The 72,089-nt window shown below is 31.7% G+C and overlaps 8 protein-coding genes across 8 annotated transcripts in view; 3 read left to right on the top strand and 5 right to left on the bottom strand.

Moving 5' to 3' along the window:
• LOC125813000 (40S ribosomal protein S8-2) overlaps positions 1 to 374 on the top strand; it is a 2,719-nt gene extending 2,345 nt beyond the window's left edge. The window contains exons 4-5 of the mRNA XM_049492490.1: positions 1 to 27; positions 120 to 374. The exon at positions 1 to 27 is cut by the window's left edge and continues 149 nt beyond it. Of these exons, the coding sequence (XP_049348447.1) occupies positions 1 to 27; positions 120 to 204 (112 nt within the window). The 3' untranslated portion in view covers positions 205 to 374. The remainder of the gene's footprint in view (positions 28 to 119) is intronic.
• Positions 375 to 6,130: 5,756 nt separating this feature from the next.
• LOC125812903 (uncharacterized) lies at positions 6,131 to 7,289 on the top strand. The gene has a single exon (XM_049492369.1). It carries the CDS (start codon positions 6,191 to 6,193, stop codon positions 7,088 to 7,090), a length of 900 nt encoding a protein of 299 aa, XP_049348326.1. The 5' UTR covers positions 6,131 to 6,190; the 3' UTR covers positions 7,091 to 7,289.
• A 5,879-nt stretch (positions 7,290 to 13,168) lies between these two features.
• Positions 13,169 to 24,098, bottom strand: LOC125813016 (adenylylsulfatase HINT3). The gene is made up of 7 exons (XM_049492504.1): positions 23,797 to 24,098; positions 22,027 to 22,082; positions 19,178 to 19,235; positions 16,598 to 16,664; positions 13,573 to 13,628; positions 13,376 to 13,429; positions 13,169 to 13,303 (listed from the first exon to the last, which is right to left on the bottom strand). The coding sequence occupies exons 1-7, from the start codon at positions 23,974 to 23,976 to the stop codon at positions 13,175 to 13,177; spliced, it is 600 nt and encodes a 199-aa protein (XP_049348461.1). The 5' UTR covers positions 23,977 to 24,098; the 3' UTR covers positions 13,169 to 13,174.
• A 1,276-nt stretch (positions 24,099 to 25,374) lies between these two features.
• LOC125812912 (uncharacterized) lies at positions 25,375 to 28,164 on the bottom strand. Its single transcript, XM_049492382.1, has 4 exons — positions 28,003 to 28,164; positions 26,006 to 26,208; positions 25,800 to 25,907; positions 25,375 to 25,699 (listed from the first exon to the last, which is right to left on the bottom strand). Exons 1-4 carry the CDS (start codon positions 28,077 to 28,079, stop codon positions 25,461 to 25,463), a joined length of 627 nt encoding a protein of 208 aa, XP_049348339.1. The 5' UTR covers positions 28,080 to 28,164; the 3' UTR covers positions 25,375 to 25,460.
• Positions 28,165 to 32,109: 3,945 nt separating this feature from the next.
• LOC125812904 (uncharacterized protein At5g48480) lies at positions 32,110 to 33,707 on the bottom strand. The gene is made up of 2 exons (XM_049492370.1): positions 33,327 to 33,707; positions 32,110 to 32,546 (listed from the first exon to the last, which is right to left on the bottom strand). Exons 1-2 carry the CDS (start codon positions 33,605 to 33,607, stop codon positions 32,342 to 32,344), a joined length of 486 nt encoding a protein of 161 aa, XP_049348327.1. The 5' UTR covers positions 33,608 to 33,707; the 3' UTR covers positions 32,110 to 32,341.
• Positions 33,708 to 40,979: 7,272 nt separating this feature from the next.
• LOC125812972 (uncharacterized) lies at positions 40,980 to 42,479 on the bottom strand. The gene is made up of 2 exons (XM_049492451.1): positions 41,815 to 42,479; positions 40,980 to 41,110 (listed from the first exon to the last, which is right to left on the bottom strand). The coding sequence occupies exons 1-2, from the start codon at positions 42,289 to 42,291 to the stop codon at positions 41,048 to 41,050; spliced, it is 540 nt and encodes a 179-aa protein (XP_049348408.1). The 5' UTR covers positions 42,292 to 42,479; the 3' UTR covers positions 40,980 to 41,047.
• Positions 42,480 to 53,690: 11,211 nt separating this feature from the next.
• Positions 53,691 to 54,267, top strand: LOC125812872 (uncharacterized). Its single transcript, XM_049492329.1, has one exon. The coding sequence runs from the start codon at positions 53,718 to 53,720 to the stop codon at positions 54,201 to 54,203; it is 486 nt and encodes a 161-aa protein (XP_049348286.1). The 5' UTR covers positions 53,691 to 53,717; the 3' UTR covers positions 54,204 to 54,267.
• Positions 54,268 to 58,675: 4,408 nt separating this feature from the next.
• Positions 58,676 to 63,877, bottom strand: LOC125812838 (FRIGIDA-like protein 3). Its single transcript, XM_049492293.1, has 4 exons — positions 63,709 to 63,877; positions 60,155 to 61,212; positions 59,689 to 59,864; positions 58,676 to 59,238 (listed from the first exon to the last, which is right to left on the bottom strand). Exons 2-4 carry the CDS (start codon positions 61,200 to 61,202, stop codon positions 58,822 to 58,824), a joined length of 1,641 nt encoding a protein of 546 aa, XP_049348250.1. The 5' UTR covers positions 61,203 to 61,212; positions 63,709 to 63,877; the 3' UTR covers positions 58,676 to 58,821.
• Positions 63,878 to 72,089: the final 8,212 nt, after the last annotated feature.

Raw genomic sequence — 72,089 nt, 5'->3', positions numbered from 1 at the left:
CCCTGGTCAATGTGGCCGAGCTGATGGGTAAGTTTAGTCCCAGTAATCCCTCTCCCCGCCCCAAATCTTATTTTTGCATTTCGCTACTCTTGCTGATTTGGCTCAACTGAAACTGACAGGTACATTTTGGAAGGGAAAGAGTTGGAATTCTATATGAAGAAACTTCAAAAGAAGAAAGGCAAGGCATCTGGTGCTTCTGCTTAAGTGGTTCTTTCGGAATGTCCAGACTAGTTTGTGGTTTTTTTTTTCTTTTTTCCCTTTGTTAATCAAGATTTCAATTTTGACAGTATGTGTTTGTATACACTGCCTTTACCATAAGTTCAGAATGATGACTGGCCTTCATTATTAGCATTTTTTTGTAGTTTGAAATTTTACTGCAGTTTTGCTAAAGATGTGTCCTATAATTGCTCAATTCGACACCTTGGATCTTGTCCGTCTAAAAAAGAATGACGCATTTCTATATTAAGTAATAATTTAATTATAAAATGTCTATTTTACCCTTAATGAAATTATTTATAGCCACACAAATTTTTATCATTTATTTTGGACCACGAGTTTTAAAAGTCTTCCTCTCTTTCTTAAATTCTGTGTCAAGTCAAATTACCTCACATAAAATGGGACGGAAGGAGTATATAATATGAATTTGAAATTTGTCATTTTGAAGAAGATTGGCTATTAGACAAATGGATTTGAATGGCCAAAATCTTTGCCTGAAAGGAAAGGGCTTGCAATGATAGAAAAGTTATTGTCATTTGGTTTGTGAATAAAGTTATTTCGGAATTGTAATCTCGGGACCATGCTAAAATAATTCTTATCTTTACAAATGCAAAATATAAAATTCCGCATGTAAGGTCCTTGTCTAATAATAAAAAAAGAAGTAATTTGTCTATTCGGATTATCTTAGTAGCTTAATTGATCACAAGTGCGACTCAAATTCAGTTGTAGTGGCTTGAGATCAAAATTGAATAATAACATTAAACTATTAAAAAAGTAATAATGAATGATTTAATAAAGTGTATTTTTCTAGCTTTTGATGTAAAGAATAACTTTGTTATAATCAATATCTTCTTAATTTGAATTCAATCAATTAATAATATAATCATTTCGTATAATCTTTCTCGACCACATATTACTGGGCGTACATAGGTCGGTTTAGTTTGATTTTTAATTAAAAAAAACCTAAATCAATCGGTTTATTAAATTTAAAAACCAAATCAAACCACATAAAGTCAGTTTTTTCGGTTTCGGCTTTAATCAGTTTTTTCGGTTTTTTACAACTATACGGTGTTTAAAAAGGAGATCAAATATATTTTCACTTACATGTGTGATAAATTAAACTTAAAAAATGTTAAATGAATAGAAATTTTAGAAAATACGGTAAAGTTCACATGAGTACAATCTTTTTTTTTGAAATATCAACGCTCATTATGTTAAATTAATAAGATTAAAGGCTACATGCAAACTGAATACAAAATAAAATATTTACAAAGTAAATTGTTAACTTTGAATTTGAAAATTTATAACAATATAATTGTAACTTCGGATATAAATACAAAATAAAATATTTACAAATTTTCCAAGCCCAAATTTGAAATAAAATATATAAACAATGAAAACTATAAACTAACTAAAAATATATTAACAAAGTAAATTATAAATAATGTTTTTTATCTATAAATAAAATAAAATTATATATATATATATACAAAAAAATTTCAAGCCTAAATTTGAAATAAAATATATAAATATTGAAAACTATAAGCTAACTAAAAATCTATTAACAAAGTAAATTATAAATAATATTTTTTATCTATAAATAAAATAAATTATGTTGATTTGATTTGGGTTTAGTTTGACTTTTTTTTCTTTAAATACCAAACCAAATCAAGAGTGATCAGTTTTTTTTTCCAACCGCCAAACCATAAATTGGTTTTTTTTTTTTCGGTTTGATTTGATTCGTCGGTTCAATTTGACTTGTACACTCCTAATACTTATGATGTTTTCAACATTTTCTAATAATTATTTCTTTTATATTAAAAGTTCATCTTTTGTAGAAATAGTATTCATTATACTTTTCCAACCAAAAAATATTATTGCTTTAGAAAATGGAACCCTTCAAATTTGGAAGTCTAAGGCACTCTACACTGATTAATTACTTATCTAAACTTTCATTTCATTAATCAAGCATTTGATTTTTCACCCCGTAATCTTCTCCGGATCCTCTTTTTTAAAGAAGAAATGTCGTATCCACCTGATAATACGTGGTGTTAGCTTGGGATTTCTAAATTGGAGAAACGTGTCAAAATGTTTGTGAACCCACAAATGCCAGCAAACTTTCTTCTAACACAAGGAAGGCATAACACAATAACCATCCATTTAAATACATCCAAAAATTTCTACATCATTTCATCTGTCAGTTTTTTATAGGTCACTCCAAAACTCTACATCATCTCATCTACCAAGTGTTCTGAAGATAGCATGGCATATATTATTACTCCTTCCGTTTTACAAAGAATGACTTAATTTGATTTCACACGAAATTTAAGAAAATAAAAAAGACTTTTTAATCTTGTGATTCTAAATTAGAGTTCTGTTAAATGTACCCTTTAATCTTGTAGCCTTAAACACACCATGTGGAAAGCTGAAATTAAAATGTTACCAAAAGAAAAGAGGTCATTCTTTTTTAAACAGATTAAAAAGATAAAAAGGTCATTCTTTTTAAAACAAATTCTTCTCTTATGACAAATTAAATTAAAATACACAAAATGAAATTAAAGCAGATACTGAGAGGCGAGGTTAGAATTTGAAACCTACATTTTGTCTTTTTTTTTCTGTCAGATGTTATAGTATTCCAGCCTTTCTCCGTCTAGAGAGAATACTCATTGAAGAAAGATTAATATTTTAAATGATTAGAGAGAGTCAAAACACATTATTTTTCTAAAAATATGTAAATAAAAAAATGTGACAAGTAAAATAATTCAGCAAAAAATATAAAATTTTAATCAAAGTCACTAAATTCAACTGAGCACATAATCAATACTATAACTTTACCCTTATTCTTTGTAGCTGTTTGGTCATGCGATACCATATCATGATATGATATCGTGAGATGGAATCAGCGTTTAGACATGCGATTTTACGCTGATTCCATTTCATGATTTCATATCATGAGATGTGATTTCATATTCTCCAAAAATCATGATATGGAATTATATGGGAATTCCATATCATGATTTGAAATATTTTAATACAAAAATTGATCCACGAGATTATATTTTGTTAAAACAACCCCACATTTATATCTACTAACCATTTATTTCATATGTAAATAAAATTTATAATCACATCATTACTTTTTAAAATTTATTATTCTCACCGACAAAAATTTATGTTCAATTTTTTTTTTTAAATTTATTATTGTCCGTACTATGTGGGAGAATTATATTAAAGACTAGTACACTACAATTTATGTTCAATTTTATTTATTAAATTAAAGTTAGATGAAAAAATTACTTAAGTGGAGAACAAATAGCTTTGTAATAATTTATTACGCGATTTTATAATTTTTTGTTTCTTTGATAAGATTGAATAAATAATTGGGGTTATTTTAATAGTTTTACAACTTATGGAATTTTTATATTTATGAGAATATATACAACACAAAAATTTCATATCGCATGTCCAAACAAAACTTCAATTTCATCTCATGATTCCATATCGCATGGCCAAACGGGCCCTTAATAAAGGTTACTTTATATAACTATGATTCAAACACCAACTTTTTGATTAATTTGTAAAGATATATTCATCACTCTATCATCATAAGTATCAAATATGTTATAACGTAAATAACTACTTATCACTCTATCATAATAAGTATCAAATGCGATATAACGTGAACAACTAATATGAATCCGAGAGAGTAGTGTCTATTTTACTCTTCCCCTAACCTTCCTAATTTCCAAAGAGTCAACCTATTAATAGTCTTGTACATGAACTGTACCAAAACCAAAAATGAGTACGATTTAAATCCCTTTTCAACTTCTTTTGTCTTCACGTGACATTCACGTGCGTAACAAATGCTTCACATGGCTCAATTATACGTGGACCAATAAGAGAACACCACGTCTCAGGTATGTACGACAAGAATAATCTTATCGCATTTTTGGATATGCCCCCCTACAAACTCGATATTACCAATTTTACCCCTGCCCTTTACTGGTATACAACTCAGTATATCCTTTTTCAGGTGTCAGTTCACTCCCCTTTTTAATTTATACTTATCTTATAAAGTATATAATATAATATTTAGATATATGTTAATATAGTAATAATAATTATCTTAATGAATTTCGATCCATCAAAATACATCTAGATACATGTATCTCAAATATATAGGATCAAAATTAAGAGTAATTTATTCTAGATACACTGAATCCAAGTGAATTCACATGTATTATGATAAATAGACTAATTTTGCTTTCCTCTCTCTAATCTTGTTCGTCGTTCTCATATCTCACTCTTATATCTGGTATATCATATACACATATAATATGATTTTTATATATTTGGGATACATAAACAAATCTCGTTTGTTTATAGGGTATTTCAAATGTGAATCATACTAGATACATGTATATAACGTGTATCTAATGTGATTCACTTGTATGTCTAACTTGAAATCTGATATAAAATTATTAAATTATAAAATAATATATGATTATTTCAAACTATAGATAAAATTAATAAATATAATAAAAATATTTACGTAATTAATTAGTTTTTATTTTTAAAAAATAAATTGGAACCAAGAAAATATCCCCTAATAAGGAATATTATTTTATGAACAAACGGATCCTTAATACTCCACGAAAGTTATAATCAGGATAATGATAACAATATGTGAATTATTGCTAAACTAATGGAGTACTTTTTAATATTCTAGGTGGTGAGGCTTTGGTTTCTTTAGAATTATTAATGCAATAATGTAAAGATTATAGTGTAAAAATATATTATAAAATAATTTTTTTTATGTAAATTGTTATTATTATAAAACCACACGTTTTATTTTTCTAATCTAGGTGCTGATGATGGTTTGGCTTATGAACTATTTATATTTATGTAACAAATATGGTACACAATAATTAGACAGTAGATAATGATATATAAATTATTATAAGACCACATTTATTTTCTTTATATTCTACGTGCTTAGGTTGGTTTTCGTTCTTAAACTTATTTATGCAAAAATAAATGCTAATTAATTGTATTCTTTTATAGTCAACACTAATATGCTTTACTTTATTCGAGTATCTATAAAAAATAATCTCTTTATTTCTGAGATAAAGATAAAATTTGCGTACGTAAACTTTGTTCTTTTCAGACTCTAACTATGCAAATATTTTTTTGTCAACACACCTATTCTTTATATTTCTACTATTATACCGTCGATTATACAATATCTTACCAACCAAAATGTCGTATTATGTAGTATTAATAATGCAATGGTTTGAAGATCAAATATTATATTAACTATATAAATATTTGTTTGTTCAAATTAACCGAACTCTTATTGTCTCAACTCTCAAACATAAAATCATGGAGTATATCTAATTTTAATACAATTTCCACATTAATTTCTTGTTTTTTTAAGTTATTACATCTTTTTAGTCATAATTATTATAAATATATAACTCTACCTACAAGAAAGCATATTCCTTATTTCACTCGGTATAATTCCATAAATAAGATTAAACAAGATAAAATATAAATAAATCTTATTTTTTTTCTTTACAAGGTAAAAGCTCAAATAGATATTGGGTTCAATATATGATTGTAATTATTGTATTAGTTTCTTTTCAAAAAAATTTGTGATAATATTAACCAACATAAAATTAGCCAAATGACGTCATTATAAGACCTTGTTTTGATATCTTATAGATAAAAAAAATAAAAAAATAAAATTAAAATTCATATTAAAAGCAAAAATCTATTTGGCTCCATAGATAAAAATAGTAAAATCATTTTTTTTTTGAGGGCGTAGCTTCTTTCGAATATTCGCTAATTAGGTATAACCCCACAAACTTCTCCCCTCTATATATAACCAAACCTTCTATCTTAATTTATCCTAAATTAAAAAGTTTTAAACAATTTTAATATATTTTCTTCACAAAAATTGAAGAAGACAAAAATGTCCGGAAATGGCAGAATGAAGAGAGTTACGGACCCGTTAAACGATAAAGTGAAAGCTCGAATCGTCGGCGCCGATCTCCGGGAACTCGGTTACATCAGCAGCGGCAGTGAACACAGCGCCGATGCTAATAGCGACGTCGTTTCACCTAGCTTTTCCGGTCTCGTTTTTGGTTTCCCTGATGATTTGGATCAAAATCAGTCGTCGGAAAATGATAACTCCAATACTGAGTTAGATGAGTTGTCAGTTGATAACGTACCGGAGATGATTTTTCAAAGCGATACAGATTTGTTTAGGAATGTGCTGTGTTCTCATGTATTTAAAGCGTTAGAAGTTTATTCGTGTTTGAAATCGAGTAAATCGGTACTCAGAAGGAATGTAATGATGTGTTTAAGAGATTTTGGTTATAATGCTGCTGTATGTAAAGCAAAATGGGAGAGCTCCGGTGGACTTACCGCCGGGAACTATGAGTTCATCGATGTTGTCCGATCGGACGCCGTTAACAGTCAAACTCGTTACTTCGTCGATTTGGATTTCGCCGCGGAATTCGAGATCGCGAGACCGACGAACTTCTACGGACGGTTATCGCAGTTGCTACCGAAGGTTTTCGTCGGAAAAAGCGAAGAATTAAAGCAGATACTGAGAACAATGAGCGATGCCGCTAGACGATCGTTGAAAAGCGGAGAACTGCACCTTCCTCCATGGAGGAAACACCGTTTCATGCAGAACAAATGGCTCGGTCCGTACAAACGGATGTCGAATATCACTTCGTCGACGAACACTCCGGCGTTGTTTTTACCTCCATCGAATCAGGCATACACCGTAAAGTGCCGATCCGTTGGGTTCGAAACCGCCATGAACGGCGGTCTCTGGTTGCCGGCGGTAACCCGGACTAGATGACTTCTGAGTTCTGATAATGGAGTTTTTTTTTTTTTTAAAGAGTCGTCGTTTTGTGTTTAACAAAGCGTCGTCGTTTTGTGTACCATGTGAAAAAAGAGATAAAATGATCAATCCAAACATGGTGTAAAAAGTGTAACGCGGCAAATACCCATTGTGTGCTTTTGTTTATTCTCTCTTTATTAAGCAAAAGATTCACGTGCTAACAGCTCATGATCTTAGGACCGTTGATGATCAAATTTGATTTAATCTAACGGTTATTATAATTTTTGTTATAATCATTATGATGGTGATGTATTTAATGGATTAATGGGCCCAAAATGTACTATAAATTATCTTATCCATGGGATTAGATAAAGAAGATATCGATATGAGGTTGACGTGGCATATTATTTGAGTATTTTATTTTTAATGCCCGACTTTAAATGCGATCCTTCTAAAAAATTAATAAAAAAACAAACAAAATAAATGAAGGTTTTCTAAAAAATTAATAAAAAAACAAACAAAATAAATGAAGGTTTTGAAATAGACAAATTGTTTCATAATTTTATACGGTAGAATACGACAATAAAAACAGATATACTGTATTTAATGTGAATTAGTTGTAATGAATATCTTGTCTCGTTTAAAAAATAAAAATATAATGCTTGAAATTTGAACTTGAAACTTTAAAGTAAATTTTGAATCCGCCAAATCATTGAATCAACTTTTAGTACTCTATATACACATAACATAAAAGTCTGTTATATATTCCATATAACTTCTTATCGAAGAAGTTCGAAAGAACTCTCTTAACCCTACCTAGATCCGTCCTTACCTGTATAATCGCTAAAAATGAAATTCAAGGAGGATGGGTAAATGCAAATCTTTCTCTACCTTGCATAGATAAAAAAATAAATTGTTTTCAATATATTACCTATTCAAGTAAAATATTTTTAAAAAGATGTATAGGATTCAAAGTTCGAAACTCCATGAACAATATAGTTATAAAGATGACGACAAAGTGATGAAGGCAGTGGTGGATCTAGGATTTTAAAGTTGTGGATGAATCAACACTAAAAGAGCCTTAAACACCCACCAAAGAACCAATGGACCAGTCAGATCATTTGTTCATTGAATGCTCTATGTTAATTTTATACAAATACCTCTTAATTTTTACATAGATATATATTTCTAGACGATGTTAATGGGTGCTCGAGCACCCGACACACTCTATGTGGGTGCGCCCCTGGATGAAGGCGCGGTGTGTTCAATCCTAAGTGGGCCGGGCTGTAGAGCAACCTCGGGCTGGCCATCAGACAATACAAGGGTTGCATGGGTTTAATCTGGGCCGGACCGAGCCCGGCCAAGGAGACACAATAATACATAAATATACATAAAATGAATTGGATTTTAATATAACATATTTTTCAGTCATATGAATCCTTTTCTTTTATTGCGAACGTATCAAAAATGTATTCTTTAATATATAACGCTCCTCATATCAATATTCTTTTATCCTAATAGAGCCAAAACCCAAATGAATAGAAAAGGTTCATATAATCTAGGGATATAATTGTAGGTTAGCCACTATTTTAATTAGGTTACTAATTAATGTGCGTCATAGGAACATCTTAGATAATTGATGTTGGTTATTGTTTAATTAATTTATAATTATACACACTTTAAACTGTATTAAAGTGTAGAATTACAACCTTGTGTATTTCAATAACTGAGTTATAGATTAGATAGCCTTTATTGATATGTAGAATGAAATAAGTAAGAATATTTTATGAAATATTTCGTAAAATTATTTTATCACATATTTTATATAAGATAATAATTCTATTATTACGATAATTGATTGGATAAAATAATTTCGAAATTAATTATATACCAATAAATTAATGCAAAATATTTTGGAAAATCCAAAACTAAATAAATACCAAAATAATTTAAGAGAGAAACCACAAAATTTTCCAATTTAAGACAAAATCATACCCCCTCCATCTCAATAATATTTGTCATATTTACTAAAACTATCTTATTCAAAATACTTATCATAGAAACTAAACTAAAATAAAGTAGTTTTTTCTCTCTTAATTTTAACTTACAAACATTTAATAAGATGTACATGATACAATATTTTAAGAGGATAAAATAATGGGCAAACCACATAAATCCCACTAGTTTAGGTCTTAATTATTAAGATTCTCAATAGTTTCAAATATTACTTCATGTACCATATTTTATGCTTAAGATACATGAGTCTGAATCCATGAGATACATGCAGTATCTGTCGAATTTTAAAATTGAGATACAAAATTTATTTAGTTAAATTAATTGGTTGGAACTGATTTCCTTAATTAGAGGAGTAATTGAGGATTTTCAAAATACATAGATAATTAATTTCATTTTATTATTCTTTGAAATAGTAAATTCATTAATATATATTATTAATATAAGATAAAAACATGTATATCTTGGTAATGCAATTTGATTAATTTCAAATTATTACTCTTAAAATAATAAATTCATTAATTTGATATATCTATATCAATATATGATGTATCCAACAAACTAAACACTTAGATACATGAGTGTCCTGCAAGTACATTCATATGTATCATAGAAGTATCTAGCATTAATTTCATGTATTTGTTATAGGTATCTAGTATTAATTTTATGTATCTATTTATATATAGTACTAATTTGATGTATCAAGTATCAATTGCATATGTTATATCCAAAAACATGTATCTCGAATACATAGTAAGCATATACATCTAATTATGTGTATCTAAATATGGAATATACAAAAAGAAAAAGCATATACATCTAATTATGTGTATTTAAATTTCATACGTTATATCCAAAAACATGTATCTCGAATACATAATAAGCATATACATTTAATTATGTGTATCTAAATATGAAATGTAGTTGAATCACATGAATTTAGGAACAAATCATGACTAAAGAATATCTGTCGTATCATTAATATCATCGTGTTGTTAAAAATCATGTATCCAAAATTTAATGGTGGATACATATACATGGTCAGACACCCCATTACTAAAAATACAACTCAAATCTTAATTAAGATTACTACTTATTGGATACACATGTTTCAAGGGCTATATCAAAGTAATATTGGTACTACCAAATCCATGTCACGGTAACCAAAGAAAGCCTTAGAAGAACACCAACAAACAAAAGCTCTCTACAATACTCCCTCTGATCCTTTTGCGTTGTGGCATAACATAATCAAAACTAAGATCCATTTCTTCCGGAGACAAACAATCAAGACCCACTCTGAATTAAAGTTTTCTCTGTAGCAGTTATTGATTTGATCTAGTTATAAATGAACAATACATAATAATATTTGGGTTCAGGAGAATTTGTCGGCCATGGTGATGATATCTTGAGAAGAAGAGAGTAGATTAGCTATTGTTGGAATGAAATTCCTGAATCATAAAGGAGGAGACATAATTGAGTGATAAATATGGGAGGGGAGAATTAAGAGATAATGGTTGATTTGGAGTGAAAGAGTTAATTAAGCAGATAATTAATCAATCCTAATTTTAAGGTATGTGGGTATCTAATAATCTAATTGTATCTTCAAATAATATATTAATATATGGTATAAAATATTAAAAGTGGTAATATATGTAATTGTTTGAAAGTAAAGATAATATTAGTATATATAGTAGTGATGTATGTCTAATAAGATAGTTTATCCTAAAATAATTAAAATATTTTCTTTGTTATTGCTTTTTTAAGAGGCATATAAATAAATAAAAACACGATAATTATTTTGAGACAAAGGAAGTATTTATTCTTTGTGTGAAGCATTTTTTAATAACTTTTTTTGATTTTTCATCATCTGGTGTCCAAAGTCCACATTGCAACACCAACTTAACCCGAATCAAGCACTACAAGATCCATTTGGACTTTCAGAGTGAGTCCTAATAGAATTTTTTCATATTCATAACTCAAATCTAATAACTCTAGATAAGAATGGACGGTCCAGCGACTTTTGAACTATTACTAGTTAGGCTAATGTCACTTCAAAATGACAGCCAGATGGACATACTCCTAATTATAATTTTATAAAAGAGTGGTACTGGTGAAGAATAATTGGATAATGTTTTTTAATCTTTTCTATAGATTAGATATCTTGATAAGGCTAAGCCTACTTGTCCTTTGAGAGGAGTTGTTGGCTAAATTCATTAGGCTGACCTTTTCTTGTAGGGTTAAGGCTATTACATAGCAAGCCCAAGTCACCTTTTCATGGTCATATTTTAATGTTTTAATTTTTTTTTATATATATAATTATATCTCTTGGATATGATTAATTCAGATTCTGAGAAATAAGTATTATTAGAGAAAAAAGTATTGTCATTTTTAAATCAATATTCAATATTAGTATTGAGATGTATATCTAGTGAGATGATCACCATACTTTCTTAATTTTCAAAATTTGAAACAAGACGAATCAAGACGTCTATTTAAGAATGAGGGAATTTCAAGACTTTCGAAAAGTTTTGTGATCACATTCATCCTACTCTCTCCCATAGGTGATTAGGAGCGGGGCTAGCCTTCTACCTACAATTTAATAGATTCCAATAGTTTTAGGATAAATTCTGTATTTATCTTAATTTGATAACTTTCTTTTTTCTAAATTTTAAATATCTAAACACAAAATCATAGTTCCACTTATATATCAATGATGATGAATTTTGTTTTATGATAAAGTGATTTCTTTTTTGTTTGGTTTAATTATCTGATATTTAAAGTTTATTAACCCAATTAATTCAAATTAATCCAGAATACTTCAACTAAAAATAATTTAATAAAAGCTCCTCCGTAAAAAAAATTCTCTATTACCAAAAGTCAATTTTCAGATCTCTAATTAAAAAAAATTAGTCATACCATAACACTCATTGATTAAATAAAATGATATTTTCACTTTTAATATTTTAGTACAAGATTTTATGGAGATAAGATGGATAGGTTTCTCGTGTGAGAAAAGTTTGTGGATATGATCATACAAAAAGCTTTCATGTGCCAAAAGTAGTATTTTTCACGTTTCAATTTGTGCGACCATATTTAGTTAGACCCACAATTTTAAAATAAAAATAAAAATTGAAACGTAATATGTAATATATAATCTAAAACAAGTTATTAATAAATTTGCTGTTAAAACTTATTTGATTAAAAATAAAAAATAAAAAAATAAAGTTAAATTATAATTATATATAAAAATATTATTCTTTTTGGGACGGACTATCAAATCATTGCTACTTCAATTTAGATTTTTTCTGTGGATACGAATCTATATAATTAAATTATCTAATTTTAATTATTTTAATATAGTTTGAACAGAAAACATTAAATATATTTGTATTGGTTGCTGATTCTAATCAAAACATACATTGACCTTGTCACAAAATAGTAAAGAAAATAAATTTTGTGCCAAAGAAATATCCTTATGGTCAAACCTTGTTATAATAATATTTTACTTTAACAGTCATGTTTTGTGTGAAATCAATCACTTATGTTATATGGTATTAGTATATTTTCTATTGCAAGATATTGCTATGATAGTCAAAAATATCTAAACAAATGATATTATATCATATGTAATCAGAGGTGTCAAGTCGATGATTCAAGCAAAATTTGGACATGATAAATATGATTGAGATAATAAATAAGCAGGGACGATAAAATTACTTACTTAGATGAGTCAAATAGACTAAAGAAAATATTTTTCAAAAATTTCAATGAAAAATTGGAATTTCCACCATACCGAACACACCGAGTCTTATAGATATGAAGAAGAAGAAGAACAAAGATTACTCATATACACTCACTAGAAGTTCACAAGCTAATTTACAACAAAGATTCCCGTATGTTCATGCTTTCACAGTAGTTTACAACAGAGGCAAATTCAAAATCTAGAGTCAGTGAATTGAGAATCAGTGATATTGCATGATATGTACACATGTCTTTTCTTTTTAGCATGTGTATGCATACTTCGACCTGAAGAACGACAGAACATGTCTTAGATCCGCCTCTAGTTTGACAAACATGTGTGCAACGTCCCTAGTTTACAATGAGACTTGATCCATTCCCCTTACTATCTTCAATGTTGTTCGAAATTGACAAGTTTTCTCTAATACCATCTGCAAGTTTCTGAGCCTCATCTGACTTCAGCGGACATCTACTCAAGCTCTGTAAAACAATCAACTTTATCAACTGCTATCAGAACAACCGTAAATGAGGAACGTAAAGGGAAATTAGTACCTCAGAAGTCCAGAGGCAATCGCTTGCTTTACGAGGAATTATATGAATATGGGTCTGAATTTGCCATGAAAAAACAAATCATCACAAGTATAAGCATTCTTAAGTAGAATACTAGCTATTAGAGCAAAAGCACACAAAAGAAGCTGTTTGGATCAATAATAGTATCAAACTATTGCTTGCAAGTTTTGGGATCATACGTGATATATAACCTGGCCAGCTGCTGCCCCGTTGTTAACTAACAAGTTGAATGAATCTGCACATTTTAAACCTTCGTGAGTAAAATCAGACCGTAATTTTACATCAAAATTGGGGGAGAGGTGAGGGGAGAGAACAAAACATAGTTGGCATCATTTGGATGCCTACTAAAAGCGCAAAACAGCTCTAAGGCCTAGCCTATTGGGGCTTTAAACGCAAAGTGTAAACAAATAGTGGGCTATGAAGAAAGGTGTAAATGGAGAAAAAAAATACAAATATGTATGTGTGGTCCAAGACTAATAACTATACGCATGGATAACAAATATATGGACAAAGAAATTGAAAAAAATTGCAATATAGTAAATATCAATGATTTAGTATCGCCTCTTCATTACGCTCATTGGCAAGACAAAGTATGTCTTAGAGTCTTGACGACAACATTCAAGCACATGCTAAGCAAGGCGAAGCACTCAACATGTTTTGCACCTTACTTCAGGGTTCAAACGGACCTTTGACAACACTGATTACTGTTGCCGTCCTTATTCATTTAATGATAAGTGAAGTTCCTGCCTCCTGGTGACTACAATGTAACCTTGGAATTACCTGCAGCAAAGTTCTGCAGAATGTACCCCCACACCAACTGATTATAAAACTACACTTCAAAGTACCTACATTAGGAAATTCAACATCTCCGTATTCTAATTTTTCCACTATTCCTTTTGACCCTCTTTCGGGTTTTCCACCCCTAAAGGTTAGTTTGGTAACTATAGCTTTTGTTGACCTTTGTTTGTCTCAAAAATTAGAATGCGGAAGTAGAAACAGAAAGCAGACATAAAGGATATTGGAGATATGGGTTACAGTTTAATTAGGCTAAACACTGACTAATAGAAGGTTTCTTGCTTTAAAAAAAGTTAACATCAAAATCTCTTAAACGTATTTGATATCCTGAGTTACTGACCAAGTGACCATTCTCAATAAGGTTCTAAGAGACACATTATAGTAAAGTACAACTGTGACAGATTGAATCTTAGTAAGTGGGAATTCAAACAAATCAAATTCAAGAAGAAACCAAGGAACTAGATAATTCGTAGAATTTTTGGGACCAAAGAAAAGCATGTTTTTTTTAATCTTTTCCTCTGAGTTCTTTGAATCCTCTCCTATTTTCCTTTCATTTCTTCCTCTCAAGATACTGAAGGGATCTTCTCCGATAAAGTCACAACATGTGTTTGATAAAAGCTTAGTGAAATACATATACAGCGCACTAAAGTTGGCAACAATTTTCACTTGAATACCTCAAATGAGGCTTGTACCTATTAGATACTTCAGCTTCAGTTAATGTGTACCTATTAAACCATCCATGACCAGTCAGTAGAAAAAAACACAATGTTTGAACTTCACGCACAAGGGCAAGGCAAAAGTAGCGAATCAGACAACGCCACCCAACTTTTGGTCTGAAAAAGGCTTTTGACAACACAAAAGAACTATACTATACTATTATGTTTATTCAGAACGCCCACAGTCATAGACCCCTATGAGGTCTTCCTGGAGAATCTTTTTGCCATCAATTTGGCCATCAAAGTGCAGTGATGGATTTAAACACAAAAATCCAATTTTTCAAATTTGTTTTTTATTTGGTGCAGCATCAAAAAGTTCTCTTGAAGGTTATCAACTGAAAGTTTTATTGAAAACCATCATATCTTTGGAGTCCTCTGTTTCCAATTACCCGCCCTCCCAATTCAGTGACTGTCTGACTGACATAGTGCTTAGCCATTAAATTATATTTGGTATGGTTTGACAGTTCGAATTAAAAAGTATAAGCTTTTGCAATTTGAAAATTGGTGCATATGGCAGCGGTGGGAGAGAAGATGAAGAGGAATTGTGGATATAATGGTGTGGTGGGAAGAGAAGCTGAAGGAAAGTGGTAGATACATGGTGGAGGTGATGACGGTGAGAGGGAATAGAGTGGTGGAGGTGGTGGCAGGGAGAGGGAATATGTTGGATATGGTGGTGTAGGTAGCTAGTAGAGAGAATGAGGAATGACAAATGCTGGAACAATTCACGTGCTGTACTACGATTAAGATTCACCTTATGTGCAATATCAGCAAGTTGTGTCTAATAGGCACAATTTGTGGAAGCAATGGTTATGGAAGCAGAGGAGAGAAGGCATTCACAAAGTGCTAGGGACAAGCTTTAGTTGAGGTATCCAAGTGAAACTTGTCACCAAGTTTGTGGAGACACATATTTGTTTCACCTAAAAGCTTTAGGTTAGCCATCTGTCCTCCACCAAGGTGACAGTTAGACTATGGAGGGGAAGTTAACTTAACACTACCTCTGACATTGCTTAGTGCCGAAGCACAAATCCAGTGTTGTTTGTGCCACAACCAGTACAATTCCTACCCCTAACCATTTCAATCATCTAAGTACTATTTTCTGCAAGACAGCCAAAAATAGGTGAATTGATACATGTCTTCCACACTTTAAGGCTTACGAATTTTCTGTAAAGTTACTTGATGCTTAATTATTGATGTCGACAATCCGTAGCTGGGGGATTACCCAACAGGAAGAAAATCAATTTTCATGGTGAGCATTTTGTGAATGCCTTCTCTCCTCCGCTTCCACAACCATTACCTTGAGGTTCTCTACTTCTTACACTTATTCAAACTCCAGATATTTTCCCACATAACGCAAAAGGGGAAAAGAGCTTGTATGTTTTGTAATATTGCAGTATTACTCATCAAAAGCATAGAGCTTATACACAAGGGTTCACTATCCTGCTAAATTGCACCATTTTGAAAAAAGAACAGCCCCTGTTTTTAGTAATTGCCTGATTACCATTTAAAACAGCAAAACACAAAGGACTTGATAGGAGATGTCACGAGAACAGAATTACTAGCAACACAAACAATACAGTTAGAGAAACAAACATATGTTCCCCTGAAGGGAATTAAAGAGGAGAAAGAAAAACAATATACATATGGTATCAACCAAAACAATCATGATTTGTCATCAAGAAAAAAATTAACATACCACAACCAGTGGCTTTCATGACTGCACTGCTAATCAAGGGCAATTTTGAACTCATGGCAGCAACAACCTGCAATTAAATGCATAAAAAAAAAATCAGAAAACTTGTAGACTAGAGTCCGTATAATTCTAAGGGATAAAGTAGAATTTTAACTATGTCGTGAAAGCAGGCGAGCAGCTGGGCCGTTTAATTAAAGCAACCCAAAAAGTAATAATATCTTTCATCAGATTATGACAATGTAAAAATCTTATAACAAAAGAACATAACTATGAATGGTTACTTTAGCTAATGACTAAAAGATTTTCAAAGAAAGCAGAAAAATCAGATGCATGCCAATTTTTAGGTATGAAATGGTAAGCACATCCAACTCATCAGGTATACTAATACAATGTGCTGTCTGAAAAAACTCAAATCAACAGTTTGGATGCTACAGATATGTTATTTGAACTATTTTTTTTTTTCATAACAGATGTGAGAAGGAAGAAAAAGGTAACGGTCACGACAGCTAAAACAACAGCTTTTGAGCACTTGTATGAAGAGCTCGAGAACAAAAGCAGGGATATGAAGTTGTAAAGGCTTGCCAGGCAAGAATAGGAGGGTTCACGACCTGGGCCAAGTGAAATGCATCAAGGACGAGAATGGCAAAGTGTTGGTAGAAGAGACGCACATTAGACAGAGGTGACATACATATTTCCATAAATTATTGAACGAAGGGGGGATAAGGATATCGTATTGGGGGAGTTCAAACATTCCAAGAGTCATAGAGATTTTGAGTGTTGTAGGTGAATAAAGGTTGCAGACGTTGTTTGTAAGATCAGAAGAGGATAAGCAACTGGGCCAGACAAAATCCCAGTGGATTTTTTGAAGTACACAGGCAATGCAGGTATAAAGTGGCTGACCGGTTGTTTAATGTTATTTTTAGGACATTCTAAAATGCCAGAAGAATGGAGGTGACGTACAATGGTCCCATTGTACAAGAACAAAGGTGATAGTCACAATTGCAACAATTAGAGAGGTATCAAGCTACTAAGTCATACTATGGAAGTTTGGGAGAGAGTGGTGGAGACAAGGATACGGAGGGGAGTGTACATCTCCGAGAACTAAATCGGATTCATGTCGAGGCAGTCGACTACAGAAATCATTCATCTTGTAAGAAAAATGTTAATGCAGTACAGGAATAGAAGAAAGACCTACACATGGTGTTACCAATAAAAGGCGTACAATGAAGTCCCTAGGGAGGTCCTTTAGAGATGTATGGAGTCTAGAGGCATACCTATGACTTACATTAGGGTTATTAAGGATATGTACGATGAAGCCAAGACTTGAGTTAGAATATTTGGAGGGGACACAAACCACTTTTAGGATGTGATGAGGTGGCACCAGGGATCAGCCCATAGGATGAACGAATTGACGCGACATATTCAAGGGGAGGTGATGTGGTGTATGCTATTCACAGATAACATAGTATTGATTGACAAGACACGTGATGGAATTAATGATAAGCTAGAAGTTTGGAGACAAAACCTAGAGTCTAAAACATTCGTTAAGTAGGACTAAAACAAAGTACCTAGAGTGTAAGTTCAATGATGTAACATGTGAGGCAGAGGTGGATGTAAAGATCGATGCACAAGTCATATCCAAAAGAAGAAGTTTCAAGCAGACAGGGAGATTGATGAGGATGTCACAGATCATATTGAAGCGATGTGGCTGAAAGGATGCTCGCTTCCAGGGTATTGTGTGCTAAGAATGTGTCACCAAAGCTTACCAGTAAGTTCTACAGAGTGATAGCTAGGCCAACTTTGGTGTATGAGGCACAACGTTGGCCAGTCAATTACGCTCACATCCAAAGCTAGCCTCCTCTACACTTCTCCGTACTAGTAGGATCATTTAGTATTCGCATAGCTTCTTATTCTTTGTTGCTCATTTGCTTTGTATCTTTCTATTTGTTGTTATATAATTTTCTCCTTGCTTTGAATTCTTTTTTCTCTCTTCCTTCCTTTTCTCTTCTCTTCTTCTCTTTTGAGCCGGGGGTCTTTCAGAAACAACCTCTCTGCCCCCACAAAGGCAGGGGTAAGGTTTGTGTACATCCTACCCTCCTCAGACCCTACTTGTGGGATCACACTAGGTATGATTGTTGTTGTACTAGGACTTATTAATATACTCGTGAAAGCGCGAAGAAGTCCAGTCAACATGACAAGATGGTTGTATTTCAAACGACTTGTCACATATTAAACATTATTAAGAATGTACTGCTCAATGATGCAGCAGATTGTAGTGGAGCAATGGAAGCATCTCAACATGGACACTGAAGGGGAAAGGATTCGTATCACTTTGGCTCATTCATTGGGCAGGGTACATGATGAAAAATGCCCTTTGAAATCAGTCCATCCAATTATTGTTTTGGCTTCAGATCTTGATCCTGGTTGATTGGTTCTTTGTTAACTCAATGAATCACATCGGTACATGGGCTAAAGGAAAAGAAAGATCAGGGTATGCAGGAGAAAGGGAAGAAGTAACAACAGTCTGCACAATCCAATTAAGCAAAACATTAAGGTATATGACCTTTGAAGAGGGCAACTTACTGATGGCGGAGTTTCTTGCAAAGAAGTAAAATGAGACTTTGGGATGACAAGCGAGTGCCTGCAAAAGTTATGGACATTATTGGACAAGATGTATTAATACAAAAGATAATAAGGCTAATCACATTTTTTCAGCTATACTAATTCGGTAAACTAAGATGAATAACAAACTATGGATTTCAATATATTAGCTCCAGGAACACGAATCTTGCTTCTCAATAGAAGTTCCTTAAATAAGTTGAGTTAGCTATTATTGAAAAATAATATTATTGAATTGTTGTTGTTGTTTACATTATTACATTGAGACCCTATTTATAGACACTACAATACAATCCTTTACCAAGTAGGATATTATTTACTATTCTTATTTCTATTCTTATTCTATTCTAAATAGGATTGTATAAACCTATTCCTATTCTACTAGGATTGTATAAACTTATTCCTATTCTAGTAGGATTGTATAAACCTATTCATATTCTAACACTCCCCCTCAAGCTAGTGCATACAATTCATGTACCTAGCTTGTTACAAATGTAATTAACACGAGGACCGATGAGGAGCTTGGTGAGATATTTGCAAGTTGATCAGTCGACTTCACAAAATTGACAGTCAATCTCAATGTGCTTGTCTTCTCATTAAATACGGGATTTGATGTATAATGTCAGTCAATATCAATGTGCTTGTCTTCTCATTAAATACTGGATTTGATGCATAATGTCAGTCAATCTCAATGTGCTTAATCTTCTCATGAAATACTGAATTTGATGCATAATGCCGATAAAACACTGAGTGATAAAATTTTAGTGTTGAACTTCCCAAACCAAACTTGCAAAGACTGACTCACATAATCGACATACAAGGCTACTAAACCCCCCGAGCAACAAAGTGCTCGAAATCTAGTATAAAGTATGGCTCATGCTGGAATCAATAGATTAGTCGATATTAAACAAGTCACCAAAAAACTGGCCGAAACATGCTCATATGTCGGAGTATTAGATTTGATGGCTAAAAGTGGTCACAATCTAAGAAATAAAATTATATGGGTAGGGTCGGAATGATGTCATGACCCAACTAGAAAATAGAAATTATATAGGATAGTTCGAATTGATGGAACGACCCCATTGAAAAAGAGAAATAATATGGGTAGGGTCAGAATGATGGCACGACTCAGCTGAAAAAGTAAAATAATATGGGTAGGGTCGGAATGATGGCACGACCTTATTGAAAAAGAAAAATTATACGGATAGGGTTGGAATGATGGCACAACCCTATGCAAATCAGATTTAAGGAGTCACCGGAAAGATGAATGAAACTATGCAAATCAAATCTGAGGAGTCACTGAAAAGACACATGATGCTATGCTACTCAGATATGAGAAATAGTTCGGAAAAATCCACGGTACTACACAAATTAAATATGAAAAATAGTCCGGAGAGATATACGGTGCTACGCAAATCAGATATGCAAAAAAAGGTAGTCACCGGAAGGATGACACGGTGCTACACAAATTATATATGAAAAAGGAGTCACTGGAATGATGACACAGTGCTACACAAACTAGATATGAAAAAGTAGTCACCAGAATGATGACACAGTGCTACACAAATTAAATATGAAAAAGCAGTCACCGGAATGATAGCACGGTGCTACACAAATTAGATATAAGAAAGTAGTCACTAGAATGATGCATGGTGACCCAACTTTTGCTAACATAATCATTGGCCAGACGGGCAGCATATATGGGTGCCACCCGCGGGCAGCGGAAGCTCTTTGATTTTCTATCAAGATCGTAGAGGCTCTGATACCATGTGAAACTAGGTCTTGGACCTAACTCACACCCCAAAAGCTAGCTCAAAGGGAGGAGGATTGCCCAAGCCATATAAGGAGTTCACCCATCTCATTAATCACCGATGTGGGACATTTGTCATTCTTTAACACCCCACCTCACGCCCAGTGCTTAACATCTGGTGCGTGGGCAATTTTGATTTTGGGGGCCCCAACATCGGGTGAGACGGGCCCTGCTCTGATACCATGTGAGAAATATTGAAAAATAATATTATTGAATTGCTGTTGTTGTTTACATTATTACATTGAGACCCTATTTATAGACACTACAATACAATCCTTTACCAAGTAGGATACTATTTACTATTCCTATTTCTATTCTTATTCTATTCTAAATAGGATTGTATAAACCTATTCCTATTCTACTAGGATTGTATAAACTTATTCTTATTCTAGTAGGATTGTATAAACCTATTCATATTCTAACAAAGGCTAATCACATTTTTTCAGCTATACTAATTCGGTAAACTAAGATGAATAACAAACTATGGATTTCAATATATTAGCTCCAGGAACACGAATCTTGCTTCTCAATAGAAGTTCCTTAAATAAGTTGAGTTAGCTGTTGTTTGACCCATGTGAATAAATCATCTTTAATTAGGATACATGCAAAACTAGAAATCAGCACACCTATGGTCGAATTTATGTAGTTCAAACTTGGTTGTTGTAAATTCTTCTCTCTTTTTTTCTTTCATATTTGAGCAAAATAGACTGAACTCTTCCATTTATCAGAAAAAAAGAGTAAAATGGTTCACGAATGTGCAACATATTCGCTTTTTGTTCATAGACTGAATGCATAAGGATTTTTCCTTGAATTACTATTCTTTTACTAATTTCATATCACGGTCCCAACGTGGCAGGTCAGATTTTCAGCAAACACACCAAAAAAGACCAACTCAGATGAGATGATGCATATGCTGGGATAAACAGATCTTCCAATGCCAAGATTGTAAGAAATACATTCAAAAGATGCTGAAAAAGATAATGGTCGGAAGAAGATACCTTACCCAAAACACAATGGGTTTGCATCCAAAATGCAGAGGCATACATCATCCTCATAGACCTGCAGTTAAATCAAGCTGCACCAAGAATTACAAAAGTAGCACAAAGCAGAGATATTGTTCCACATCATTTATCCCTTCTATCTCCACCCTTTGAATATTACAGAGTATAGCAAATTTTCACTTCTGGCAAAGAATAATAAACAGAGGAAAATGCAATGTAAAAGGACATGACAGCAATATCTTTGTAGTAAATAGCTTTTTGTTATTACGTCTACCTTCCGAAAACTTGTTTGCAAGTACACAACGTATAACAAGCAAGACTAAGAAGAGCCTGAAACCATTTCAACTCCTTGTTAAGGATATCATGGTATCTGGGCCAGCTTGCACACTCCTGAGCTAACGGGCAGGTTACACGCTCCTCAACTAACCTAAGGGTACCTGATACATAACTGTGTTAGGTGGGAAAAATTCACCTAGTATAACCTCTACTGGAATTCGAATCTTGGTTCCAAGGTCGTTACTCCAACTCTTTGACTGTTAGGTCTCCCACTGGGGTATCCAATTCAATTATTTTTCATGAGTCAATCAGTATCTATCATTGTAATTACTTCTCTCACAAAAAGTCTGCAACTTTTTATCACTGTAAATTCTGTCTCTAAATCAAGCTTTCATTATTACAATCAACAAGTTGGGAGCTAATGAACATATTGTGCTTTGAAATTTTGATATTTATAGTAATACAAGATTTCAAAATCAGAGTTGGTAACTCTCAGAAAGTCTAGCTTGTGAAACTTGGCTTTCTGCCTATCAAGTTATTTCCTTCAAGTGATACCTGCTGCAGTAAAAATTGACCCTTGAGACCAACAAATCCTAAAACTAAAGTAAAAAAATGAGGATTATCCAAGATCATATAAGGAGACAACTTATAACATTATAAAGAAAACAAATATTGGGCTTAGCTTAACCCTTAAAGCTAGCTTATGAAGTGAAAGATTGTCCAAAACCATACAAAGCCACAACAACTCATTCCATCAACCAATGTAGGTTACTCTATCACTTACCCGCACCTAAAGGGTGGATAACTCCAACAACTCTGAAACTTGAAGAAGAGCTTATTCACTAACTAATAAGTTCCACTTTTTCTTATATAAACCTGTTCTTCTTTTTCTCTCAAATAATCGTGGCGTCCGGGCCAACTTGCACATAACTCAACAAATTCCACGAGGTACCTGCTACTTCCCACCAATACAGGTACCGGGTAAACTCTGCTCACCAAGGCTTGTACAGCTTATGTAAACCTGTTCTTTTGGTATCTCATTCTAATTTAGTTAAGACATCCGTCAGTAGAATGCCAAATTTAGAAACAATCATGTTAGTCCTAAATCTAATGTACCTAAAATGAGTGTACTGTACCCAAAAGGGGATCATCATGTACCAGTGTTTGCAGGCCATTCAAATATACTCTTCCTACTCATTAATTTAACATTGTTTGACTAAAGATTCCAAACCCATAAGTTAAATACGAATCACATACCAAAATCACCTCTACCAAACATTCTACTTTCGTAATTGGTGTAGTAGTCATTAACAATTCACAAAACTGAAGGTAGAGTTTGTTTCAAAAACTGTTCTTTTACTCAAAAGGGTTCCATTAAAACAGCTGAAAAACTATAAAATCGACCCATTTCGATTATAGAAACTAATTGAAGACAAATACAAATTGACCCAAGTAAGAAAACCGCTGTTTAACAAATGTGATAATAAGGACTGTACCTTTAAAGCAGGTGCTTCACCTAGAACAATCATACAGAAAACACACCCATTTTCATGATTTTCACCATCGGTGGAGCTGCAATTGAATGCCGACACTTGAGGAGACGAGCAATGAGTACGAAAATGGGAAGAGAGAAGCGAAAGACGACGAAGCGCAGTTGCAGTTGAAGTTGCCTCCATTAAATTAATTTGAAGAGAAAAAACAAGAATATTTGGTAGAAATGGAACTGTATGGTCATTGATTTTTCTCTCAAGTTGGGGGAAAATCGAGGAAGAAGACAAACAAAGGAAGGCCACAAGGGGGGCCTATTAGTGGTTGGTTCCGCCTTATCCACGATTTCTAAGGTTGGTTCCGCTCGTGTTTTGTCATAGATTTTGAAGTTCAAATTGAAAAATATTAAATTTTCAAAATTATATGTTTTGTTATAGATTTTGAAGCAAAAATTGAAAATATTGAGCTTGCGCAAATTGCATGTTTGAAGCTAAAATTGAAAATATTGAGTTTTTGAAATTTTATGTTATGTTTTGCGGTAGATTTTGAAGTTAAAATTAAAAGATATTGAGTTTTTGAAATTGTAATTTTTGTATGGTGATATTATGTTTGGCTATAGTCAAATTTCTCTTATGAAAAGGTTTTGAGGGTGAATGTGAAATTTCTCTCTGAAAATTGATGAAAATATTTGAAGATTGATTTTTAAAATTTGATCAATTTTCATGATCAAATAGATATTTGAAGATAACTTTTTAAAATCTTATACAAATGTTGTAGTCAAATGCTAGCTTAGATTGATTTATTTGTATATAACCAAATTGAACATTTCTAGTGGTTTAAATAATTTTTTTTTTTATTCGAGTACATTCTAGTATTCTTTATCTATTTTTTCAAGCATCAAAAGTCTTTGGATAAAGTTAATACTTTTGCAATAAATGATTAAATCTTTTTTAATAAAATTGCACAAAAATAAAAATAAAATCCTATTTACTCACAACATTGAACATACCAAACAGATGAATTTCATTTATCTTAATTGTCATAATGTCACAAAATGTGCCACCATATTAATACACAACCATAAGAGATTATACAATTTTATTATTTTATTTTCGAGGGACGTCCATTATAGAGCAAAACGATACAAGTTTGGGAAAATTATACCACCACAAACACATATGTACAACAAAAATATCAACACAATACATAGCTTTTAGAAGATCAAACACACACCCTTGCGGGGATTTCGAAAACAAACACAGGTCAATGTTATCTGTCCATAGACCATAAATTACATGGGATATTCCATAAACATCTAAATACAGTAGAATAATAAAATAGCAAAAATTGGATAGAAATAGTAACATATGGATATTTGCAGTCAAGTTAACACAGCATTGATAACAAACAAGACACTCATCAGTACTAAAAACTTGAGTGTAGCTGCTGCAGGTACTTCTTGATTATATGTCACTATTTACAAAGCCATTCCCAAGTAAAGAAAAAAAATATTTACAGTTGTATAGTTGTCATATTTTTTTGGTATTTACCAAATTGAAACTATACAGAGCAAGTAAGCAAGATCTAGTAGTCATTAATCAAGTAACTTCTTTAAAAAGTAGAATCTTGATCTTGAGTTTTTCTTTTTCTTGTTTGCCCATCTTTTGGCTCTCTAACTAAGACTCATTTGTCCAAATGCTGCAGAAATTGGTTGGATTTGTACACTAGAAGTTGCAGCAGCAGTAGCATGAGCAAGAGCAGCCCTACCGAATCTCGATAGTTTAGGCTTTCCATGAACATTCCCTTTGCTAGAATTTCTGACTCTGCCACTTTGTGAAGACGTGACCAGCTTTAAGGGATTCAAGTTTTTTGTACCTTTGACGCCATTTATGTGATGAGCGGACGATGAAACTGCAAAAAAGGAAGGAAAAGAAAACACATGGTTTGTGAGAACACGAAAAATTGAACCTTTTTTTGTCACAAACCATTTTTTCGTAGCAGAAGTATTTACCGGTTCTTGTGTGAGATGAAGTGGTGGTTCGGTGAAGGCGACACTTGAATGAGCCAGGGTGGGTGGCAGGTGCACATAAGCAAATCTTCTTTGATGTTGACAACGAAACTGATAAGAAGAACAAAACACACGCTTCGTGAGAACAAGGAAAATTGAATGTTTCTTATCATAACCCTTTTTTCTACATATGTAGCAGAAGTATTTACCGGTTCTCGGGTGAGCTGAAGTGGTGGCTCGGTGAAGACGACATTTGAATGAGTCAGGGTGGGTTGGGGGTGCACATACACAAAACTTCATTGATGCTGCAGCACTACTAGTAGCTTTAAACTTGCTGATTCTTTCTTTTTTCTTGTTCATCTCTTTAACTAGTAAATGACTTGATTTCAATCCCTTCTCCATCATATTATGACTGTGGATATTTCAAAAGACAGATAACAAATCAACTAAACAACAAAAATGTGATAGATAAAGGCAATTTTCAATAATTCAGTGATTGGAAAAAGACAAATTTATACAAGAAAATGCACCAACAATGTGAAACAGATCAAATTCTTGATGTTTATCATCAAACGTTAAAAATAAAAATAAAAACAAATGGCAGAGCACATTCTCAAGAAGAGGCGAATTCAAGATCTTAAATCACTTGCACTTGAGAATGACACTTCTAGTCTGTTTCAATAAGAATGACACTTCTCAGATGAACTTCTCATTTTGCGCTTAATGACATGCTCTTAAGACATATAGACAAGTCTAATGTACTTCCGGGCATGCGCCTACAGTTCTTTTTCTGTCTTTTAAAGCTTTGTATCAAGTCAAATACCGTCATACATAAAGTGTAACAGAATGAATAGTATTTGGTGACAGTGAATGCAATAACAAGATAAATATACATTCTTAAAAAATATTCAACTTAAATAGTTCAAACATAGATGCTATTCAAATACCATAGCCCCACTTATCACAAAACCAGGTTCTGGAAAAAACAAACAAGGACTAATCATCAAACCTTCGAAATTAAAAAACAAATGGCAATTTTTCAATGACAAAATACAAATTTTCAAGTAGTGGTGAATTCAAAATCTTAAATCAATTGCTCTTATTACCTTCCTTTGTTTCATTTTACACGACACTAGTCCCTTTTTAATTTGTTCCTAAAAGATTGACTACTTCGTGAAAAACTTTTCAGTTTAAACTTCTCATTTTGCGCGTAATGACATTGCTCTTATAGGCATATAAATATCAAATTAAAGAGGACAAGTTTACACTACACTAGTCCCTTTTTTAGTCCCTTAAATGTTTTCTTTCTTTCTTTTAGACTACATGTCAAATCAAATACCGCCATATAAAATGAAATAGAATGAGTAGTACTTTAACACAATTACAATATAAACATACTTCTTTTAAAGGAAAAATTTTCAACTTAAATGTTTCAAACACAAATGCTACTCAAATATTACATCCACCCTTGTCTACAAGGATTACAACTTAAAATAAAAAAGGAGAATAAAAACAAGAAGAAGCAGTGCTATACACCGAAATTTCCAACAATTAAAACAGAGCACAAAGAAGAAGCCAAAAATGAACCAACCAAAACACAAATGCTACTCAAATAGTAGATCCACTCTTATCTTCAAGGAAGAAATGCAATCAATACACAAAAAGACAGATTTTTTTGGGAAAAAAAGAAAACGACTGAACCAACAACATATCTAATATAATTCAACAAGTGAATTTTGTGGAAGGTGGTGTGTACGTAGCCTTACTCCTACCCTAGACCGTGAAGGTAGATACTATTTCCAATAATTATTTGGATTGAAGCGATAACAACAACAACAACAAACCCCGCATATTCCCACAAGTTGATCAAGCGAGGGTGCTCCTACCCTGTGAAGGTAGAGAGGTTGTTTCTCATAATGCTTAGATTGAGCTATAAAAACAAAAGCAACATGACGTGTACATAGTCTAACTCCTACCCTGAACTGTGAAGTTAGAGAGACTATTTTCGAGAATGCTTGAATTGAAGCAACAACAAAGACAACAAACCCCGTGTAATCCCACAAATTGATCAAGTGAGGGTGGTATTTAAGCAGCCTTACCCCTACCCTATGAAGGTAGAGAGGTTGTTTTCGATAACCTATCACACCAAATTTGCCCCCATCAAGAGAACTATTAATAAAACACATAAAGGATAAGAAAATGTTACCAAGATTTTGAAGAGGGTGATGAAGGAGAACGTGGGTCATCGAGAATCGGAATCACAGTGAAATCGAACACTCCCATTTTGCAAATCAGCTTAAACTCATCAAAAACCTCAACACTAATTTTTTTCAAATTAAAAGGAACCCAAATCAGCTTCTTCTTCTCTGCGATTCTGAATACAGAGGGAGATAGGGAGAAGATATATACAACTTAGGAAAACAAATTTTGGTAAGCAAACTAAAAAAGGAAAAATCGTAATTAGCCACAGAAAATGGTAACTCAAGCATATATATATATATATATAAGAAGCCAAAATGAACCGACTAAAACAACACAATTCTAGAACAGAAGGACTGAACCGTCACTGATAACAAGCAATCGCAAAGAAATTTTGAGGAGAATCGGAATCACAGTGAAATTGAACACTCCCATTTTAGCAAATCAACTAATTAAACTCATCAGAAACTTCACCACTTGAAAGCCCTTGAATTAAAAGGAACCCGAAACAGCAGTTTCGTCTCTGCGATTCCGAATACAGAGAGAGAGAGGAGATAAATACATATACACCCAACTTTCCTATCAATTAAAATGGAGCAGAGAAGAAGACAAAATTCTAGAACAGAGTGACTGAACCGTTACTGATCAAGGAGATAAAAGTAGGATGGAACACGTGGGTCGTCATCTACAATCGGAATCACAGTAAAATTGAGCAATCCCATTTCAGCAAATCAACCAATTAAACTCATCAGAAACTTCAACACTTGATTATTATTTGTTAAAATTTTCGAAACCCAAATCAGCTTCGTCTCTACGTTTCTGAATACAGAGACAGAGGTACTGAACCGTCACTGATCAATTTTCCCCATGAAGAAAACTTTAACCAAACAAAATTTAAAGAGAAAATTACCAAGATTTTGAAGAGGATGATGATGGAAAATGTGGGTCGTCATCTACAATAGGAATCACTGTAAAATTAAACACTCCCATTTCAGCAAATCAACCAATAAAACTCATCAAAAACTTCAGCACTTGACTTTTTTCTTCAAATTTTCGAAACCCAAATCAGCAACTTCGTCTCTGCGATTGTAAATTCAGATAAAGAGAGAGATAAATGGGAAGAAAAGGAAGTGTAAAGTATATATTGATCTCAGATAACGCATATTGCATTTTAGGGCGGGCCCATCGGATCTTATGTAACTAACTCTTAGTCACAATCGCATTTCATTTTTGGCTTTTGACAAGGATGGCGGGTATATAATTTTATTACGAAGAATTACGAAGAGTTGTAAATTATAGGACTTCAAGTTCGAATAGGAATGTTTCGATTTTTTTCGTTTCTTTTTTTGGCACCATCGCATTTCATTTTTGGCTTTCGATAAGGATGGTGTGAATAACTTTTATTATGAAGATTGTTCTAGATAGATCATAGATTCTCGATTCAAGTGTATAAAAATTAAATTATCAACATTACAATTATAATGCATATTCAGTACTCAAAAAACAAAAAAATTGAAAATAACCAAAAACATCATATATCTATATATTAAAAAGTGACATATATGAAATTATACCCTCATAATCTTGACATTTTAATAAATGAATCAATAAACAAATTATATTAGTCGAATGAACCTTCTTAATCTTACCTATATTTTACCCTAGTCTCAAATCCCCTGATTAAGGAAATCAGCCTTCACATATCTATAAGCATGAAAATTTTCAAATGTTTAGAGCATTTTCAACATAAATTATAGGGAGGAAAGTTTTAATTATAGTTCTCAAAGACATGAAAAATTTCGAAGATATATCAACCTACCTATTGGATCTGAGCTGATACGTGTTATGTTCATCTAGTATACAAATAAGGATTTTTTTGTTTGATTAGTTGAATAAAATTAGTTTAACAACTTGTCATGTCATCATGATATGTAAGCGCTATTTGAAATTATTTTTTTCATGTAGTAAGTTTATGTGTACAATAAAAACTTGTTGGGTTTAGGGTCTTCTTTTTTCTTTCTATGCGAATAAATAAGAGTCTTATTTATCTCAGCCCATTTTTGCTCATAAGTCCAATATTATGTAGAATATATACAACTTCTTTAGGTCTTATTTTCAGACACACAAGAGGGAAAAATTAAGAGAGACGTTTTAGAGATTGAGAGAAAGAGAGAAATTTCTATTCAGGCAGTCCTCTTTAAACAAAGTTTTCTGCTTCATTAACCGTTGGATCGTATTCAAACTTTAACTGGTAATTTTCAGCATCTAGTTCTTGCATTTCAACGATGGAAATCGGAATGATTATTTGTAGCTTCTGATTTTGAGGTGTGAACAGTAGCTTATTTTTGGGTGAATTGTCTCCTTTAGTCCTCTAGTTTTGGTGCAATTTAGTTTCGTTGTTTGGCATTGTTTTGTGGCCAATTTTGGAGAACAATATTGTAATTCTTGGTGATTATACTTTTGGTCCCATTGTTTTTTAGTCTTCACATCGAAAAATTTTCCACGTAAATCTTTGTGTCTTGCGTGTTGATTGGTTTATTCTTGCCTTCTTATTTTTATTTAGTTGATACACTTATTGTCCATTCTTTGTTGTGCTTGATTTAGTTTGTCCTCTCTTGATTCAAATTAAAAGGGAAAGTTTAGACTTGAATATTATTTCACTGTTATCTTATCGGACATTTTTTATTAGTGTCTTGCCTTACTCAACAAAACTGACTTACATGAAAAGAGACTCGAGAAGTATAGATATTTCATATGAAAATTTTGAATATTTTTAGTCTATTTTAATGTTTTAAAGAGTGGACTCAGTAGTAAATATAAGAATCTTTTACAATATTAATTATTATTCATCTATTATTCCTTAACTAATTATATGTATAAGTGGTTGTTCATTTGTAACTCATCAAGTTAATTAACTAATTTCTTCACGATCAAATTAAATTGCCTATTTTTTTTTCTTTTTCTCTTTTCTTCGAACAAGAGCAGAGTTTCGAAAACCTCTAGTCTAATAACTAATCCTCTAGTTGTTCCACTCAAAGGGATCGGTTGATAGGGTTGATTATAATGTTTCCATTAATTATATATAGATTATTACTTATATATTGTTTAATTTGATGAATTAAAAATATAATTTATTATATTAAAATACTTATTGATAAGGATATTCGCCACAATTATTACGAAAATATAAAAAGGTTCTGAAAAGTAATGATGTTTTTACATATACTAATGCATGCATTAAATCTCCTTACATTATTAATACTTAAAATTTCATGATACTAGTAATATACATCCTGATACACTATAAAATATCTAATTAATAAAAGATATATATCAAACAAAACATTACAACTACACTATACATTATTTTTATTAATGCACCATACCAAACAACACCTAAAATCCTAAATATTTAATTTTCTAACCCACAAGTATGCTCGTAAAGTATCCCCTAAAAAGGCATTTATTCGTATACTTTGTTGGACGCGTGTCCACATAGATGTCATTAAAAAAAATACGTAAAGCATCAATTTGTCACTCTTTTCCTTCACCATTAAACGTTGTTGATGAACAGCCTTCCACCATAAACCCTTTTAAAATCTCACCAATAATATTTCCCATTTATATTGTATTATATTTACTGTTCATATATAATTAGACACGCGTATTAAATAGGGAAAACAATAAATTTAAATTTCACTACATCAGTCTTATTAATTAGGAATAGTTCAAATAAGAGTACAAGACAAGTGGTAGAATAACAGTTTTTGCTAAAATAGTCGAATGTATAAATGTATATTTGAAAGCTAAATATAATACGAAGATTTTAAAAATATGAAATACATCACATGCAGGTTGAATTTGAATGATGTATAAAACCGGGACTCGAAATCATTAGAACATAATGTAAATTATATACCATATGATACATCAAGGATATATTTAGTTATTTACAAAGTTTATCTTATTATTTTAGTAGTATTTGCCTCCAGAAAAGAAGCAAAAATAGCACGCTTCGCATTACTTTATAAATATTGTGGCTAACGAAGCACAGTGACATTTCGATTAGACAAAACAAACAAAGCAAATGATCCAATACGAAGAGCAATAATAATAAGCAGAATTCACCATCTACTAGAAAGGAAGGTGTCAGATTAACTACAGACAAAAGTTCTCACTGTTCAAAATCAACAATGGACATCGATACCCCAAAAAAGTTAACCCCATAACACCAAGCTAGAGTGTTAATATGAAAGTTTCATCATCGGAATACAAAACCGGAATTTAATTGAAAGCAGTAAAAACACAAAAGCAACTGAACAAGAGGTGTTAATGGACTTCAGCAATTACTCGGATTCCTTCACTGGTGTGCAGATCAACCAGACATTGCCATAAGGATCAATCAGCTTTGACCCTATACGAGCACCATCAGCATCACCATCTTCTGCTCTAATCTCAGCGATTGCGCCAGCAGTGATAGCCTTGGCCTCAGCAGAAATAACTTTCTCAGTCTCTAAGCAGAAAACAGATCCAGTTGTAGCAGTTTTCACACTAAACAATAAGAAACAATAGTATCAGCTTGATGTTCAAATGAACGAAACAAAATAAAAATCATCACGCAATAGCAACGTCTCACCCACATACACATGTAAAAAAACAACAATACATAGCAATGCCAAGGCCTTTGTTTCTAAGAAACTTGGAGTAAATTACTTACTATAAAAACATGCGTTTCTTCATATTTTAACAAAGGTAAAACGTTGCAAATACAAGAACATATCAACTCAGATCTGCATTCTGAAACCACAACGGTCGTAACAAACTTAAAACGCAAAGCAAATAGACGTCTATATAGAACAAATAACACTGTCAACATTCAAATAACACATTGAACATCCAGAAGCATGCAAAATTAACTCAGAGACATCTTCTCAAACCGAAAACGCATACAAAATACGGAAAACAGAGCAAAATACACATAAACATCAACCATTAAAAAACAACTCAACAACAGTAAAACAGGACGTTTCTAGTGAGAATATTTTAGGAAGTTAACGAAAGAAAACACTCATTACTTCATATTAAGTTTTTGTAACATACTTTGTGAGAAGCACTCAAAATATTTTCAGTGAGCTCTCTTCAAAATATCTACACCACTTTTTACTTCACAACAGAAGCATTCACAAAAAGGTTTTCCAAGTGTTGTTTAAGAAAATCAATGTATAGATCGTCTACATCACAGATCGGACTATTTTAGAAACAAAAACGAAGAAATCGAGCCAATAACACGCAAAAACAAGTGTAAAAACGCAAAAAATAAGAAATACGTACGGAGCAGTAGAGTCCTCTTCAGTAAGGTCAGAGACAATGAAGAAAAATGAACCAATCTTAAGTTCAACAGAGAGAATGAGCGGTGTCTCCTGCTCGGCCTTCCTCTTAGGGTTGTTCACACGTCCAACCTCCTCAGCACCAAAAGCATTTTTGTAGAACTGAACAGCGTCTTTAGCCTTCGGCGCTTTCACGAACAGCTGCGGCTTCACCGCCGTGAAGACGACGGCAACCTGAGTTGCTTCCTTCTCAGCTACTCCTCCATTATGTGCCTCTTCAGCCATTGTTTCACTGCAAAACCCTAAGAGAGAGAAAACAAAAACGTACAGGAGAAGAAAGCGGAGAAGAAGAACAGAGAGAAAAAGCGAAAATGCCAAATGAATTTTGGATAAAAGTTGGAGAAATGCAGTTGGGTATTTATAGGAAGTGAAGAACCGGAAACGTTTTGTGCGTTTATTGGATAATTTCACATTTAGTCCTTTAACTATTAGTAAAGGTTCGTTTTAGTCATTATAACATTCAATTGAGCACATTCAGCATTTAGTATGAAAAGTGAAATTGTGTTTGTTCTAAACTGGTTTTTTGTGTTTGGAATTTATGTCAAGTTAAATGTAAAAAATTTATCTTTAAATACTGATTTTTAATAAACTAAAATATATTTTCAATTCATTTATAGTATACATATTCGGGGTGGAGGTTCTGAGGGAGAAATTAAGGCGTTCATTTCATTTGATGAGGATTTGAGTCATAATAAAGATTTTAATCCTTGTATAAAATAATGTTTGACAAGTCAAATTCTAAAAATAATAATATCATATTTTAGAATTTGAATCATTTAATTTTTTTTTTCAAAGCGGCAATATTAGATACAATAAATTACAACATTTAAAATTTAAATCGGTAAATTATAATAATTTTCATTTTGAATTATTAAATTGGTTTGATCTTAAGCGTCCCTAAAATAATAAAGAACAAAAGTGGACATTCAAAGTAATTAAAGGTTTATTATTCTTAAATGGATGCCATAAAAAAGGATTTAAATCGAAATTTATAAACATTTGAGGGACTAAAAGCAAGATTTTCTCATAATTTTCCATTGAAACGTTCTGTTCTGTTCAGAGATGGTAACAAAACAAAAGTGAGTAACGACAGCAGCAATAAATCCTCAGTTTTAAGTAGAATTGCGAAATTGCCACTCTTAGTTGCAATTTTAGCGTGAAGAGAAATGAACAGGGGTATTTATGGCACGGTCAGTAAACTATTGTCTTTTTTCGTCCTTATAAATAGAAGAGATTTTGCTTCTTTTTTTGTTTTAGTTTTAGGATTGGTTTTTTAAGCTGATAATTTCGAACTTAAATTGTTACGGAATCTCTAAATCAATCATTATCAATAAATTTTAATAGCATTTCTCTGTTAAAATTGTTGAGTTCGATTTAATTTTGAACAACATAAATAATACTAAAAGAACAAAGAATGGATATTCAGACTTAGAGATTATTGAACGTAAATCAGTGTACGAGCCTATGCTAACAGGTTTAAAAAAGGTAGATAGCATGGTTCCTATAGGTCGTGGTCAACGGGAACTTATAATCGGGGACCGACAAACTGGAAAAACTGTTATTGCTATCGATACCATATTAAATCAAAAGCAACTGAACTCAAGGGCCACCTCTAAGAGTGAGGCATTTATTGTGTCTATGTAGCGCAAGATTTTCTCTTTCTTTTTTGTTTATTAGTTAGTATTCATATTGAAGTTCGAATAATTTGAATTCACTGTATGGACCATATGTTGGGTTCGAACCTTTCTCTTTCTTTTCTAGTTGAACATTTACCTTTGTTTATTTTTATTAGTCTGCTATATTAAAATTAAACCATGTTTCTATTTATTTAGTTAAAAATAAATTTAACACGTAATGTTTATTTTATTCTTATAATTAATATAGTTATTTTTGAAAAATATAATATAGTAAAATTATTAATTTATTTATTTTTGGGATACGTCAAATTAATACTTTAACGAAAGTAAGAACCAACAGCAGCAATTCAACGAGACCCCTCAGTTTTTCAGTACAATTTCGAAAATGCCACTCTGGGTTACAATTTTAGCGAATTGAATAGGGGTATTTATGGCAGGGTCAGTAATTTATTGCTCTTTTTTGTCCTTTTTATCAGAATGGATTTTGCTTTTTTATAGGTTTGGGCCTTCTCAGCTGATTTTCTACGCACAGAAGGAGATATCACGTGATATACAGAGAAAAAAAAAGATTTCATCTGCATATTTTTTGTTTCCATTTTTAAGCAAAACTATGCATTGGTCACTTTATTATGCAAATGATGGGCTAACTTGGGAATATTCAAAAAGAAAAGAAAAAAAAAACAAATTTAATGAATTTTTGATTTGTGCATAATCATTTTTTTTTATTTCTCATTCGGTGTTGATAAATTTGACTAAACTCAGATTCACATCGAAAAGTCTCATATTAGAGGTAAATCGCTCTCTAACAAAGGCGACTCAGTTCATTGGGGTAAAGTATTTCATAACAAAGGCAATTATGTACCAAGGAGATTAAAACCCGAGACAACATGTTTAAAAATGAATGAGTACTTATCATTCCACTACCGTCCTAGTCCTAGTTGATTTCATTATCAATTATAGGTAGTCTTTTTCTAATTGTGTTTATCTTTTCTACTCCATTCGTTCATTTTTACTGATCCATTTTGAACTTTTCATGTTTTAAAAATAATATTAATTAATACGAATATTTTAGATCTTAAAAACTAATTTAAAATTAAGTAGTTAATATTACTGGTAAAATAGAAAAAAATTATATTAAGTATATTTTTTTATATATTAAAAGTGAAAAATAAAAATTAATGAAGTAAATATTTGCTTCGTTCGTATGATTTTATGAGCGAGTTCACAATATAATGTCGTAACACATTACAAGAATACATATATCATAAAAAGTGTAAAACCAAAATGATAAAAAGTGTTACTTATTGATTTATTGTTATTTGGTTGTTGGATTAGCGCTTTTTTTTTTTAATAATTGGAATATTGATTCGGTTTTGGTTTTTAAAATTGGGTTATGGAATAAATTAATAACTCATTAAGACTATAATAATTTGCTACTACATAAATATTAAATATTCACAATACCTCATTAGTTATTGGCCACAAGCATAAATAGTTTTAGGATAAAGTTGGGTAATGTTTATTCCTTTCAATTTTTAAATCGATAAGATATTTTTTATTGGTTTTTGATTTATCTGTTTTGATCCTTAACAATTTGATTTTTTATTTAACCAATAAGAAAATGCTTATAAAATAAATATATGACTTGTCCAATAATTTGACGCAACACTACAATAATGTAGCTTTACAAATACTCATAAAATAGAAACAATAATAACAAAACTCTCTCTATATATATATATATATAAATGTAACACAGAGAGAAATAATTAAGAGGAACATGATTCTTACTTTAGACTTTGACAGTTTGTACAACGTGAAGTTGTGAACTTGAAGCGAAAGTTGAAGGCTAAACTGCATTTTTGAAGGCTAACATCAAATATTACCCATATTTTGTATTCAGCATGAAAAAAAATATTTTTAGTGAAATTATACTAGGAATGTTACATTGATGTTGCCAAAACTGACTATATTTTAAATAATTTGTAAATATTGACACATTTTAAATTAGGATGCTGAAAGTGGATAACATAATTCATAGGTGCAACAAACCGGGCCTGCATACAAACTATAAAGACCAACAAACAATTGCAACTTACGGCCCAAACGTGGGTTCACTACCATAAGATCAAGGAAAACTTACGTAAATATATCGTTCCATCATTTAGTTTATCAATATGATCGGAATATATATTATGGAAAATTACCTAAATAAACATCATATTTTATTATAATTTTCTAAAATTTCTACTATTTAAAAAATTTTCAAAAATATACATCACTCCCCTCTCGTTAACATATCCCTATCTCTCTCGGATACATCTCTCCCGATACATTCCTCCCCTCTTTGATACATCCCTCTACTTTCAAATACCCTTATGTGTCCGCATGTTTTATCCCCTTTTTGATACATCCATATCCCCTATCGGATATGTGTCTCCCCTATGTATTTAGATGTATCCAAAATCCATAAAAAGAGTAGGGAAAATGTAATTAGTTTTTAATACTATGAGATTTATGTAAATTATACATATTATGGATACATTTTAATTGTATATATAATGTAAAGGTATGTATATACTAGTATATTTATATTTATATTTATGGAATGTAGCTACAATTTACGTATTTACAAAAGCTACTATTATTATATTACTTCCGTTATTTTGTAGGCCATCTATGATTTTAATCGCCACAAAAAGTATGATTTATTTAATTTTAGTAGGACATTAAAGTTTTCCCTTTCTTTTACTTATTTACCTTAATTAATTTCTCAATTGTTCCACTATTAGACTAATTACAAGTTATTTTCTAAATTTGAAATATACCGTCAACTTAAATTTGAAACTTTCATGATCAAACTGCGTTTCAAATAAAGCGAAAGATTATTAAAAAAAATGATCCTAAATAATTATTTTTGTTTTGCTTCATTTCCCTAATTATTATTTTTTAAATTCTAACTGTTCCACTATAAGAATAATTAAACTGACATAATCCTAATCTTCAACATGTGGAGGGGAGGGAGGAAAAAAATATATGGACCTTTTAATTAGAAGCATCACAGACAAGAACAAAAAGGACAACAAGTGTTCTTTTCTCTTTTTCAATAAAACCAACTAAAAATTTTATTAATTATTTATTGAATTTTGAAAAAAAAAAAAAACTATACAAATAATAACCACGTAAAATCCAACACGTAGCAAGTGCTCAAGAGTCTACAAATAGTGATATGGACCTTCACTATAATATTCCATTTTCATTTTTTATATGATGTCCAATACTCGTATTGAAATTCGATTAAATAAATTTATGTTGCACAATTACATTACATTTTGAGATGTTAAATGTTTCATAACAAAGACGATTTCATATCTAGTGCTGTGATATGGGTTTTCACTATAATAATTCCTTTTCATTTTTTTTAAATTCCTCACACAATGTTCCACTAAATTCGAATTCAACTAATATTCAAATTTGCGTCCAAAAATCACATATTTTAAAATTAACTACTTCCTGACAAATATAATTTCATATTTAATGCTCAAACCTAAAACCACTAATCAATAACAAAAGTAATACTTATCATTTTATCGTAACCCTTATTAATATTTTCATTCCTCCACACATAGAGACATAAAATCTATGTGGTATATGATGTTTGTATCAACTACTCCTAAATATTTTGACCATTTCTAAGATGATTACTATTATTTTTATATATTTATTATAATGATGGTATTTTGACCAGCCATTTGGCATTTATACTTCAATTATTTATTAAATACCGATTATTATATTAATGGAAGTCTCATAGTAATAATAAATAAAAAAATTATCTTTGCACAACTCATAAAATATGTGTCTTGAACGTTGAAATTAATCATTAATATTTGCATCATGATAGACTATCAATATATATTTCTCTGGGGTGTAGTTTTCTTTCCGAGCCTTGCATTTCATCAGGTATTTCATACGTTGGGCTACTTTTATTTTCATAGCTAACTATACAAAGTCATGATAACTTTGCCAAATATCTTTTTTTTCTAAAAAAAAAAAAGACGAAAGAATCACCCAACTAAAAAAAAGAGTGTCCACATGAAATATGCTTCAATATGGTCAAGGGATTATTTGGGGTTAGCCATTATTGTCAATTATCTAGATATATATATTGTGCTTTAAATAGGGTATAAGGTTGATCCTATCCATTAGAGGTAAATCTAGAGTATAATATATGGATTTACTAAAATTTGATAATCTTATTCAAATCTTATATGCTTACGAAATATTTATAAATATATAATCATGAACCAACCTATTGGCCATATTATTGTTATTGTTGCTCCCAATCTCCCGGTAAGGACAACATTAACACAACTACGCAAGGCGATGCACTAAAGCCTAAAAGGAGGCTGACCTAATGTGCATTGGAGAAAAAAAAAAGTTGATGCTCATCTTTAATATAGGTCTTGAATTCAAGTTCAACAACATACATCACATCAGATGAAAAAACAAAAACAAAGCATGGATTGCAATGACCAAATGTGCATTGGTGGTGACTTTTCTGTTGTCACAACAACTTTTGACAGAATGAAAGATACTAATGGAAGTGGAAAACCACTCTGGCAAATTACAGCTCTTTCAATTTTAAAACAGCAAAAGACAAATTTTCTTTTTAACTTGCAAATCCCACACATACATGAAAAAAAGCCTTTTAGGCCAAACAACCAATTATACATATTCCAACCTTTCATGAAATGCCTCATTCCTCCCTAACTTTGCTTTTGTGTGGGAGAACAGTGGCTGAGTTAAATATTTTAATAAGAGAGTTCAAAATTTAAAAAAATAGATACACAAAATAGTCGAAGGGGGTTCGACATCTACTATATATACCTAAAAAATTATTTTAGCCATATATAAATGATATAATTTTTCGCCGAAGGAGGTTTGGAGAAGCCCTAACTCTAAAGTGGCTCCACCACTAAGAGCATGAAAGTTTGTCCTCTTTGTAAAGAAATCAACATATCTTTCTTTCTAGTCTAACGGTCAATGAAATAGGATAAAAATCAGAATAAAAAATCTCGATAGAACCCAAAAAAACACAGTCGTTCCTCTCTCTTGTTAGTGGACAAACTTAGCTAATACATGTACTACTAGCAAAAGGTATCAAGCGAAAGAATCGAGGTGCGTACAAGGCGAATAATGTTATAAAACAAAACAACCTACTTCCTTTGTTTCGATCTATTTGTTGTACCTTCCTTTTTAGTCTGTTTCAAAAATAGTTCCTCTCTTATTTCGACAACTCTTTAATTCTAACTTTTCACCTGATACGTTTCAGACTACAAGATTAAAAATCATTTTGATATATTCTTCATATTTTCAGTTTAAGACCACAATATTCAAAAGTCTTACGTATTTATTTTCTCAAACGCCTTGCCAAATCGAAACCAAACAAACAAATTGAAAAGCAGGGAGTATTTGGTTTGGACCACCCTTTCTGCATTGCAAACCAGAACTTTCTTTTAAAGAATGAGTTCATGCATACTAGCATATTAAATGTAAAATTACTATCAAAATTCAAAATACAATGACAAGAAATAGTACAAGAAAGGAAAGGGCAAATTTATTTCATTATTTCATATTCTATGCCTCCCTACTACAAAAAAAGAAGAAGTGATTTTCTTTAAATTCCATAACTATGACTATGTCCATAAATGAATCCAACAAAAAAGAAACAAACCTTATCTGAGAAATTTCACATTTTTTTGAGCAGATGAACCTGCATCCCTATACCCCTCCAAACAATTTGGCATCAATATCTTACTTGCTTACCTCCTTTTCTTGATTCCAATTTCTAATATTCGATTTCCGACTTCACTGACTCTAGATTCTGAACCAGTATAGCGCAATTTGTTTCCAAAGGCACTAAACTCTCTGCAGACAATTTACATACAAGGAATGATAGACCATCCAAAGAAGTTGATTGAGCTATGTGCAACAACTCTGTAACCAAATTTTGAACTGCAATATTCTACAAAATAGCACTGCCAATATTCCCCTGATCAAGCTTGTGTCGAATGTTCCCGGATAGACTCTGCTCACATATTAAAAAACGAATCGATCAATAACAAATCAATTCCAAACTAGTTGGTGTCAGCAAGAAAAGTAATACTAAGAATCACTTATAGCACATTATGCAGAATGCTGATAGCAACAAAGAATAAGGTATTTATAAATTCTTGAAACATTCTGCCTGTAACAATCTAGATATGAAAATTTTCAGTCAAACGGACAGAAATACAAAATACCATTTCAAGAAATCAAAAGAACGAATATATTTGATTACTATCAAGGACTAAAGTTCAGATCTTGTAACCAATCGAATACTCAATAAATTTGTCTCCATTAGTCATAGAACTTTGAGAATCAAATAACCAATCAAGAAACTCCTAATAAGGACTACTACACTAGCACGAATCCAGACTAGTCGGGCTTGATGTATACAAATATTGATTCATTCACACAACAATTCTCTTCTCTTATCGCTGAATTAGAGATTTCCCATTATGGAATGAATAATAAACAAACAAACAAACAAACAAAAATGTTGATGCATAAGTCTCTATATTTCACTCAAATAGCACAAAACTTGTCCTTCCCTATTAGTTATAGAATCTTGAGAATCAAATAGTCAACTCCTAATAAGGACTATGCAGACACGAATCCAAATTAGTCGGGCTTAATGTATACACATAATAAACAAAATTAAACAAAGCAATCATGAAAAAAAAAAAAGACCTTAGAGTCCTGTTTGGCATCTTCAAGATCTGTAACCTGAACAGCAGTACATTCCTTTGGATTATCAAATGAAGACAATGAAAACTGCTTAGAAACAACTCCAACATCAAAATAAATTACCCCAGAACTTGAAGATGACACATAGATTTTCTTAACTTGAAACCACAAAAACAAATCTTTAGCAGAAATCCCAGAAATCAAATCAATTTGACCAAAACTCAAACTCCCTGAAACATTCCTTTCATAGTGCAATTCATTTTCTTTTTTCTCAAATTTTGAATTACAAGGTTGATCTAAATGAACCACAAAATTCCCAGAATTATCTAAAGTGAAATTCCTCACACCCTTTGGTAGTAATCCCATTGGCAATCCATGGGATTTAAGAACTTCATAAATAGATGAATCTGCTGATGTAAATACCCATATAGAACACAAAACAAGTGTAAATATCACAAAGGAATTTCCAAGAACCACCATTTTGGTATATTATAACCAAAAAAAATGTCTTCTTTTTGTTAGAGCATAGAAAGAGTGAAAAAAAGATTTGGTGTTTTGAGAAATTTATGAATTTGGGATTTTCAAAAAGTAGGATTTTTTTTTTGTTGATATGATGGTGGAGGAGAATAAGAACATGAAGAACAAGAAGAAGCTTAGAGGCAAGTGTTGCCAGCAGGAGTACAGAGGGGATTAAGAGGAATTATCAATTATTGGTGGTCATTGTGGATCCCACAAAAGGTATTTTCCCATGTGGTGAAGTGCATTGGTGCTACAAATACAATCATAAGGTAAAAACATATATATTTTGTGTTTACGTCATATCAATAAATGAGTGAAGATATATAGGTATTCAAATATATTGTTGGTTGAAGTATGCAACTATCTCATCTAAAAGTTTAACGTGTTAGAGGAAGCACACTTTTATTATATACTCATGTGTGGGCCTAATTCTTTTTTCATGTGCCAATCATATGAAAATAAATAAATTATATGTGTAGTAGTGAGATTTGATCCTCAGGACTTTTGTCTGTTCTGATATCATATTAAAGTGTGTGACTAAAGATGATCACACACTTCAACACGGTCTAAAGTTAGTTTTGATATATTTAACTTCAAATATAGTATCAAAAGTTTAGATATATATATGATGAGTTTTCATTTTTATTTGAATTTCAATTATTTTATCACGTTTCATCCTATTTTATTTGAATTTCAATCTATACGGTTGAATAATAAGTTATTTTTGTCTATTTTTATTTGATAATCAATTATTTTTACTTGAATTTCAATCATATGTTCATGAACAACACATAGAAATGACTGAAGTTATACAAAAATAACTAAAATTCAACCATTTTAATTGAATTTCATGCAACACGATCTAAACCAAGCGCAAGCTCAAGTGTATATAAAGAACTTTGATTAATCACAAATTCTTGTTAAACTAGTTGCTAAATTGATTTGATAGAGAAAAAAAGTAGGTATTATATATTTTCCTTTGTGGGTTTTTTAGAAAAAACATTACCACATATTTCTCTAATCCTTTGAATATTAGTATACATCAACTCTTATATATGATCATCAAAATAAGTAAGAGAGAAAATCAAATTCAATTCTTTATTTTCTCAAGAAGTATTTGTTTGCAAGTAAAATCACAATTTTGTTATAATTAAGTAGCATATATTTTTTACTTTAGTAAATTATTTAATCCTAATAAATTAATATAATTTAATGTAAATATTATATATAAATAATATTGTCATATGAACAAGTTATAATATATTTTGAGTAATAGAGGCAAGTATTGCCAGCAAGAGTACAGAAAGGTTTAGGAAAGTTTATCAATTATTGGTGGACAAATGTAGGTCCCATTCAAATGAAGGAATCCCATGTGGCGAAAGTGCAAGGGGCCTAGTAGTACAATCAGCAAGAGTGTCTTACTCATAATATGGATGAGTAAGAATCATAACTCTTATCATCGTGACCTGTTGTTTAGAGTTCATATTAAAGCTTTGACTAAATTTAATTTGCGCAATGTATGATCATTTGGGGTGACATTCTCGATAAAATTTTCTTCATACCCAAGACTCAAATCAGAGACATCTGGTAATTGACAGTGAAGAAGCACTATGTTTAATACTCATAATATGGATGAGTAAGAATCACAACTCTTATGATCATGACCTGGTGTCCAGAGCTCGTATTGGGGTTTTGACTAAATTCAAATCGTGCATTGCAAGATCATTCAGGGTCGAATGATCACGCTTTCGATAAGATTTTCTCCATACCCAAAACTTGAACTCAAGACATCTGGTTAAGGGTTAAGAAACATTATGTTTAAAAATATATATCAAATTTTGATATATAAAGTCTTTAACTCAGGGCATAATTTCATATTATTATTTTTTTACTATCTCAAACTATCGACTATTCTACAAGGTGTCATTGTTTGTTTTCAATCGAGATGGGGATCTGACAACTTATATGCATAGTTCATTTAATTTACCATTTTATTTTCCTAATTAATTTTCAATTTTTTTTATACGTGAAATCCTAATAATTAAATTAATAACGATTAATTATTGATAAATAATATTAGATAAACTTTAAAATCAAACCACTCGATATGGAACGTTAGCTTAGGGTACCCGATAAGAGATGGAAGGTGATATATATGCATGAAAATTGAGCGATAAGTACGAGCGGAGAACGAAAACCGAAAATGACATCAACGGCGCGTGGACCACTACATTGTGGAAGCTGCGGTTAGATAAGAACAACGAGCAAAATATTATTTTTTTAGATATACCACGTATTTATATTAAAATATTAAATAAATAAATTAAAAATTATAGAAATAATTTAAAAAATATATTTACCACGTATTTATATCTGAATATAAGATCTGCATTTTGTGGCATGGAGCCTTGTTCATCTTTGAACAATCATAATTATCATTTAGTTATAAAAATTTAAATTGATTTGATATAAATATCGATACAATAAGTATTTACCGAAAATATTTTGAGTTACATTGAATCACAATTATATATATAAAAAAAAGTGAAATATGTTCATGAACCGACTAGATGAGAGTAGAAGGGAAAAAATATTATTATTTTATTAATATAGAGAAAGATAATCTGGATGATTTTGTATAGTAATTGGTGGAAAAAATATGATTTAATAGATGGGAAAAAATTAATATCAAAATAATAATACAAGAATTAGGATAAATATTACTACAATAATAATCTTAAGTAATAAATATATGTGTGTATATATATATATATAATACTTGAGTCGTGCTAGACACTGTCCTAAAAAACTATTTCAGCAGTGTAAAATATTTCCCCAGAATTAAACAAGCCTTCTCTAAATTAATTAGATGACACAGAAATTAACAAAATATAAATACTACAAAACCAGCAAGACTGTTGAAAGAAAGTGTTTGGAAGAAAAACATTTTCTATTTCTCTTTGATAATATGTTCTCCCTTAGTTCATGCTTAATGAAGTCACAAATGATCCTTATATAGAGATAGTTAGGAGGTTAATAAGTGACTTATTTTGTCACCAAGTAAGACAATACTTTGGCACCAAGTAAGACAATATTTTGGCACCAAGTAAGGCAATACTTGGTCACCAAGTTGGATGACAAAGTAGTAGAAATGTCACATGTTAAATATTTTACTTTGGCTCAAACTAACTAAATCTTTTGAAATAATTATAATATTTCTAACAATCCCCCACATATTCCAAAAGATTTTGAAAATAAGATAATGAGTTTTGCTGGTTTTGTATGATCAAAATGTTATAGGTTTGGTGTTTTTCGGACTATGAACCAAACTTAGATCGATAAAATATAACTTACAGAATCATTAGTGAAATATAAAATTTCTATGAACCAATTATACTTTTGGAAGTCAGAGATTCTACCAATCACATTTTAATCCTCATATTTTGTTGTTCAACGCGATTTTGCGCCAATAAGCCATGCGCGTGCTTGGTTATTCATGAGAGCTCTAGAGACTAGGCCAAAGTCTCATAGGAGCGGCCACACTCCACTTCTCATATGGGTGAATTCATCAAGTGTATACTGCTTTAAATACACCATCCATAAGGACTATGAATTCATTAAGAGTAATAACTCATCCCTCATAATTAGTAGCAGTTCAAGCACTCTCTATTAGTGCGCAGTGTCAATATCGACTTGTTATTATGAACCTACTTCATGGGATATCCAATCACATAGGTTGGGTTACCATCTCTATTGACACTCATATTGGTCTTAACCCCATCTCTTTCGAGGATTGAAGAATTAACTTTCTTCCCACGGGTTTAGTCAGTGAATCGGTCGAATTCAATTCTAACTTCACATAATCAATTACAATTATTCCATCATTCAATTTTATAAGAAATAAAGGCATTTAAAAGCATCATCTTTATTTCTAAGTAAATATAGCTTAGTAAATCTAGAAAAATCATCAATAAAAGTTACATAATATCTTTTACCACGTCTAGTCATTGTTTGTTTTAAATCACCTAAATCAGTGTGAATTAGAGACAATAATTCAGTTTCTCTACTTACAGAAAAACATGACTTCTTAGTAGTTTTAGCTTCAACACATATTTCACATTTATTAATATTATTTGAATCTAAGTCAGATATCAAACCAAGTAATTGCATATTTTTTATATAAGAGAAATTGATATGTCCTAATCTAGCATGCCATGAAGAAATAGATTATATCATGTAAGCAGAAGTAGATGCTTTTTCATTCACAACATTACAAACATTAAGTACGAAAAGTTCCTGGTTACAATAATATTTTCTCACAAACACATTATTTTTTGTTAGTATTATCTTTTCGAATTCAAATGACACTTTCACTTTAGCTTTATTAAGCAAGGCTACGGAAATCAGGTTTGCACTCATTGTAGGAACATGTAGCACATTCATAAGGGTTAAAGTTTTTTCCGAAGTAAGTTTCAGGAGCACTTTACCCTTACCCAAGACTTTAGTAGTTCTTGAGTCTCCAAGGTAGACTACTTCACTGTCATCCCCTATTGATGTATAGGAGGCAAATGCTTCTCGATTCGCACAAATGTGCCGAGTAGCCCCAGAGTCTACCACCCATTCTTTTATATGTGCTACAATGTTTACTTGAGAAATGACAGCTGCAATAATTTCATCTCCTTCAGCTAAATTAGCTTTGGGAGGATAACACTTTTCTTTGTCATTTTTTATTCTCCTCCTACATTGTGCGGCATGATGACCTGATTTTCCACAAGTAAAACAAGTGCCTTTCTTTTGCTTAAAATTGGGATTATAAGGCTTTAACCATCAGACTTATTAACATACCTTTTGTTGTTACTCCTTCAGTCTTGTACTAAGTTTGCTTGCCGTGTTGATTCCTCTTCTTTGAATAACTCTTTTTTGTAGTTTGCTCTACCATAAACTTCTGACAGAGTGATTCGAAAAGTAATAGGTTTTGTAGCACCATCATAAATATTATCAGTAGTATTAAGACATATATTATTTGCCATAGTTTCTTAGATTGTTGGAAAAAATATGATATAATAGATGGGGGAAATATAATATCAAAATAATAATACAAGAATTAGGATAAATACTACTACAATAATATTCTTAAGTAATATATATATATGTATATATATATATATATATTTATTTATTTATTTATTTATATAATACTTGAGTCGTGCTAGACACTGTCTTAAGAAACTATTTTAGCAGTGTTAAATGTTTCCCCAAAATTAAACAAGTCTTCTCTAAATTAATTAGAGGACACAAAAATCAACAAAATATAAATATTACAAAATCAACAAGACCATTGAAAGAAAGTGTTTGAAAGAAAAACGTTTTCTATTTCTCTTTGGTAATATGTTCTCCCTTAGTTCATGCTTAATGAAGTCACAAATGATCCTTATATAGAGATAGTAAGGAGGTTAATAAGTGACTTACTTTGTCATCAAGTAAAAATAACACTTGGTGATTACCAAGTAAGACAATACTTTGGCACCAAGTAAGGCAATACTTGGTCACCAAGTTGGATGACAAAGTAGTAGAAATGTCACATGTTAAATGTTTTATTTTCGCTTAAAGTAACTAAATTTTTTGAAATAATTATAATATTGCTAACAGTAAAGTGGGGTAATTCTTGTGACATAAAATTCTTAATGTGCATGTATGATTAAATGAATTTATTGGTCCAAAATCAAATCTTAATAAATGGTCCTAAAACTTGTTTATTAAAATTTGTACATATATACATTCATATATGCATTCATTCCTCTCATTCATTTAGAGGGAAACTTGTTTATTGTATTATGATCTTAAATTAAATGTTTTATGGTATATTAAAAATGTTATTTGAATCTTATAATTTTAAATATATCATCACTCTTTAAAGAAGCATCATTAATATAGTGTTTTATAAAAGGAAAATATCTTTTAAAAATATATACATGGAATTTTTATGTTTGTTTAATTATAACAATTAGAAAAATATTTCTTTTAAGAAAACAACTTTTTAAAAATAAGGAAAATAAATATTTAATAAAAAATAGGTTTCTAATAGAAATAGAGAACAAATTTCATATCATTTCGACGCTTCTAACTCTCATCCCTTGACGATTTCACCCATTTTATCTTACCCTTTTAGAGTTTGGTTGTTTGACAAATAGTTATTTAGGAAATAATTATTTGAAAATTAGTTATTTCAGGACTGTTATTTCATCGTCATTGTGGGGTGGGATAAAATAACAATACAATAGAGGAATAACTAATTTTGTGATAAATTATCTCGTTATTTTAGTTTGTTCCAATCAATTCTATGGGTAAAATTGAATGCTGAAAATAAAAAATAATAAATATTTTTAAAAAATGTAAAATGTATAGTTTTTAAAAAATATATAGTTTTTAAAAAATTCATTTTTCCCCCTAATATGGCGCCTTAATTAATCAAACATAAAGCATGCAATAGAAGAACAAAATTAAAACTTGTAAGAGACATTCTTGTCATTATGAGAGACAATTACCTAACATCTTTAATTAATTTGTCAAATCCAATAAAGTATTATTGTTTTTCTGTTTTATTTTTTTCCAGGCTGGAGCCAATATGATGAACTGTCACTTAATTCTTAATGTTAAGTACTAATAATATTTTAATATTTTGTGAATTGATAGATAGCTACACTCATTCACTAAATTCTTTGGATCTAAACTGAAAAATTATTTGTCCACTTTCCTATTATGTCTCAAATTGTGTTTTATTAGCCAGCATTTGATCATAGATTTAGTTAAAAATTTTAAAAACAATTTTTTGTCGTATTAAGAAATAAATTATAACAGATTATATTATATTTGCACATATATTTTACTTAATTTTTTTAATAAATAAATGAAAGTGAAAATTCAGCCAAAAGTTGATCTAGGTAATTTTTGAAATTTGAGATGATTAGAATCTTAAATTCAAATTTAATTAGAATTCAATATGAATATTTGTCATCGAATAAAGTATTTTAAAAATTATATTATATCTCAAAATTCGAAATTTATCGATTTGAACTGTTGAAAAACGTGGCAGCGCCGCAGCAGAAAAAAGGTGGGACGCAAAATGCTAAGTAAGAATCTAAAAATGAAGGCATGTGAGGGGTGGGGAAATGTAAAGCTGGAATAATGCTTGTCATGTTATTTTGTTTCCCTCTATTATACCACACCACATATAGTTTGGCATAAATACAAAATAATATTTTTTTTCGGTGTGTGTTTATTCATTTATTAGATACAGTAGTTAAGTTAATTATATGAAATATATTATTTATATAGTTATAGGCATTAATCTCAAGTAAAAAGTATATAAGGTTTAACAACTTATTAAGGTTAATCCATATGATTAGAGGAACTGACATAATAGATGAACAAGGACAAAAGTAAAAAAAATAAATGAAAATTTAGACTGAAAGTATCTAGTTGAAACACTTTAACATGAGTTGATGTATTCTATTGAAATATGACTTAATTTGAGTGTTTAAATGAAATATATTAAGCAAAACAAAGTATTAATGCATCAGAACACTTAAACTTGTTAGAAATTTTATTTAGACACTCGATATAACACTTGTCCCAATTTAGCATGAACACAGGATAAAATAATTCTATTAGACTCTTTTAATTCAAAATTTGAAAAAGAAGATATGAGTGTTCTCAAGCGTCTATTAGGTAGTTAAGTTAACTTCATACTATATGTTATCTACATTAGTTATACATATTAGTCTTAATCGGAACAAGACTAAGATTTGGTGACTTATTTGAGAACAACACTGTAATTAAAAAAGGTGACATATTTTAAGCAATTAACTTGTCTACGTAATAGACAATTGAAAGCATAATTTTTTTTCTAGATTTGAGTAACAACTGTCTAATAGAAATAATATATTATGTATTTAGATGCTCAGTTGAAATAAATTGTAACTTGAATAACTAAATAAAATTACTAACAAATTCAAGGGGTTGTTAATATATTAGGAATTTTTTAAGAAGATTTTTTTATGATTAAAAATATTTATCTTTTTTGAAAATTTCACATAAAAAATAATAATAAAAAGGTATAATGAACCACAAAATCAATTAGTCAATATCATGAATCATGATCATTTTGAAGACAAGAAGTTTTGTACGCAAATTATTTTGCAAAATAATGTCGTTCTATTATTACGTATGAGTTAGTCCTCTTTTAATTTTAATTGAATATGTATTTATAATATAAAAATAAAAATAAAAATGAGTTAAAGATGTACAGTAAAAATGATTACTTATCGAAAAATTCTCTTGATTTTTGTGTTTTTTTAATTATTAAAAAAAATATAATTATGATATTTTATTAAAAAAAATATAATTATGATATTTTATTAAAAAAAATTATAATTACAAAATCATTTATGAAAGTCATCCTACTAAAGACAATTTTGAGTTGCAATGTTGAATTTCACTCTTCATTAAGGAGATTTACTTATAGCATAAGAAATAAGTACCAATTAAAGAGCGAGTTTCAATATTTAAAATTTATTTTTTGACGCAAAATCAATTATAAAATTTGAAACTTGGTTAGTAATTAGTTCCACAAAGTCATACAATATGAGCCAAATGGAATTACGATAGCTAAAATTTCATATAAAAATCTAATTGAAAAATATCATATAGCGAGCATACGAAATATAAACAAAGAAGAGAATAATACATACACGTATCAATCATACGACTTCAATCATCATTAATAATAAAAATGAAAATTTACAAATTGATGTGTGATTTCACAAGCTCTTGTCTACATGCATTTATGCAAATCAATCACCATTCAAGAGATTTATTTTTCGAGTCAAAAAATAAATATAATACAACAAAAAATGATCCGAATTTATAATTATTATGAGTATGTACGCATGTTCATGTTTTCATTAACTAATTTTGACATCTCTCTATATAAAATAACAATGTTATTTAGCATGTTGCATTGCAATATCTTCAAAAGCAAATTTACAGTTTAAATTTAATAGATTCAATTTTCAAAATTTTAAAGCACTAAACTAATCGTACAGCTAAATACAAGTTCAAATATAATATTAAATTTTAATATTTTTACATTTATTTAGCCTGCAAAAGGCTACATCTGCTTTCTTTGAATATAAAATAATAAAAACTTATAAATCATTTTTTTTGTTGGGACAAATCAATTTTGCAGTTATGAATAATGTACTAATGTTCAACTATTTTTTCCCTATTTATAGGCTACATAAATGTGTAAATATAATCACATACCTGAAGTAGGTGAAGGTGTTGGAGTCAAAAATATTACGCGTATTTTCTCCGTTTCAATTTATATAAACTTATTTGATAGAAAATAATAATGTAATAAAAAAATTTAGAACTTGTGATTTTAAATATACATAACATATACAAACGTTAAAAACTTCTCATTCAAGATAAAATTAAAAGTTTCAATTCCGAATTGTTGTTTTTTCTAAAAAAAAATTATTTTCTATTCGGTGTCCGATTACATAGAGCAGAGTGAGTATTATCCTTCTCAATACACAATCACAGTTCATAGCTATTAAAAGTTGTAAAACTATATAAGTATTATTTATGCAATTCTTTTAATATGTAGTTGTAGATATTTATGTGCATTGAAACATTTATTAGGGTTGATGAAATTAAAATAGGCAAGTTACATATTTAATCGATCGGTTAAAAAAATAAAATAAAAAATAAAAATAATAATAATAAAAAAAATAAAAAATAAAAATAAAAATAAAATAAAATATATATATATATATTTCTCAACTAGAATACAATGATTAAAGAAATATTTATATTTCGTGCATTATTGAGCATTGTAGTATTACTTTTCTTTCTTAGAAAAAAGAGCAAAAAAAGAATAGCTGCAAGTAGTCTCTAAAACAAATTTACCAACAAGAGTTGTGATAAAATGGATAGAATTGTTCCGCTTCTATTAAGATAATTCTTTCGTGTAAAAATCCTACTATTAAAGAGAGTGTCTCCCAATGAACCTTACAAGAAGCAAATTAATCAGTATCAATACAAATACCAAACACTCGAAGCAGGGAGAAACAAACACGGTTATTTTTTTCTCAGCTAATCGATTTGTATTTGAAAATATATAAAAACTAGCCAAGAGAAGTAGATTAGTTTGACATATTTGCACACTTTGTCTTTAATCAATATATAAATAATATTTATTTTTTTTAAAAAGGGAAAATAAGGCCGCTTTTGATTAACCTTTCAATATCAGAGTTTACAAAAAAAAATTACATTTTTATTTTTTTTAATAATCTCTTGTTTGTTTGGGTTACTTTTGAATATAATCAACATAGATTATGATGCAATGGTGGACTAGTAGGACTGCTTCACCCTTTATCAAATGTCTCAAATTTGAGTCTTATTAGGTATGAAAAAAATCTTCTTGTGAGTGTCACCCCCAAATAAACTATGTAGTACGCAATCCAAAAATTAGTCGGGGCTCCAAAATCGATATTTGTGCACTTTGAACTTTGTACCTACACTCCCAATCTATGTCAGAAATTGTTTGTAAAAAAGCCCAAAATAAGATTTTTAATGGCCCAGTCTGTGAGCCTTCTAAAAAGCCCAACTTTGAACTTCATTCAACTGGACCTCAATGTAGGGAAAACCTTCTTACTATATGGTGAAATTTGTTTCAAGAAAGAAGGTAAACAATTTTCAAGTTTTTGTAATACATAAATCTATTTTTGATAGAGAAAATTTCGGATATAGTTTTGATAATTGCGCTCTATAGCTATAATTTTGTTTGCTATGTAGCTGCGATTTGTATATTTCGCTTGTAAAACTACAGGATAAACATATACAAATTCTATATTTATATATTTAAGAATTTTTCAGAACTATGTTTGTATATTTCACTTGCCAATATACAAACAAAGTAATTTATTATGATTTTTTCATAAATCGTATACAAATATCTAGGATAAACATATACAAATTCTGAATTTATACAATCAACAATCGAATTATATCAATTTTGAATTTATACAAATTATACAAATTAAACGAATTATACAAATCAGACGAATAATAAAAATTAGGAAAACTATAATCACAAATTACAATTTTCTTAAACTATAGCTATAATACCTACTATAGGATAAATATTTGCTATTCTCCATACTTTTTTCCTTCAATATGTCTCTCTTTATCATTCATGAAAGTTAATAAAATATATTAAAATTAGCCAATTTATAAACCAAAAAAAAATAATAAAAAAAATCCATTCAAAAGAGCCTTCACAATACTAACAAATCCTCAATTCTCAAATTTTTGTTCAAAAAATGGCGATCGCTTATCTACGGAGATTCGCTTCCCGAATCGCCCGAAACGCTTCTCTATCATCTTCCTTCGGATCCTCAATCACTCGATCTTCCGCTTCATCGTCGTCGCCGTCGGCTTCCGCCAAGGTCGCCGATCGGATTGTCAAGCTATCCGCCGTCGATCCGGATGGGAACAAACGCGAAGTTATCGGACTCTCGGGTCAAACACTGCTCAAAGCCCTAACGAATCAGGGGTTAATTGACCCGGATTCTCATCGGCTTGAAGATATCGATGCTTGTTCAGCTGAATGTGAGGTACACATTGCTCAGGAATGGCTCGAGAAGCTTCCACCAGCTTCGTATGATGAGAAGTATGTTTTGAAGAGGAATTCTAGAGCTAGGGTTTTGAACAAGCACTCTAGGCTTGGATGTCAGGTGGTTCTTTCCCAGGAGCTTCAAGGTATGGTTGTGGCACTTCCTGAACCCAAGCCTTGGGATATCCCGTAAGGTGTAATGAAAATTTGTTGAAGTTTTTGAATTGGAATTTTAGTGTTTTGAGATAATAATAATATATGGGAACTTTTGGTTCTGGATAATGTTTTTTTTTTTTTATTCAGTATGTTTTAGCCACTGGAATGTTCCCAATTCGAACTAAGTGGCAATATGATGTCTGAAGTTCACAACTTTGTTTGTTTAAATTTTGAAACGAATGATTTCCCATTTCATGTTATAGTATTGCTATACTTACTTATCTCACAAATATTGGGTATATGGTAGCCTTTTGAATTACAATCCATATACAATTGTTGCCTAAGGTGGAGACATTCGGCATACTGCGGTATCTGCTACTGGATGTCTGTGTATTATATTCTGATGCTATTTTTTTTGTTGGTAATTAGGAATTTTATTACCAAGTAAGAATAAATACCGCTCAATACAAATGAAAAAATGGACAGGTAGGGATACTGGACATTGTCCCAGTGCCCTCTATATCTCCACTACTCATCAACACCCATTTAAACTAGCTATGATAGAAATTTAAGGGATAGAGGATATTAACTAGCTTTGGCGTCATACAAGCTCGGATATAGACATCTTGGGTTACATGTTTAATTATTGCAGCAACGGTTCATCTTTTCCCTTGCAACACTGCTTGGCTCCTCTCATGCCAGACCTAATATATGCATGTAGATGGTGTCATTCAATATTAGAATTGATGTGGCTCTGTTTGTCTTGTACTATACTTCCATCCATGTTTTCCAGCTTAGTAGCTTACACCAGATATCTGCAGCTATGAGACACTTGAAGAATTAAGTGGTCCAGTGTTTCATCAGCTCCTTTATGCAGATGACAGATAGGATCCACATTTACTCTCCATTTAATCAGCCTATATTTAGTATACAGCTTAACATTAGCTACTAGATACACCATAAATCCATTTAGGAAGGGCAGGATTCCTACAGATTAGTTTTCTCCAACTTACTCTTGGCAATGACCCCATGAATTTTAGGAACATTTATCCTTACAGAAAATACCTTGGCCTTCAGTTCTGCAGTGTCATTTGAACCAGTAGCTTCCATGTAGGTTGTTGCTTTCAACACCTTCTTGATTATCCAGGAAGCTTGGTTAGCAACAGTTCCACACACTGGTCCATCACTCCATCTTTTATCTAATGTCGGTGAACCTATCTAAACCACAGTTTGTTCTCCTTATTGCATAGTTCCAGCGAAATTTGCACACAGCTGCCTTTTTCCAGTGCCCAATATTGAGTAGATTTAATCCACCTGAACTCATAGGCAAGCATAGTTGCACTCACCGGTAAACATAGTCTATCCCAGGCAATCAATGCTTTTTTGGGAACTTCTATATTATCTGGGCAAAAGAGGGTTCTATAGATCCTTACTATTTGCTCCATGACTTTCTTAGGCAGAAGAAAGATTTGAGACCAATAGGTTCGAATAGAGAAAAGTATACTTTTTAGCAGCTGCACTCTGCCAGCAATTCAAATGCTATTTTGTTAAGTAGAAATATGTCCTATGCCACATGAGACAAATATGTTTATCCTTGATTTGGAGAGTGGAGGTTCTAAAACAAAATCTTGCGGAGGACTGTAGATGGGGTTACTTGAGCAAAATCAAATACAGATTCAACATTAATTTTTGGGAGGTCAGGACTTAGGAGCGAGACAGTCTCAGATAGAGTGCTTCTATAGTGGGTCTTTAGAAATGTGACCTAGTGCTCCTTTTGTACTTGTGTGAATCATCTGGCATTCAGAAGGTCGCAAATTATGTAGGTTACAAGAGCCAACAAATGACCCATATAGTGCTCCTACTGAGCCAATGAGTGACCCAACTGGTCCAGACCATGGCCAGCCCAATGCTCAAGACCAATGTATCATGAGAAACTCACGCGATCAACTGATAATCTACTGAATTGACTATCAGAATTGGTTAGGTGCACCTTTCACCATTTCTTACATACTTGTCCTTTTTCAGGTTATGAGCATTCACTTCAACTTTTGATATTTGTTTCTTACAGTTGAATTTCTTCTGACTACTTAGGTCCGTATTATCTCTACTATGTGTCTACTGTCTAGCCTTCTTTTTTAATTAGTCATATTTCATGTTGCAACTAGATTATAAACTTGGGGTACCTTATCAAAAAAAAAAAACAGATGTATATATCTAGCATCTTGGCTTCACAAGCACTGGGAGTCTATAGACTTGCTAATTGGGCGAGAAACTAGACCAAAAAGTCAAAAGTGTAAGGCGAACTTAGGCTGAATAGCAATAAGGCTGAAGCAGAAAATTCGATCTCAGGAGCAAAGACTTCAAGGTTACACTTTTAGATAATCATTTACTAAAAGCTCAATGACAAGATCTGTGGTAAACGCCTGAAGATTGAAGTGACAAAACTTGAGATTAAGATACTTTTTGATTTGGGCTACGAGGGTCTAAACTCGTGTTCAAAATGGTATGCTCACTTTGAAATTGCCCAATAGGGACCACCAAAGAGATAACTTGGGACATTGTGTCAGCTAGCGCATGGACTACCCAGATTGTGCTCCAAGCCGTGAACAAAATTTTGCTGAAAAGTGGCTGACGCACCATCATTTCTTTTATTCAGCGTGGCCGTGTAAACGAGTGGGTGCGGTGGGGAATTTTGTGTAGTTTGTGGAATAGGTTCAAAAGATTTTGGAGGTGTTCAAATTATAGGCTTGAACAAAGAGCAAATAGATAGAAATATGAATGCTTCAAGAAACAAAACTAGGTTGTTCCTTTTCATTTTCCTAAGCCTGGGTGGGTAGAGTTGCATGGTACCTATGCTGGTGGGAGGTAGTAGGTACCCGATGAAATAGTCGAGTTCGAGCAAGCTGACCTGGACTCCACTTCTTTGTGATTGCATGGGCTCCACTCTTATCAAAAGAAAAGAAGCTTCATAGGAGAGGAAATCTATAAGAACCTAGTGTGGCCTAGTGAAGGAGTCTGGAATCTATTTGAGTCATAAAGAGACAAATTTGACACAAGTAGGACATATTTTTAGAATGTAACTAAAATAGACAAATTCCACTTTATAAAGTTAAAGAAAAACTTCTGTTTATATCAAAATTTAGATGTCAACTGATTTAACGTTTGTCGTTTGAAATTTTGACAAAAGAAGTCACACTAAGCCTATTTTAGTTACATTCTTAAAACATAGCCTACTTGTGTCAATTGTCTCTTTGTGGCTCAAATAGGTTCCAGATTCTCAATGAAGCGGTTGAGAGCCATAAGGTCTCGGTACAAATCCCAGCAGAGACAATTAAATAGTAGGTGATTCTTTCCATTTGTCCTAGTTTGGTGGACAAAGTTACCGGTGGGAGGTGGTAGGTATCCCGTGAAATTATCAGTCGGGGTACGCAAAAGCTGGCCCAGGCACTAGGTCATTAAAAAAAACCTCTGTGAAAAAAATAAACTGGTTACTGCAAATAAAATGAGTTAGCCGAAGTTCTGAGGCAGCCTTGAATGTTCCAATCAAGAACTAGAAAATTTTATTCACTGAAACATACCATAATTATGAAAGAGAACTTCTAGAATCTAGACCATTTGTTGTTGATTAACTACATAATCTAAGCTACTTATCTAAAATATAAAATAACAATAATAATAGAAGAGACCTTTAAGCCTTCATAAATCTGCTAAACGCTTTCATGTGAATAAATGCTTAAAATCTTCTCTTTTGTTTTCTCTTTCGTTGTCCTAGAAGTACTCAATAGTGATGAGTGAAAACTAGGTGTTTCTCATATAAATACTGGTAGATATATTGTAGTTCTTGAGCAATTTTCATGTGGAATGTGAGGTACCGCGGTCTTTCTCATTGACCAAAAGAACTTTTGATTGTCTAGATATCTTCCAATAATTTCAAGACGTTTTTGAAGTCCTTAGTAAAGAGGATCTGTACTATCTTCCAATTTTGTAACATGATCCATGGTGAGCATTAAAGTATGGTTATTTATTGTTTAGTTCCCAAGTTGCAAGTATCTTTCAATACTTACGTCCTGCATGCTTGCTACTTCTGGTTGCCTCTTAGATATCAGATCTAGAGAATCATCGACCTTACTTGTGTTCTCCCTGTTTGCTACTTCTAGTTGCTTCTTGGATAGCAAAGGGTTGCTATATTGTTGAGTTCTTCCATTGGTGTGGTCTTCAATAGAACTTCTTCATTGCCACCAAAAGTGTTGTTGGTGCAATGATAGGAATCTGTATCATATATACAAAGGGTGATGAAGAAGCATGGACATGATTACGTATTATGGCATCCTTATAAATGCCATGAAGTCATGACCAATTAAAACCCGTGGACGTTTGTTTGTGCATACGTCGTCCTGTTTTCCCAAGCAATCTCATCGGTTTGTTGATGTGGTTCCAGGGCTAGATAGGTTTAAGGTTCATGCACCTTCTGCTCTCAATATATGCTTGCAAAATATGAAAATCACAGTATTAGCATGAAAGGCAGTGCATATATTAAAACATCACAGTATTAGCTTTTACATCAGAATAGAAGTTAACTAGGCTCTACTATCAGTACTAGTTAAGCAGAAGGGTTAACACTAACAGCTAAAAGGATCTTCAGCAAAGTCTAGCGATTAGTGCAGGTAAGTTGCCTGATAGTGGTAACCATTTCCGAAGAAGTTGCCATGTCCAGGAGGAAAGTTGTAGGCAGTACCAAGGAATGACGGAACGTGGGTGTCAGCTGGTCCAGGGTAAGCATATGGTCGGTCATATATGTACTGGGGATACCTATCAGTCATTCTACTAGCATAGAAGTTCTTGTCAGAGGCAACATTAGTGGCTCGAGCTCCATTTCCTACGCAATTGGCACGAGGTCTCTTGGGTTGAGGTTTGGCAACTTCAGTTGCTCTTTTCTTGTCTGCCTTTTCTTTCTCCAGCTGGTGAATCCGATTCTGGAGAGGATCCACAGGGTATTGTGCCTCAAGTTTATGGTCTTCGATGCACTTTATCACAGCCTTCAGTGCAGTCAGCTGCTTCTCGTTGACATCATTCTGAAACAAAGACAATACTTGATTGATGGCACATAAAAAAAAGGTTGCTTTAGAAAAGAAAATTCTCATTAAGGAGATGCAATAATTAGGAGAAGAGCATCGACTGCATAACTCTGTAAGCAGCACTTTTGTTCTCCCAACCCAAGGGAACTAGAGAAGAAAGGGATTCTTGCACAGAGACCATGATATTACAGTGAGAACTTGTACAAAGCAATACAGACAAAAGAAAGCAGCCCAATGCACAAAGCATACATGTTCGCAGGTCCTGGGAAGGACCGCACTCCAAGGGGTAAGATGAAGATAGCCTACACTAATGCAGTGCAAGTATTAGTGGCTGCTTCCACAGCTCAAACACTGTAGGTCGCAGGGATACCCTTGCTCCAAGGCACCCCCTTACTCATTCAGACAAAATAGTGAATTTCAAAATATGCAAAGGCACAGAGTACAAACCTGTGCAGTAGTAGGTGGTGCATTTCCAGATTTGACAGGTGAAGATACTTTGCTTGCTTCATTCAAGTAAGATTTTAGTAGTGAAACGGGTGAAAACTTGTCAGTCAGCTCAAACGCAAAAGCTAGATTAACAGCATCTATATGCCTTCCATTATTAACCAACACGTCAATAACACCTGTAGAAATGCAAAAGTAGAAACCAAACAGATGTTTAAGAAATCTGAAGCATATGAGCCAATTTGACCTCCTAGACCCAATAGATGACAGGAAATACTGTTCCACTTGCGTGAAAAGCTAAAAATAGACATACTCACAAGTCAACACTAATGTGCTGTATTCTTGAAAATATGAACAGGGAGAGGAACACAGTTATGAATTTCAATTCTGTCAAAAGACATGTATTCCACCGAAAATATAAGCATATAAAAATCTCTAGCCATGGACTCAAGTATTTCCGAAAACTAACCTGGCATTCTCTCAGACAATCCAAGGGAACGACAGAGATCTGCTGTTTGGCGGCGACGTGAAACCATGGGTATCAGCTTGTACAGGTCTTCCTGGTTAAAGTTGGAGTTAATACCAAAAGTAGCAAGAAGCTGTAAGAATGCATGAGCCTCCAAGGAATTCCCATTATTTGCATCAATGTCAAGCTCATCTAACTTTGGTTTCCACTCCTCAGCAATAGCTTTTGCCCGTCCCTTAACACTTGCAGATATTAAACTTGAAACAGAATCTAATTCCAGTGTTGTTAATAAAATGCTAAGGCATTCCATTAGCATAATACAAGTTCGGCGAAGACCTAAAAGATTTGCGTCTTTTTTAGCATCTGAAATTGATACTTCTGAGGGGTAAAAACCCTTGAGTGAGTCCAGCACCAAACAGGCAGGATCAACAGCAGTTCTTAAAGCAGATGGAATTTCCTCCCTTACAGCAGCCAGGTTCTTGCGGTTGTCAGATATAAATTTGTGGAGGCCTTCCGAGTCCATATCTTGGCATAACTTAACTAAATCTGGATAACACTTGACTTCCACAACACCATTCTTGAAAGGCTTCATAGTATCCTCTGTATTCTCAAGTGGTATGTAATCAAGGGGCTTTGCATCAAACATAGGCGACTCACCTTGCACCTCAGGAGTAGCACCAGCAGGTTCCATGCAATTAGACTTCGTATGCTTCTCCATAGCAATAGTAATGGCAGAAACTGCAGCATCTCTTTTCTCTTGGAGGCTCTCAAGTGAAGCTTTCTCACTAGAGATAACAGCAGCTTGACGATTCTCCAATATCTTTTTAGATTGAACTATTTTTGTTTCAAACTCCTTCTCTTGGTCTTCCAGTTCGGTGAAGCGCCTCTTCAAAGACTTCTCAAGCCCATGAAAGTGCTCTTCAAGTTGCTTCCATTTCAGGTTTAGTGTAACAGCACGATGACTTTCCAGCTCAGCAAATGCTTTCTGTAGCTGCTGTATCTTAGAGGTTGTGGAGTCCATCAGTGTTGCAACTGATTGTGTATCTTCCATGGTAAAAATCCTAAAAGATATTGAGAGATGAAACACGAGAAACAAGAACAAGCTATCAGAACATTTGCATTTTGAAGTGTAATGTCTAGACAAATTATTGAAAGAGATCATTACACAAACCTATACCTGCCAATAAAAAAGTCAAAAGATAAACCTAACTAAGATTTGAGGTTAATACAATTTCATGTTCTAATAAATCGGAACCAGCCCTTCTTAGCTTATTTCTTTTTGGGATTTTAGTATTTCAGAGTTGGTCACAGATGCTCCTTAACAAAACTCCAATTATTCATCAAGGCCAATGGAGCATTTTCCCATGATGAAGTATCTGTCTAAGTTGCGCAGACTCTTCACTTTCAATGCTGCACCCGTGTCGGATTCTCCAAAAATACACTTCTTTTGGAGAATCCTACACGCATCCGTTGACATATGTGAAGAGTATGAGCAACATAGGTATCTACAACACTTTTTCAACAGCATCATTGTTAGAAATAAGGCAAGATTTGCTTATAAGTTATAACCAACACTCCAACAGGAATACACCTCACAATACACGCAGAGAGAGAAAAGGAAAGAAAATATCCAAAATAGCCTTCTGATAAAGTACCTACTACTCTTTAATTCTTGTGAATAACCTTTGCAACAGCATCGTTGTTAGAAATAAGGCAAGATTTGCTTATAATCAACACTCCAACAGGAACACACCTCATAATACATGCAGAGAGAGAAAAGGAAAGAAAATATCCAAAATAGCCTGCTGATAAAGTACCTACTACTCTTTAATTCTCATGAATAACCTTACATGAAGACGACAAGTTCAAGATACGCTGTTAATGTGCCAAATCAAGTTCACTCACGAAAAGTAAACCAAGAAACTCAGAATTTACGCGCAACAGATTATCACTTAAGATTTGTAAACAAAATCATCAATCGATCAATCAACTTAATCTGAAATCCCAAACTAGATAGCATTGACCACATGAATCCTCTAATTCGTCTTGTGAGGCAAAATTAGGGATTTCCCTTAACTATAAAAAGCTAAAACTCATGTTTATCTTACACTAACATGCAAGTTTTCAACCAAACAACAACATACCCATTGTAATCCCAAAAGTGGGATATGGGTAGGGTAGGATGTACACAGACCTTACACTTAACACCTACCTTTGGGGAACATGCAAGTCTTCAACAGACAAAAAAAGAAACCTAGCAAACACTACACCTAAAAATAAATAGAACCAAAGAAAAAACATTATCAGTAATAACAAAGAATAAAAGAATTTAAAACAAGGAAAATGTCAAGAAGGTAACATAAATTATTTAACAACAAGACCCAAAACAATATCGCACTCTAATATCTCCTAGACCTAAGTAACCATCCAAAAAAGATACTCAGCTAGCCAACAAAAAAGACTAAATTTGAAAAATAATAATGGATCAAAATGAACACGCAAGAAGTTACTTCCTCCATTCACTTTTACTTTTCCACTTTGGATTTTGCACATCCCTTAGGCCTTAAGAAACATATTAATACCCTATTAATTGATGGTTAGTATTAGGTCTTACAAACTGATTTAGGAAAGAAGCAACTAATACTAAGGTTAAAACATGAAGAAAAATAATCCTCTTACCTTGAGAGAAGCTAAAAGTGACAAGTAAAACACAAAAATCTAGTTTTGTAATCGTGGACAAGTAAAAGACAAAGTAGGGTCTGTTAACACTGGCGAACGGAGCTAAAACTCATATATTATCCCACATTAACATGCAAGTCTTCAACCAAAACAAAAGATTAACAAACAAGGAAAACATAAAAATCTAGTTTTGTAATCGTGTACAAGTAAAAGTGAAAGCAGGGAGCGTAACACTGACAAACAGAGCTAAAGCTCATATTTTATCCCACATTAACATGCAAGTCTTCAACCAAAACAAAAGATTAACAAACAAGGAAAACACAAAAATCTAGTTTTGTAATCGTGGACAAGTAAAAGTGAAAGCAGGGAGTGTAACAATGGTGAACGGAGCTAAAACTCATATTTTATCCCACATTAACATGCAAGTCTTCAACCAAAATAAAAGATTAACAAACAAGGAAAACACAGAAGTTAACAATTTCAAAAAATAAAATTATTTTTTGTTTCACAAAAAAAAGAGAAAAAAGTTAACATGAAGCACACTGCAAATTACTAAATCACACAGAGCTAACAAGAGCCTTACACACCAGTGAAATATCTCACTCTAATATCTCCAGGACCTAAGTAAACAGCAAACAAAGATATTCAGATCGCAAACAGAATTAAGCTAAACAAACAACAAAACATCAAAATTAACATGTAAAAAGCTACTACACTAGCTAATTGAGCTCAAATGAGCTTTAGATTCCACAAATTTTGTGAATTACAGCAAAAAAAGGGGGGGTAAATGTGTTAACGAGCAAATACTTGATCTGACGCTACTGAGTGACCTAAAAAAGAAAGCAAATGAAAATAGAAGTTGAGAGGTAAGAGCTTACGAGATCGGCGGCGGAAAATGAAGTGTCGGCGGCGAATTTCGCCGGAGAAATTAGGCCATTTTCTGGTGGCGAGGGTTTTATGGTTTGAAGAGAGAAGGAACAAAAGAGGAAAGTAAGAGATAGAATGTTGACTGCTATTTTACGACAACTTCTGACACACACACACATTGCAGCAGCCTTTTTTCCCCCTATTACCACACTTTTTTTTTTAATTTTCGATTCGATATTTGGTATCCGTAGTGAAATCGCGTGAATTTGAATTCGATTATAAAAGTATGGTTATACTTTAGATTCGTTTGACCATGAGAAATTTTTATTTAGTTTATTTGTGACTTATATGGTATAATATAATTTAGTTCGAGCGTATTTTAAATGGATTGTCATGTTGAATGTGTATATCTATTCGTTCAAGTTTATATGTCTATTTATACACACTTAAAGTTAGAGGACGTATATATCTGTTGAGGTCATGTATACCTTTAAACAATGTTATTTCTATTTTAGTTTGTGCTTGAACAGAAGATTCAAATCAACTTTTGGAAATGCGATTTGATACTATGATCCCAAATTTAAAAAAAAAATGATTTTGAATTTCAAATCATGATTTTTTTAAAAGAAAATTAAATATAAAACTTGGCCCATAAGTATAGTTTGGAAACAAATTGTCATTTTAAATTTTACAAAAAAGAGTTGTGCCCAGCATGAAGAAGATTATTTGTACAATGTGAAAGAATTATATTAAAGAATAGCTAGTTTTGACTGTTAATTTTTTTTATAAATCTATGTGTATTGGAAAATTTGTAATTGTAGACATTTATTTTAAGAGGGATATAGAGATATATGATTTATCAATGCAACATTTTAGAATGTTTCAATATTTTACTTTCATTGATAAAATTGTTTATCTAAACAAAATTTTAACTTCATATCAATCTGATTTTATAATCTAATTTTAAATATGAAAGGTATTTGATCCTAACTTTTTTAAAATTAAATATATAAAATTTAAATTCTGAATCCGCCCCTTCGAGCCACTATTATCAAACCAAGTCTTATAATGGAATTGCTTTCCACGGGCCAAACAGAATTTAAAATTCGAATCCAAAAGAATCTTCGTTTGATTGCCAAACATTATCCACACTGTTTTTTCTTTACTTTTTTTTCAATTATTATTGGATGAAAATGCAAATCACCTTTTTTTTCTTTTTTTAATGATGGAATTAAATTATTTTTTTCTCCCAATATTTGTAAACATTTTTCATATCATTAACAAATTTTAACGTGTTAGTATAAGAAGTTTTATAATAATTGAAGATGGAGTCGAAATTTTAACTTTATGAGTATTACATTTTGGAATAACGATTTCAATATTGACAAGTGGCATTTAAATTTGATATTTATATATATTTGACAAACTTTTTAATATAAATACACAATTTTAAAAAAATTATTAAGTTCTATCAAATTCGCTTCAGAATTTCTAATTCTACTTTAAAAGTATTTCATTTATAATAGAGGCAAAATAAATATTTTTATTTATGAATTCTAAATTTTAGAATTTATATATATATTCTACTATATTATAAAAGGGAGTTTAGGCAAGTATAATATATAATATTCAGGATTGGGACTTTTCCCAATCTTCAATATTATATATTATACTTGTGGGCCTTTTAAAATGGAGTTTATGCCCAAGTATAGTATATAATATTCAAGATTGGGACTTTCTTGAATATTATATATTATATTTATTATATAGTAGACCTTTGGCATAAACTCCCTTTTAAAATAATATATATATATATATATATATATATATATATATATATATATATCTCACAAATGGAAAAGTCCCAATCAATTCTACTAACATATATCATTTAAAAATGACTTAAAAAACATTAAAAATTACAACAATTACCAATTTAAAATATTTAAAACCTATATAATAAAATACGTTGACTCTCAGAATTTTATTAGGCTCACATATATTGGGACAGAAAAAATAACACATATCATTTTAAAATTACCAAAAAAGTATTATAAATAATATTAATTAACAACTTAAAATATCTAAAAGACATTTTAAAAAGATTAATTTTGTAATTTTATTTAAAATTACGTTTAAATTAATAATAAGATGTAAAATAATAAGAGTAAGAATTTAGATTTAAACAAAGAGGATATCTGTCAAGATGATGTAAGCTGTGGTTGTAAAATTTGTTGTAAAATCCTACTCAGTACTCCCTCTTCCTGTTCCGTTATCTAGTATTAGTAGTTTTTTGTTGCTGAATCCATGTAATTTCTCCCAAAATTACTTTTTTTTTTTTTTTTTTTTTTCTTTTTTCTTTTTTCACTGTTCATCTCTTTACCTTACTCCTTTCATCTCTTTTCTTTACCCATTTTCTTAGCACCTGCTTCTTTAACCACACCCTGGGATTCACAGTCCTTTTGGTTTTCTGACCATGGCGGACTTTCAACATCCCTAGGTATTTACAGGTTAATCTATCGGGGTTACTAAGAGGATAGAGAACTAACCATTTACTAAGAATAAATCAAAGAGTGAACATGTTAACGAAAATCATAATAGCATATCATAATAATATGAACATCATATCACACATAATAACATACACAATAATAACATAGTACATACACTTAGGGAGAAGATTACTAGGATCTAGAAAACAGATAACTACTTACATGATAATGGTCGGAATGAGGTTTCCCTTTCGGGAGTCCCCGAAGTGACCTTGCAGGTACTTGTAGGAAAATACACTCACACTCTTTGTACACACACAACAAACACTTACTCACTCTTTATTTTGAAAGGGAAGGGGAATATGTAAACTATTACTTAGAAATATTTAAGCTTTTGCTCTCTGCTCTGCACTTCGCTCTGTCTCTTTTCTTGTAATATGGTTCTTATTTATAGAAGTCCATCCGGATTTGAAATTCGGATTTCAATTTCTAAAAACTTTCTTCACCCGGGTGCTCTTTGGGCCCCATTGTCACATGGCTTTGTGAAACCTTTGTTGAAATTGAGTGTCCTTCTTTGTCTTCTTGTGATAGTGGAGTGGTGTCCTTCTTTTGTCTTCTTGTGATAGTGGAGTAGTGGACATGTAGTGGAGTTTCTTTATCATAATGGACTTGTAGTGGAGTCTTGTAGTGGAATCTTGTAGTTGATGAAGGCTTGTGATGTCACTGCTTACCTATTTGTTTGTCTTCTTATGTTGATGTTATTGCTACGTATTTCTCTAGGTATCCAGGTTGTGTAGTGTTACAGAATCAAAACTCATCCCTGAATCATTGTCGTCATTTGGATCATAATGTTGATTAAACTGGTCTGATAAATTATTTTCGTCACTGCTACTCTCGTGGTCAGAATTTGCTGGATCTGGCTTTGGATTTTCTCGTATGATTTTTTCTTGTACTTCTTTAGTCTTTTCTGTGAGAAATTTGTAAAGGGAACTTTTTATTATTTTTTCTATTCTTTTATTTTTTTTTCTTTTTTGGAGGAATCCTGTTGTCCTTTTACTTGTCTCTGCCATTGTATTGAAGCTTGCCGGCAGAATTCTTACACTTTTTGGTAAAGTGTCAACCATCAACGGATTTGATGAGTCTTTACCCGCTACCGTTTGAACGGGACTAGCTGTACCTTTAGCTGGTACAATAGCTTTTTCTACATTCGTTGGGGAATGTACACCCGTCTCATCCATTTTGTGGGGAGATAGAGAACTCTTATTTTGATCGGTATTTCCAAGTAAAAATCTTATCCTCTCTTGTAATGAGTGGATATGTTGTGTCATTTTCCCTTTTTCTGTTTCTAGTCTTTCGATTGTCTGGTTTAGCCTTTTGAATCCTTCCGTCATTGAGGAACAATGATCGCAGAAAATGATTCTGTTTGTGTCTTTCTGAATATTGTATTGCAAAGACGGTCTTGAAATTTGTCTCAAAGCTGGACTGATGAAATAATTAGGCCCGAGAGTTCCTCTAGCATAGTCTAGTGCTTCATTCAAATCATTGAATCCCTTAAAGAGTGGGGTAGGGAAGTCTTTAATTGAATCTACTACTTCTATCCATGTCTGGAACACGCCCTGTAATTTTCCTTGAATTACTACATAAAATCTGAATTTTTTGTCTTCATTTTTGTCTGTAAAATAATGGCTTAAAGAATTTACTACGGACACGAAATAACTGTTGTCTCGAGGAATCTTGTTGTATGCTATCCATAGGTTGTCTATTAAGCATCTTTGAGGTCTATCTATCTTCGTTTCTGGCTTCACCCTGAAACTTAGATTGGATGGAGGATAGAAGATTAAATTTTGTTTTCCAAAATATATTCTTTCCATGCTCGTTGTATTTTGTCTTGTTTGTGGTTGAAATGAAGTATTTCCTAAGAGAGTCTGCAACAAGTCTTTGTCTTTTTGCCCACTTGAATTTGAACTAGATGCTCCGTCTTTATCTGTACTCATGCTGAAAACAAACAGTTAGTTTTCATAAGTCTGCTTAGTTGATCTGCTAAAGAATTATCTTTCCCCTTTATATGCTCTAAAGATATATTGTATATTGATGTAGCGTCTAAAAAATTTAACCATCTTCTTTTACTACTATTTTTTCCTTCTATTTTTTGGTGAAATTTTACAATAGCCTCGCAATCCGTTCTTACCAGAATTTCTTGTTTATTAATAATGTATAACTTAAAACTATTTAAACCGTATATAACTGCCAAAATTTCTGCATCTATGCTACTCATATTTCCCTTTTCTTTGTATTTTCCGCTGTGATAAGCGCAAATTTTTTCGTCTTTTTTATCTCCATATTTATTGTTTTTTGTTTTCAAAACTGCTCCCCACCCTTCGAGACTTCCGTCTGTTTCTACTATTGGGTAATCTGTTTCTAGTGGGAGGGCTAAATCTGGTATATCTTTAACCATTTGTTTGAGTTTTTGTACTAGTTTTATGTCTTCTACATTAAATGTCTTTTGTCCATGACTTCCTGTTTTAGAGTATAGGGGTCCTGCTACTTTCCCTAGATCTTTGATGAAACTCCGTGCATAATTTAGTATTCCTAAAATTTTTTGCAAGTCTTTAGTATTGTCTAATTTATCAGGCATATCTAGAACCTTTTTTGCTATATGGGGTTGTAGTTTTATCTTTCCATTTCCAATTTCTACCCCTAGGAATTTTATAAGAGTCTTACATAATTCCATTTTCTTTTTGCTAATTATAATTCCATTGTCTACGAATAGTTTAAATACCGTTTGCAAATGTCCTAGATGTTCATTTGTATTATTACTAAAAACTAAAATATCGTCTACATAAACTAAAATAAAGTTTTTATAGTCTCTAAATATATTATCCATCTTTCTTTGAAAAATTGGAGGGGCTGTTTTTAAACCGAAGGGCATTACCAACCATTCGAAATGTCCTTCTGGACAGGTAAAGGCTGTCCATTCTATGCTATCTTCATGCATTTTGACTTGCCAATATCCGGACTTACAGTCAAACTTACTAAAAATTTTTCTTCCTTGTATTCGATTTATTAGTTCTGATTTGTCTGGTAATTTATATCCATCCATTCTAGTATTGTCATTAAGTCTTTTATAGTTTATTACCATCCTAGCTTTTCCTCTTAGTATTTCATTGTGATTTCTTACCATAAATGCGGCTGACCTATGTTTTGAAGTTGACCTTCTTATTACCTCTAGATTTAATAATTCTTTTATTTGATCTTCAAATTCCCTCAGGTCTTCATTCGTGGATTCTATTGAAGCAGTTTTAACCGTATATTCTGGGTTAATAATATCAAGTCTGCAGGTTATATGATTGGCTTCCCAGTGCTTCAGGGGTCTTTCTCCAATTATTTCTAGTTTATCTAAGATAGAAATTACTTCGTCTAGGTCTTTCTGGTTTTTTATAACCCCTATATGTTGTAATCCTTTCTTAAAATTATAAAGTTCAGTATTTATTTCTATTAAATTATAGTTTTTCTCTATTTGTATATCAGATAAACTTAATTCTAATAATTCAATTTCTTTAATGTCTTCCTCTTCTGTACTAACATGTAATTTAGTACAATTACATTCTTTTCCTTTATTACATTTTGATGTATTTGTATTATCAGTATTCTTAATATACCTTGATTTTGTAGGAACTGGTTCTGTTGTTATGGAGGTTTGAGTCATATTTTTAGAAAATATTACTCCATCTCTAGTGAGGAGACAACTTCCGTTATTATGTAGTAAGAAATCTAAGCCTAAAACAAAGTCTATCCTAATATTTAAATCTCTAATCCATATTTTTTCTAGTTTATAAGTAGGTTTATAGAAATCTGCACATGTGTTTAAAAAACTTATTTGAGCATTACTAACATAATGTTTGTATATATTTGAAGATCCGTCCATTTGCATGGCGCTTTGTGGTTCGGAAAATTCCTTTATTATTTCTATAGGCAGGATATTTCTATTTATTATACTCTTTGTACACCCTGAGTCTACTAGAGCTAAAGTTTCAATTTCATAGTTTTGAATTCTTATTCTCGTTAATATTTTGATAGTATTGATCTTTTTGTCTTCATTACAAATTAATCCTTCAAACGATTTGTATTCCTCTTTTTCATTTAAGAGCTCAATTCCTTCCTTTTCTTCTACCTCTTCTTCTACTTTTTCTTTTCCCTTTTCTAATTTATTCATTCTGTTTTCTAAACTATCAATCCTTTTTTCTAGGGACATTAATGTTTTTTCTTTTACGCTTATGGTCTGGTCTATAACTTTAATGTTAAATATTTTATTGATGCACATGAGGCATCCTTCTATATAGCAATTCGTACATTTAGCTCTTCTGTCTTTGCTGGGATATCCTGTACAATTAAAACATTTTTGGCTATCTAGACCTTTCCCTTTTAAAAATTGGTGATCACAATGTAGATTGACAAATGTAAAATCCTTGATGTCCAATTTTTCTAATCCTATCTCATTTATTAAGGTTTCTTCTTCTGAATCAGATGAGTCGTGTTGTCTTCCTTCTAAAGCATCTATACTTATTACTGAATATATACTTTCATTATCTGACATGTATTCATCTACATTTATCAGGGTTTCTTGGAAATCTTCTATGAGTTGGGAATTTCTCGTTCTACTATTATTTCTTCCTGGACAAGTGTTAGCAAGATGTTCTTCACTTCCGCATGTAAAACAAGATAGTCTATTTTTATAGATTCTATTATTATTATGTTTTCTTACATGTCTATCTTTATTTAGGTAAGGCTTTTTTGCCGTAGATTTTCGTAGATAATATTTTTTCCTTGGTCTGTAGTCTTGGTTATTTTGATATTTTCTTCTATATTTCTTATTTGGTGTACCTTGATCATAGCTTTGTGTTGTATATATATTCTTACAAAAACCAGTCTCATTTTGCTTTAATTGTTTTTGTATTTGTATATTTGTACACTTTTCCTGTAATATTTCCATAACATGCTGTATTTTATGTCCGATAGACCAATTAACATTTGGATTTTGCATAACTCCTTCTCTTTTACTCCATCTTTCTTCTATTTCTCTTCCTAATGCTCCAGGGAGTTTATTAAAAAGCTTTTTTCCTAAGCTTTGATCAAACGCATTGCCGCTTATAGCGCATAAATAAAAATAATCCTTTAGAAAGTTTTTGATATGGCTCCAATTTGTAATGCTAAGTTGTTCTAGTTTTATTAATGCATTCTTTTGCAATACTACCAATCCACTATTAGGGTCTTCTCCTGTTATTAGGCTGTGTATTTTATTAGTGAAATTATATGGATTTGGTCCCATATTTACTAGTTCTTGGAATTCTTGAGGGTAGGTTACCTTGTATGCTTCCCACATTCCTTTGATTGATTCTCCTAAAAAGGTTTCCATGTATCTATACATAGTTTCTGCATCTGTCTCACTATAATGATGTATGTAATCTGCTACTACTATTCCTTTCCACACATCTATTACTGAGTTCCATAATTGAGGATCATGAGCTGCTATGTTTAGTATCTTACCTCTATCTCCTCCATCTTGAAGCTTGATAGGGGCTTCTATTGGCATTCTTATTCCTATTGGTCTAACCATTTCTGGTTCTGTTGCCGGGTCTTGCCTATATACCCGATGACGTGGTAAGTTTCCTATAGTATATTCTACTGGTGTTATGGGGGTTGTCTTTTGAAAAGGACTTGAATTAGAAGAAGCGGTTTCCATGAATTCTTTTAGACTGCGTGTTGTCTCATCATCACTTTCTTCTTTTTCTTTTTGTCTATACCCATAATTATCTATTCTGAATTTGCATTCTTTAAAATGCGTTTCTACTATAGAGATATTTATTTTTCCCATTTTACAACCTTTACACTTAAACAAAGTT

Source organism: Solanum verrucosum, unplaced genomic scaffold (assembly GCF_900185275.1).
Source record: "Solanum verrucosum unplaced genomic scaffold, falcon-dt-bn FXZP01000144.1, whole genome shotgun sequence".
Classification (NCBI taxonomy): domain Eukaryota; kingdom Viridiplantae; phylum Streptophyta; class Magnoliopsida; order Solanales; family Solanaceae; genus Solanum; species Solanum verrucosum.
This window is presented reverse-complemented; position numbering and strand designations above follow the sequence as displayed.

Coding starts and splice junctions, on each gene's coding strand:
- LOC125812972 (XM_049492451.1), bottom strand. CDS start 42,291: ATGGTGGTTCTTGGAAATTCCTTTGTGATATTTACACTTGTTTTGTGT. Junction 41,111..41,814: donor ATGCCAAACAGGACTCTAAG/GTCTTTTTTTTT, acceptor ATATGTGAGCAG/AGTCTATCCGGGAACATTCG.
- LOC125812872 (XM_049492329.1), top strand. CDS start 53,718: ATGGCGATCGCTTATCTACGGAGATTCGCTTCCCGAATCGCCCGAAAC.
- LOC125812838 (XM_049492293.1), bottom strand. CDS start 61,202: ATGGAAGATACACAATCAGTTGCAACACTGATGGACTCCACAACCTCT. Junction 59,865..60,154: donor ATTGTCTGAGAGAATGCCAG/GTTAGTTTTCGG, acceptor GCATTTCTACAG/GTGTTATTGACGTGTTGGTT. Junction 59,239..59,688: donor CACCACCTACTACTGCACAG/GTTTGTACTCTG, acceptor TCTTTGTTTCAG/AATGATGTCAACGAGAAGCA.
- LOC125812904 (XM_049492370.1), bottom strand. CDS start 33,607: ATGGCTGAAGAGGCACATAATGGAGGAGTAGCTGAGAAGGAAGCAACT. Junction 32,547..33,326: donor GAAGAGGACTCTACTGCTCC/GTACGTATTTCT, acceptor CTTATTGTTTAG/TGTGAAAACTGCTACAACTG.
- LOC125813016 (XM_049492504.1), bottom strand. CDS start 23,976: ATGGAGGCAACTTCAACTGCAACTGCGCTTCGTCGTCTTTCGCTTCTC. Junction 22,083..23,796: donor GTGAAGCACCTGCTTTAAAG/GTACAGTCCTTA, acceptor ATTTAACTGCAG/GTCTATGAGGATGATGTATG. Junction 19,236..22,026: donor GCAAACCCATTGTGTTTTGG/GTAAGGTATCTT, acceptor TAACTTTTGCAG/GCACTCGCTTGTCATCCCAA.
- LOC125812903 (XM_049492369.1), top strand. CDS start 6,191: ATGTCCGGAAATGGCAGAATGAAGAGAGTTACGGACCCGTTAAACGAT.
- LOC125812912 (XM_049492382.1), bottom strand. CDS start 28,079: ATGGGAGTGTTCGATTTCACTGTGATTCCGATTCTCGATGACCCACGT. Junction 25,908..26,005: donor TTCAGCTCACCCGAGAACCG/GTAAATACTTCT, acceptor TCTTCTTATCAG/TTTCGTTGTCAACATCAAAG. Junction 25,700..25,799: donor TTCATCTCACACAAGAACCG/GTAAATACTTCT, acceptor CCTTTTTTGCAG/TTTCATCGTCCGCTCATCAC.